Here is a 72,089-nt window from a genome sequence, read left to right as displayed (position 1 = left end):
AACACACATTATTACACAACTCCGTTTTCAGTTTTCAAAGCTGCCAAGAAAGACCTTATGAAAGAGTGAGTGCTGTAGATACAGTAGTAATGTGAAGATAGATTTTGTAATGGAACAACCCAGTTAACAACAGTGTTCCCAGTTTTCTGTAGGTTAGGAGGATTTTCTATCAAATTCGAACCAAACATACACAGAACATGGTTGCCATGTCTGCAGAACATAATGTATTAATGTTCTGCACATGTTTCATGGGAACATTGCAGGAACATTCATGCGTCCAGTTTTCTGAGGGCTAGGAGAATATTCCATCAACGTCCCACCAAACTTACCCAGAACATGGTTGCTCTGATTTGTGAACCATTGATCCATTCCTAGCTCTTCTTCTGTTGACAAGGTTAGGGATACTCAGACACACTTTTAATATAAACTGTTTTCAATTAAAATATTTGACATAGATGATTACATTGTGCATGCTCATTTATACAGTAAATGTTGGTGGGGTATGTTATTTTGTGCAGCGGATAGCAGCCATCTTACAGGATCCGGATCAATACTGCTATTTTGTGTCTGTTTTTTACGCAAATTTTAACTTGTTTTGTACATAATGTATCCACTATAATTTCCTATGACCCCAAACAGCTTCTGGACATCAGAAAAGCGATCACTAGCCTCGATTTGGACGAAAATGTTTACAAGGCCCTAATCCGCAGGAATCAAAAGACAAAGTGAAAGAGAGGCAGAGGAGGTGCTATCCTTACGAGACTACGCTGGAGAGCAAATAAACTGCCATTGTCCTCTGTACTGTTGGTGAACATGCAGTCACTGGAGAACAAACTTGAAGCGCTTCGTTTGAGACTATCTTTTCAACTGGACCTGAAAATGGTAAAATCCTATGTTACTCAGAGTCGTGGCTGAACAAGGGCATGGATATATATCTCACAGGTGTTTCTATGAATCGTAAAGCCCGGACAGCAGACTCTGGTAAGACGAAGGGAAGAGGGGTGTGTTTCTTTGCTAACAACAGTTGGTGCACAATCTCTAATGTTAAGGAAGTCTCAAGTTTTTGCTCACCTGAGTTAGAATACCTCATGACAAGCTGCAGCCCATATTATTTACCAAGAGAATTTTCATCGATATTTTTCACATATGTCTATTTCCAACCACTAACTGATTCTGACTCTCAACAGCATTTCTCGTGACCGGTGATTTTAATGCAGGGAAACTGAAATCTGTTTTACCTCAATTTGACCAGCATCTCACCTGTGCAACTAGAGGGAACAAAAGGCCCTCCCTCGCGCTCCCTTTGGCAAATCAGATCATAACTCTATCCTCTTGCTTACAAGCAAACACTCAAACAGGAGGTACCGGTGAAGCGCTCAATACTGAAGTAGTCCGATGAGGCAGGTGCTAAACTACAGGACTGTTTAGCTAGCACAGACTGGAATATGTTCCGGGATTCATCCGATAACATTGAGGAGTTTACCACATCAGACTCCAGCTTTGTTAATAAGAGCATTGACGATATCGTGCCAACAGTGACCACACATACATACCCCAACCAGAAGCCATAGATTACAGGCTGAGCTGAAGGCTAGAGCTGCAAGCTGCCCAGTGAGGCGAGTTCACCAGATGAGCTAAATGCCTTCAATGCTCACTTCGAGGCAAGCAACACTGAACCATACATGAGAGCACCAGCTGCTCCGGATGACTGTGTGATTTCGCTCTCCGTAGCCGATGTAAGGCCTTTTAAACAGGTTAACACTCGCAAGGCTGCAGAGTCAGACGGAATACAAGGATGAGTACTCAGAGCATGTGCTGGCCAGCTGGTGTCTTCAATTACATTTTCAACCTATTCCTGACCTGGTCTGTAATAACAACTTGTTTCAAGCAGACCACCATAGTCTATGTGCCAAAGAACACCAAGGTAACCTGCCTCAATGACTATCACCCTATAGCACATCTATAGCCATGAAATGCTTTGATAGGCTGGTCATGGCTCACATCAACACAATCATCCCAGACACCCTGGACCCACTGCAATTCACATACCGCCCAACAGATTCACAGGTGACACAATCTCTATTGTACTCCACACTACCCTGAAAACCTCCCTCTCCAACTGGATCCTGGACTTCCTGATGGCTTGCCCACAGGGGGTGTGGATAGGCAACAACACATCTGCCATGCTGACCATTAACACGGCGGCCCCTCTGGGGTGTGTGCTTAGACGCCTCCTGTACTCCCTGTTCATCCATGACTGCTTGGCTTTGTACGACTCCTACACCATTATCAAGTTTGCTGACAAAACAATGGTGGTAGGACTAACGATGAAGCAGCCTATCGGGAGGAGATCAGAGACCTGGCAGGGTGGTGCCAGGAAAACAACCTCTCCCTTAATGTCAGCAAGAAAAAGGAGCTGATTGTGGACTACAGGAAACGGTGGGGCGAGCACTCACAGTGGGGCTGTAGTGGAGCGGTGTTCCTCTATGTCCACATCATTAAGGAATTAGCATGACTTGGTGCACTTGTACCGCTTGCCGTGCGGTAGCAGAAAGAACAATCCTGGACTTGGGTGTCTGGGCCTTCTTGTGACACCGCCTGGTATAGAGGTCTTGGATGGCAGGGAGCTCGGCCCCAGTGATGTACTGGGCTGTACTCATCACCCTCTGTAGCTCCTTGCGGTCGGATGCCTTGCAGTTTCCGTATCAAGTGGTGTGGATACACACACCCCCACAGTTGTGAGGAGAGCAGCACCTTTTCCCCCTCAAGAGGCTGAAAGGATTCAGCATCGGCCCTCAGATCCTCAAAGTTCTACAGCTGCACCATTGAGAGCATCTTGAGTGACTACATTACCGCTTGATACGGCAACTGCAAGGCATCCGACTGCAAGGCGCTACAGCGGATGGTGAACACTGGGCCGAGCTCCCTGCCATTTAGGACCTTTATACAAGGCAGTGTCAGAGGAAAGCCCAAAACATTGTCAAATACTCCAGCCGCCCAAGCCATGGACTGTTCTCTCTGCTACTAGTGCTAAATAAGACTGCTGAATAGCTAATCAAATGGCTACCCTGACTATCTGCATTGACCCATTTTTTGACAATGCACACACCATGGACACTACCCACACACTCACACATACTAACACTGACACTACAACACACACACACACACACACACACACACACACACACACACACACACACACACACACTACATATGTCCACACACACATAACATGTGCACAAATGCACACTGACACCACTCACGCCACATACGCTTCTGCTACTGTCTATTATCTATCCTGGTGCCTTGTCACTTTACCCCTACCTATATGTATATAGCTAGTACACCTGCACATTGACTCGGTACTGGTACTCCCTTTATATAGCCATGTTATTTTTACTCGTTATTGTTATTCATTATTCACTGTGTATGGAGTCAAGTAAGGGTTCAAAAAATTAAATAAAAGTATTCATTCTTCATATTGCTATTTCTATTTTTTATTAGATTTTTTGTCTTTAACTCTGCATTGTTGGAAAAGGACCCGTAAGTAAGCATTTTACTGTTAGTCTACACCTGTTTACGAAGCACGTGACAAATACATTTTGATTTTATTTGTTTTAATGATAGTCCTGAATCACTATGATCATTAACAAAAATATTTAGCGTACTTTTAACAGAGCTGAGATTTACTTCAAAGTGCATTCACCCTATTGCTTACAGCTATCCAGTTGTCTCATCTACATAAGTGCCTAGGGAGGAGGGGTTAGGGTTTATTCTGGACAGAGCCTAACTATACTGGCCCAATAAGCACATGCTATGGAGATATCCCTTACTGGGACCATAGTTAAGGTGTTTGATTTTGGTGCTGGCGGCCTGGGTTTGAGTCCCACTAGGGCAGGCACACTCTGCTCACATTCTCAGCAATATATGTTAATGTCATTATTTGGAAAAGGTTACAACACTTATCTGATCTTATCTGACAGCATAGTTAATCCCTGTCCAGAATATACCCTAACCCCACCTCCCTAGGCACTTGAGTAGATGTATCAATCAATCAAATGTATTAATAAAACCCTTTTTACATCAGCAGATGTCACAAAGTGATATACAGAAACCCAGCCTAAAACCCTTAACAGTAACCAATGCAGATGTAGAAGCACGGTGGCTAGGAAAAACTCCTTAGAAAGGCTGGAACCTAGGAAGAAACCCAGAAAGGAACCAGGCTCTGGGGGGTGGCCAGTCCTTTTCTGGCCATGCCGGGTGGAGATTCTAAGAGAACATGGCCATTAAGGCCAGATCGTTCTTCAAGATGTTCAAATGTTCATAGATGACCAGCAGGGTCAAATAATAATCACTGTGGTTGTAGAAGGTGCAACAGGTCATCGCCAGGAGTAAATGTCAGTTGGCTTTTCATAGCAAAGCATTCAGAGGTTGAAAGAGAGAGAGGTGATAATTAGAGGGAGCATACTTAAGTTCACACAGGACACCAGATAGGACAGGAGATTTACACCAGGTAGGACAGGAGAATTACACCAGATAGGACAGGACAATTACACCAGATAGGACAGGACAATTACACCAGATAGGACAGGAGAATTACACCAGGTAGGACATACTGTCCCTAGCCCCCCGGCACATAGCTTATTGCAGAATAGATACTGGAGGATGAAACAAGGGGGGTCGGGGGACACTGTGACCCCATCTGACGAAATCCCCGGCCAGGGCCAACCAGGCAGGATATAACCCCACCCACTTTGCCAAAGCACAGCCCCCACACCGCTAGAGGGATATCAACAGACCACCAACTTACTAACATATTGTACGTTTTGCTAATCCATAACATATTGCACACATTTCAATTCGTAACAAACCATAAGAATTGTAATTTGTAACATATCATACGAAATGGATGATGGACAACCACAAATTAATACATACCATGCAAAACTTAACATATATTAAATGGAGTGTCATGGATTTGAGTACAGAATAATACGAAATGCTCTGAGACCAGATTGAGATAGCATGTTCCCTTCACTAACAAAAAACTGGACACTCAAACATTAGGGGAAAATTACAGGTAAAATTACTTTTTTTTCTATCTCTCAATAGAATTGTTAGCTGGGAATAAATCCTTCTTTTCTCCTTCTCCTCCCTCTCTCTTCCAACTCCTCTTACAAAGTCATTTTTCTTTGAACTATGAACTTTTGCAACATTTCAAACCTTAGCAACAGAAAGACTTAATGAAAGTGTGAGTGCTGTAGATAGTAATGTGAAGGTTGATTTTGCAATGGAACAATCAATCCCTCTCTCCCTCCTCTCCTCCCTCTCTCTTCCAACTCCTCTTACCCAGTCATCTTTCTTCGAACTTTGAACTTTTGCAACATTTCAGAGCTCTCCTGGGCAGTTGATAGGGTACAAGCAAAGAAGTTAGGGAGCACCACACCCATAGACCTGGCCTGCCGTGACCTTTGAACTCCTGTAATATGACTTACTACAGCCTAATCAGTAACAAAGAAGCACTGTGAAGTAGGGTTAAAAAGGGGCTGCCACATTTGAAATCACATGCAATAGCAACACTATATCATGATGACTCTCAAGGAAAGGGGAATGTGGTGATTAAACAAATTCCTTACTATCTGAGGTAAGTTTAGGGGTTAGGTTAAGGTTAAAGGTTACATTATGGTTGGATAAATTGGATGTCTTATTAGTCAACACTTGCAACATGGCATGTCTTCCATGTCCCTGTTCAAATACTTTCATAATGCATCATTAAGTAAGCACCAATTAGACATGACTGCACTGGCGAAAGCTATTCACCTGTCTAAGTGCAAAAGGTCTGATAAACACAAAACCCTTGTGTCTGGGTAGAAAGACAGATGGACAGTAACAATAGACTCTATTACCCCCACTCTCTCTCTCTCTCTCTCTCTCTCTCTCTCTCTCTCTCTCTCTCTCTCTCACACACACACACACACACACACGCAAAGACACCCTGTTGTCACACTCCCCCTCCAGAGCCTCACTCTCATCATCATTCCTATACTCATTTACTCCTACCAACCACAGGACTCTGAGGAGCTACAACTGGCTCTGTCAATGAACAGTGACAAGGTGTTGTTCTTTGGGTTTTTCTCCTCCCTCTCTCGCCTTCCGGGAACACTAATTGGCCACATGCAGAGTAATGTGACCAATCGAATCATCCTCGGCAGAGAGCCGGAGCTGCAGATCGGAAGAGCAGAGCATTGGGCTCAGTCCGGCTCCCACGCCGAAGAGTTCCTGGGGTGACACTATCTTTTCCTCCCTTTACCTTGGGAATACCTCGGGATTTACCCCCCATCTTCTCATCCCACGGATTTGGTGGTTTTCCCGCCCCTGGCCTCGCCTCCTGCCCGCCCTCGGATCAGCGCTCGGGTGAAAAGGGCACCATCAGAGGGGTGATCGCTGGCCCTGGTGCTACACTACAGTGAGTAACCTTAAGGATGGACAGGGAGTAAGGCGATCCCAGCCACTGAGAGGGAGAGAGAGGGTGATACGAGACTGTGTGAGAGAGAGAGAGAGAGAGAGAGAGAGAGAGAGAGAGACAGAGAGACAGAGAGTCAGAGAGGAGACACAGAGAGAGAGAGAGAGAGAGAGAGAGAGAGAGAGAGAGAGAGAAGTGAGACTGTGGTGCATCACTACAGAAAGAAACTAAAAAAAAATTACTTTCATCTTTAAATTGTAAGATGGATTTTGTGCAATATTCTTGAAAATTGTGCAAGAACTTGACCTGCGGAATCACCGATTTCAGCTAAACTTAACCAAGACTGTGTCTACTGTCAATAATGTACATGTAAATGAATACATAAACACAGCTTGTACCCTTAGAGACCCTAGACTGAAGAAGTCAAATAACAGGTCAACTTTTTCCAGCTAGAAGTAACAAAATGGGTGTTTCTTTTAATTTTTAACACATGTTAGATATAGGCCTAAGTAGGACAATGGCAGGTCAACTTGCACAACCTGTCCAACTCTGTTTTATAACCACAGAGAAAGCATTTACAGGATTTATCTATAAGATAACTGAGTGTCTATAACTGTTTAGCTCTGGGTGGTTAACAGGTTCTCCCCACTTGTTCTCAATGGATCTTTAAGGGGATGGGGGTAAATCTGGACAATAGAGTGGGGAGTGGAGTTTCCATCCATATGCTATTAAACAACACTCGTCAGATGCGGTAATCAATACCAGTGGAGGCTCGTGGAGGGTGAAATCGGAGAACAAGTAAAACAGCCTCTCCTTACATATACCGATACCCCTTAAACTTTGACACCTAAGACAAACACTCAATAACATGCTAGTAATATGTTATCTACAATTAGCTTATCTGTAGGAAAATGGAAAAACTCTCCTGTAGCCCATTTTGCAGTATCATCGTTGGCTAAACTAAGCTATAGCCTAGGGAGCTGTGTAGCCCAGCTACAATATTTCCAACCAACAGCCCCAAACTATCTCAGCAGCCACTGAGCCCCCTCATCAATCCACACTGAGAGCACACAGACAGTGATGTTTGTTAACATCATCTGATAGCCACCGATATCCCACACACACGCTGAGGAGAAAAGGGCCAGGCCCAAAAGACATGGGGGGATATGGAAGATTTGTAACCTCTGCTTGAGTGTGATTGTGTATCTATGTGATTGTATGTCTATGTGATTGTGTGTCTATGTGATTGTGTGTGTGTGTGTGTGTGTGTGTGTGTGTGTGTATGTGTGTGTGTGTGTGTGTATGTGTGTGTGTGTGTGTGTGTGTGTGTGTGTGTGTGTGTGTGTGTGTGTGTGTGTGTGTGTGTGTGTGTGTGTGTGTGTGTGTGTGTGTGTGTGTGTGTGTGTGTGTGTGTGTGTGTGTGTGTGTGTGTGTGTGCGTGCGTGCGTGCGTGCGTGCGTGCGTGCGTGCGTGCGTGTGTGTGTTTGCCTCCTCTGCATGCCGTATGCACCTCATGTGACGGCCTCTCTGATGGCCTCTCTCAAGCTGGCATCCCGCCACCTCAGGAAAATGAAGCACTTCTCACTGCGCTAACACATAGCCATGCTTACTATTACCCTATAGAATTTCTGTAATAACAGGCCCATGCTTGCCCTAGAGAGAAGAAGTGGTAGCTAGCAGCTAGCCTCTGCAGCCTGACTTGTAGCCTGTGCCAGTGACTAGTTCTGACTGTAAAGAATCTGTCATTGAATTAGCCAACATAAGTGCCTCAATATTCCCCATTATGACACACAATTACAGAGGTTGAAAAGTACACAATTGTTATACTTGACTAAAAGTATAGATACCTTAATAGAAACTTACTCAAGTAAAAGTGAAAGTCATCCAGTAAAATGCTACTTGAGTAAAAGTTTTAAAGTATTTGGTTTTAAATATACTTGAGTATCAAAAGTAAATGTAGTTGCTAAAATATACTTATAATAATAATAAGTGTATCAAAGTAAAAGTAAAAATATAAATCACTTAAAATTCCTTATATTAAGCAAAGCAGACTGCACCATTTTCTTGTTTTTAAAATGTATGGACAGCCAGGGGCACACTCCCACACTCAGACATTATTTACAAAAGATGCATTTGTGTTTAGTGAGTCCGCCAGGCCAGAGGCAGGAGGGATGACCACGTGTTCTCTTGATAAGTGCTTGAATCTGACCATTTTCCTGTCCCGTTAAGCATTCAAAATGTAACAAGTACTTTTGGTTGTCATTGAAAATGTATGAAGTATAAAGTGTAATATTTTCTTCAGGAATGTAGTGAAGTAAAAGTAGTCAAAAATATAAATAGTAAAGTACAGATACCCCCCAAAACTACTTAAGTAGCACTTTAAAGTATTTTTACTTTAGTACTTTACACCACTGCACAATTTTAATGTTGATGAATAAAATCCCTTACTCCAGCGAGGCTCCCACGACATTTAGCAACAATTGAATATTTTGTAACTGTCCTGATGTGTCGTCAAGGCTCAGGGCTAGTTTTTACTACCAAGTGTAATTTATCCCTTACCCAGAAAAACAGAAAAACGATAACACAATTTTACTGTGTGAATTGTACAGATATTGTACAGCTTTCGACATTTACATTATTTAAGTGTTTTGTATCAAAGGAACAGCTTTGTTAGCTGTATATTCCATCTATACTTACAGACAGTGCAGGGTTCACAGTTTACAGGCTAAAGTTACACACAGAACAATCCCTTTAAGTCCCTCTAGTCCATGATGTGAGTTAGATACAGCACTTAAAAAACATTTTGTAAAATATATGTGCAACGTTTTCTCAGCTCGTCTCTTACAGCTAGCTATATATACACAATGCAATCAAGAGACTTCATAAAAAAACACATTTAATCTCATATAAACCTCAAACATCATCATACTCTATTCTTGGTGAACCTTGTTTGAGTTCTGACAGAAACATCACATAGCCATCATATAGTCTACAGTCAGTACATGAGGATGGTGTATGTTATTTATCACAGTGATCATCCATAAAGCATACTAACATGTTGCTGAACAAGACTAGAGAACAGAAGGGAGAGAGAAGTCCCAGTCTGGTACTGTAGTGATTGTTACTGAGTCTGTTCCTCCAAGATTAAACTCACCACATTCCTGCTCTGCATGTCGCTGTGTTCCACTGACAGATACCCCACTGAGTACTTCTCTAATCACCTGCAACAACATTCTAGACGTTTCTGGAAGTTTCTGTCTCTCTCTGTCTGTCCCCTTATGTACATAACTAACTGCATAACAGTGTCAAAGTGGAATGGTAAAGTCAAAGTTGTCCATGTTTATAAAGTTGTTAGAAATGGTCTTCTATGATTCTTGGCATAATTATGCTTGTTTCCAGATACCTTCATCCTGACCTGCCCACTTGCCTGCCCTCGACCCCTCACCTCCCTTTAACCATGACAACCAAAATGACCAACGACCTGGATGGGAACAAGGTCTCCTCCTCCCCTCTCCTGTTGTCAACATCATCCCCATCCTACCTGTCGTGCCAGCGTCTGGTGACCAAGGACGGTCACTGTGCCCTGCGCTCCTCCCCTCCCTCTCCTGGCCTGTGGCCCTCCTGGGCCTCTGCCTCTGCCTGGCTGCTAGCTCTACAGGTAAAATAAATGAGTTGACGCACACCCTAAATAGTTGAAGAGGTGCTGCTGACTAAATGCAAAAGTTACACACAGACACTCTATGCACCTGATTTGCAGACATATATTAAGACTAGTCCTGGATTTAATCTCTAAATTGAGAATATTCAATGAACTTGATTATTAGACCAGGATCAGGCTTTATCTCTGTCTGGGAAACCTGCAATAATTGAATGGGTAAATATACTCTGGCTCGTCCCTGCAGGACCTGTGGGGGGCAGTGGTGTGCCTGCGCTGGCGCTGGGTCCTCTTGGCCTTCTGCACCTCCTTCGTGGCCCACTGGCTGCTGTTCGCCTGCCTGTGGTACCTACTGGCTCACTTCAATGGAGACCTGGCGGTGGAGGACCACGACGCTCCTCCAGAGGGTCACGTAGTGTGTGTCAAACACATCACCAGCTTCACCGCAGCCTTCTCTTTCTCCCTGGAGACCCAGCTGACCATAGGGTATGGCACCATGTTCCCCAGTGGGGACTGTCCCAGCGCTATAGCCCTGCTGGCGGTGCAGATGCTGCTGGGGCTCATGCTGGAAGCCTTCATCACAGGTACTTTCTAATGGAGAGGATCACTTCTCTTTCTCACTTTCTCAGTTTGTTGTTGTACCTTTCAATGCTGAGGGAACAGCTGTTTGGTCTTCATCCTGGTTATTTTACTTTCTTGTTAATATTCGGTCTTTGTTTCACTGGGTCTCTTGAGATAAAAAAAATAATAAAACATACCTAATTCTAAGGAAAATGACTGATATGTAAATCTTCACTCTCTCTCTTAACCATCCCCACCCTTCAGGTGCGTTTGTGGCTAAGATTGCCCGTCCCCAGAAGCGTGCGGGGGCAATCCAGTTCAGCCCCCAGGCGGTGGTAAGTCAGCACCAGGGCCAGCCCTGCCTCATGTTCCGGGCCACCAACCTTCTGCGCCGCCCCCTGGTGGATGTGGAGGTCAGTGCCGTCCTGTACGAAGAGAGAGACAACCAGGTCCTGCACCAGACCAACCTGGACTTCCAGCTGGACCGGCTGGGCCCCCGCCCCTGCCCCTTCTTCATCTTCCCCCTCACCTTCTACCACGTCCTGGACCGCCACAGCCCCCTTTACCCAGCCCTGCGTGAGGGCAGCACCAGCCACTTTGAGCTAGTGGTGTTTCTCTCCGCCTCACAGGAGGGCACGGGCGACGCCTGCCAGAAAAGAACGTCCTATCTGCGCCAGGAGATCCAGTTTGAGCGGCGCTTCGTGCCCGCCATGGGGCTGGACAAGCATGGCAGGTACCAGGTGAGCAGTCAGCACTTTGGCATGGCCCACTGCAAGGAGCCGCTGGACAAGGAGTGTGTGGTGCAGATCAACGGGGACGGGAGTGACAGGATGGAGTAAGGGGGGAAAGGAGGAGGGTGGAAGGGCAAAAGGGGCAGGGGAAGAGGGAGAAAGAAGGGTGGGAGGAGGGGGAGGATGGGGAGGAGGGTAATAGCTGAGAGTAGTAAGGGACAGAGACAACATGGGATGGATGGGTTCCAGGGTTTACAATGTGTGTGTGTGTGCGCGCGTGTGTGTTTGTGTGTGTGTGTGTGTGTGTGTGTGTGTGTGTGTGTGTGTGTGTGTGTGTGTGTGTGTGTGTGTGTGTGTGTGTGTGTGTGTGTGTGTGTGTGTGAGGGAGGGAGGGTAGCAACATAGGGATAAAGATAGGGGCAGAAAGGGAGAGTTAGGGGCATTATGGGAGGGACAGGTTTCTATGGCTCTGCTACCTGGTATCAGCTACCTAGTTTTTATAGTCCCGTACCTCTTCAAACATTCAACCTCCAGCTGCGTACCTCTAGCACCAAGGTCAGCGCACTCTCAAATGTTGTTTTTTTGCCATCATTGTAAGTCTACCACATACGATACATGTATTAAACATAAGAATGAGTGTGTTTTTGTCCCTGCTCGTGGGAAGTCACAAAAAGCTCTTATAGGACCAGGGCACAAATAATAATATAATGTTAATCAATAATTTACTTTTTGCTTACATATAAAACCTTATTTGTTCATAAAAAATGGTGAATAACTCACCACAGGTTAATGAGAAGGGTGTGCTTGAAAGGATGTACATAACTCTGCAATGTTGGGTTGTATTGGAGAGAGTCTCCGTCTTTTCCCGCAGTCTGTGCCTGTATTTAGTTTTCATGCTAGTGAGGACTGAGAATCCAGTCTCACATAGGTACGCGATTTGCCAAGGCAAGAAACTCTGAGCGCAGCCCTATCTAGAAATCTGGCAGTGGCTTCTGATTAAATTACATTTTCACAGAACCGCTTGTTGCAATTTCGATGAGGCTCTCTTTGTTCAGAAAACGGTAAGTGGACAGGAGGCAGGGCATGAAAGGGATAATGAATCCAGTTGCTTGTGTCGTCCGTTTCGGGAAAGTACCTGCGTAATTGCACATCCAGCTCATTCAGGTGCTTTGCTATATCACTTTTGACATTGTCCGTAAACTTGAGTTAATTTGCACACAAAAAATCATGCAACAAAAGACCTGTGTGTTGTCCTTGTTAATGCAGACAGAAAACTTCTTAATTTTGTCCCGCACATTGAATATAGTTGTGGAGAGTCCCTGTAATCCTAGATTCCGATCATTCAGGTGAGAAACAACATCACCCAGATAGGCCAGTCGTGTGAGAAACTCATGATCATACAAGCGGTCAGACAAGTGAAAATTATGGTCAGCAAAGAAAACTTTAAGCTTGTCACTCAATTGAAAAAAAACTTGTCAATACTTTGCCCCTTGATGACCAGCGCACTTCTGTATGTTGTAAAAGCGTCAGATGGTCGCTAACCATATCATTGCATAATGCATAAAATACATGAGAGTTCAGAGGCCTTGCTTTAACAACGTTTTCACTGTAGTGTCTAAAACGTCTTTCAAGCTGTCAGGCATTCACTTGGCAGCAAAAGCCTCTCGGTGGATACTGCAGTGTACCCAAAAGCCTCTCGGTGGATACTGCAGTGAACCCAAAAGCCTCTCGGTGGATACTGCAGTGTACCCAAAAGCCTCTCGGTGGATGCTGCAGTGAACCCAAAAGCCTCTCGGTGGATGCTGCAGTGTACCCAAAAGCCTCTCGGTGGATGCTGCAGTGTACCCAAAAGCCTCTCGGTGGATGCTGCAGTGTACCCAAAAGCCTCTCGGTGGATGCTGCAGTGTACCCAAAAGCCTCTCGGTGGATGCTGCAGTGAACCCAAAAGCCTCTCGGTGGATGCTGCAGTGAACCCAAAAGCCTCTCGGTGGATGCTGCAGTGAACCCAAAAGCCTCTCGGTGGATGCTGCAGTGTACCCAAAAGCCTCTCGGTGGATGCTGCAGTGTACCCAAAAGCCTCTCGGTGGATGCTGCAGTGTACCCAAAAGCCTCTCGGTGGATGCTGCAGTGTACCCAAAAGCCTCTCGGTGGATGCTGCAGTGTACCCAAAAGCCTCTCGGTGGATGCTGCAGTGTACCCAAAAGCCTCTCGGTGGATGCTGCAGTGTACCCAAAAGCCTCTCGGTGGATGCTGCAGTGAACCCAAAAGCCTCTCGGTGGATGCTGCAGTGAACCCAAAAGCCTCTCGGCGGATGCTGCAGTGTACCCAAAAGCCTCTCGGTGGATGCTGCAGTGTACCCAAAAGCCTCTCGGTGGATGCTGCAGTGTACCCAAAAGCCTCTCGGTGGATGCTGCAGTGAACCCAAAAGCCTCTCGGTGGATGCTGCAGTGTACCCAAAAGCCTCTCGGTGGATGCTGCAGTGAACCCAAAAGCCTCTCGGTGGATGCTGCAGTGAACCCAAAAGCCTCTCGGTGGATGCTGCAGTGAACCCAAAAGCCTGCTGCAGTGAACCCAAAGCCTCTCGGTGGATGCTGCAGTGTACCCAAAAGCCTCTCGGTGGATGCTGCAGTGAACCCAAAAGCCTCTCGGTGGATGCTGCAGTGAACCCAAAAGCCTCTCGGTGGATGCTGCAGTGAACCCAAAAGCCTCTCGGTGGATGCTGCAGTGAACCCAAAAGCCTCTCGGTGGATGCTGCAGTGTACCCAAAAGCCTCTCGGTGGATGCTGCAGTGAACCCAAAAGCCTCTCGGTGGATGCTGCAGTGAACCCAAAAGCCTCTCGGTGGATGCTGCAGTGAACCCAAAAGCCTCTCGGTGGATGCTGCAGTGAACCCAAAAGCCTCTCGGTGGATGCTGCAGTGTACCCAAAAGCCTCTCGGTGGATGCTGCAGTGAACCCAAGTGGCGTCGGGAGTAACTACTTGCACACGCTTTACCACTCCACTATGTCTCCCTGTCATGGCTTTTGCGCCATCAGTACAGATACCAACACATCTTGACCATCAAAGTCCATTTGATGTCACAAATCTGTCCAGTACTTTAAAAATATCCTCTCATGTTGTCCTGGTTTCCAGTGGTTTACAGAAGAGGATGTCTTCCTTAATTGACCCCCCATAAACGTAACGGAGATATACCAGGAGCTGTGCCAGGCCCGCCACGTCTGTTGACTCATCCAGCTGTAACGCATAGAATTCACTGGCTTGTATGCGAAGCAGTAATTGTTTCAAAACATCTCCTGCCATGTCATCGATGCGTCGTGAAACAGTGTTGTTTGATGGAGGCATTGTCTGTATAGTTTTTGTTGGCCTTTTCCTCAGCATTGTCCCAGCCATAACCGCGGCAGCAGGAAGAATGAATTCCTCCACAATAGTATGGGGCTTGCCTGTCCTAGCCACTCGGTAGCTCACCATACAAGAGGCTTCGAGCCCCTTCTTATTAATGGTATCCAATGCTTTTATTTTATTACTACACGAAAGTCGTCTTTATTCTTGCTCAAAAAACTCCTGTGGCTTGTTTTTCAAATGATCATGTTTCGTTTCTAAATGCCTGCCCAAGAGTGAACGTTTCTCTCGAGAGAGTAACGGTTAACGTGATTGGATGTTAATTATTTGACTAGGCTACCTGTACTTGACATTGTGTTGTTATTTCGCTGAACACTAGATGATTTAATTCGATTTTTGGCAGTGAAACGAGGCTACTCAGGAGAGAAAAAAACTCACCCAAATGTATAGCCCCGTTGGAAAATATAAATGTACTGGGAATCACATTTTTATTTGGCGTACACCCGACGGCATTGCAAGTACCACAGTTTGGGCATATCTGGTCTAGTGGAATAAAGAACACTAGATTGTAGAACATGTTCTAGCTACCTGAGAACTCTAGAACCAACAGTTACATTCACTGCCATGAAGGATGATATTCCACAATCAATAACACTACGCTGCTATGGAATACACTCTGGCTGCATATACACAGGCAGCCCAAATCAGATATTCTGTCCAATTATTGGCAAAAGAGATTTTCGTGGTAATATTTTACAAATAATTATCAGAATTGGGCTGTCTGTGTAAACGCAGCCTCTGTAATGTAGATGATCCCCCTTTGAAAGGTGACAACTCAATGTCTTCAATAATTTTAAGCTGAGGTATCACGCGTTAGAAGATATCAGTTGATTTAACTGCAACATTGATTAGATTACTGCCTTAAATGTTTATGAGAAATCTTCACTGAAATCAGTGTGTGTCTATTTACGCCAAATATTAGTCAAAGATGAAATGTAATACTATGTTATACATTGATTACACATGTTCAATATGTAAAATGCTATGGCTTTAGATTGAGCACTTTAGGGATAGGCTAAACATTTGGAGAGAGATGTAAGTAGATCATCTTTATATTTTCCCTTTGAATTTATGTAAAGACAAAAATCACTATTACATCATGCATTTGAGTCAACAGCAATAAACAAAGATTAAAGAGTAAATGGAAATAATGTTATGGAAAGAAAGAGAGTTGAAATCTTATTGTATCATAATACATGTTCCAATGGCTTGTACAGTGTACATTACATGTAATAAAATACTATTTTCTGAACAATTCAAATGGAGAAACGATACTTGTTCATACTTTCTCTATACTTCATTTCACAGAATCTCTCACAATACCCAATGTTTTACTAAATAACATAATATTCTATACATGTTGAATGTGGATGACAATTGGCTACAAAATGTAATCTTGTATGGCGATGAGGGTATTACAGCTGGGTGTGTATATTACTATATCAAGTCAGCCTCGCTACCATGCTGCCCCCTGTCTTTCCTCACCGGTACTGTGCAACAGCTGTTGGAAATTTATCAGAGCAGCAAACTATATGACATCACTACAATACACACATTATTGAGAAAGCAGACAGAATGTGATTACCATTGTTTTATTTATGGAAAAATACAATACATCCATTTCCTTTTCATCCATCCATTTCAGAACACATAAGACAACATATTGCTACAGTGTTACATGATGGTATGTTTCTATAAATTAAACAAACATGGATTACAGGTCAATATTCAATATAATAATACAATCTGCCAAAAGTAAAAACGTAGATTCACAGAGTGATTTTGAAAATGTTTCAACAGAAAAAAATGGCGAGAAACTGTTTTTGACACAGGTATTGTAACATTCCTTTTCCTTCTACACATAAATTGGTCAATACATTGCTCCATAAAACCTTTTCAGTATGGAACATCAAACAATTAAATGATTGATGGCAAATAGAACAATATATTTCCTTAAAATAGGCATGACCTCACTGTTTGAAAACATGTGAGAATATTGTGTATAATAGCTATACAATCATATTAATTAGAACAATAATAACAACAATCTATCATAATAGCCATATCATAACAATAAACGTATTAGCAATCTCTTGCATTATTCAATAAAATACTCTTATTTGTGTATTCAGGGAGGCTGTGGAACTACTTTAAAACCTCCCTTTCAGTGCATGTAAGTCTGCGTGTGATCATGGACGTTTTAGTGTGTTTTAGTGTGTCTACTGTGTTAAGAGCAGAAGGCAGACTGCAGCTCTTTGAAAGCAGCCTGTCTCCGTTTCCTATCTAGCTCCTGTCTCTTCCGTTCCTCCTGCTCCTCTCGGATCTCAGCCTCAAACTTACTGCCCACCTTCAGAGCCTGCACCTGCACCATACAACACAATTAGATCTACAGTACAGCAAGGATTATATAACACCACTCTAAATCTGTACCTGAAGCATCAGATGATGTAACAGACTCAAAAACAGCACAGAACACACACACTGTCACTGTATTTCTCTTTCTACCACTAGAGGTTGGATGTGGCATAAGAAATGCTGATGTAGAATCCTGTTATGATGGGAAAGATGAGGAATAAATCAGGCCAGCTAATGTACGTCAGTTCTTAAAATAGCTGAGTGCTATACATCTGGGACACATGTCACACACCCTTCCCTTGTCCAATCAACCTGGTTCGTCATGGGCATTGATTCTATAACATTGACACATAACCAACCTTTTCTCACACATACATACACTACCGTTTAAAAGTTTGGGATCACTTACATGTCCTTGTTTTCCATGAAAACATACATGAAATGAGTTGCAAAAATGAATAGGAAATATAGTCAAGACGTTGACAAGGATATAAATAATGAATTTTAATTTAAATAATAATTGTGTCCTTCAAACTTTGCTTTCCTCAAAGAATCCTCCATTTGCAGCAATTACAGCCTTGCAGACCTTTGGTATTCTAGTTGTCAATTTGTTGAGGTAATCTGAAGAGTTTTCACCTCATGCTTCCTGAAGCACCTCCCACAAGTTGGATTGGCTTGATGGGCACTTCTTACGTACCATACGGTCAAGCTGCTCCCACAACAGCTCAACAGGGTTGAGATCTGGTGACTGTGCTGGCCACTCCATTATAGACAGAATACCAGCTGACTGCTTCTTCCCTAAATAGTTATTGCATAGTTTGGAGCTGTGCTTTGGGTCATTGTCCTGTTGTAGGAGGATATTGGCTCCAATTAAGCGCCGTCCACAGGGTATGGCATGGCGTGGCAAAATGGAGTGATAGCCTTCCCTCTTCAATATCCCTTTTACCCTGTACAAATCTCCCATTTTACCACCACCTAAGCCCCCCCAGACCATCACATTGCGTCCACCATACTTGACAGATGGCATCAAGCACTCCTCCAGCATCTTTTCATCACACAAATGTTCTTCTTTGTGATCCGAATACCTTAAACTTAGATTAGTCTGTCCATAACACTTTTTTACAATCTTCCTCTGTCCAGTGTTTGTGTTCTTTTGCTTAATCTTTTATTTTTATTGGCCAGTCTGAGATATGGCTTTTCTTTGCAACTCTGCCTAGAAGGCCAGCATTCCGGAGTCACCTCTTCACTGTTGATGTTGAGACTGGAGTTTTGCGGGTACTATTTAATGAAGCTGCCAGTTGAGGACTTGTGATGTGTCTGTTTCTCAAACTTGACACTCTAATGTACTTGCTCAGTTGTGCACCGGGGCCTCCCACTTCTCTTTCTATTCTGGCTAGAGCCAGTTTGCGCTGTTCTGTGAAGGGAGCAGTACACAGCATTGTACCAGATCTTCAGTTTCTTGGCAAATTCTCACATTGAATAGCCTTCATTTCTCAGAACAAGAATAGACTGACTAGTTTCAGAAGAAAGGTCTTTGTTTCTGGCCATTTTGAGCCTGTAATCAAACCCACAAATGCTGACGCTCCAGATACTCAACTAGTCTAAAGAAGGCCAGTTTTATTGCTTCTTTAAGCAGGACAACAGTTTTCAGCTGTGCTAACATAATTGAAAAAGGGTTTTCTAATGATCAATTATCCTTTTAAAATGATCAACTTGGATTAGCTAACACAACGTGCCATTGGAACACAGGAGTGGTAGTTACTGATAATTGGTCTCTGTACACCTATGTAGTAGATATCCCATTAAAAATCAGGCGTATCCAACTTCAAAAGTCATTTACAATATTAACAGTGTCTCACTGTATTTCTGATCAATTTTATGTTATGTTAATGGACAAAAAAATAGATTATTTCAAAAACAAGGACATTTCTAGGTGACCCCAAACTTTTGTACCAGTCAAAAGGTTGGACACACATACTCATTTAATGGTTTTCTTTATTGTTACTATTTTCTACATTGTAGAATAATAGTGAAGACATCAAAACTATGAAATAACACATATGGTATCATGTAGTAACCAAAAACGTTTTAAACAAAATATATTTTATATTTGAGATTCTTCAAAGTAGCCACCTTGCCTTGATGAAACTGGCTCTCATGAGGACCGCCACAGGAAAGGAAGACCCAGAGTTACCTCTGGTGTGGTATGATGAAACTGGCTCTCATGAGAACCTCCACAGGAAAGGAAGACCCAGAGTTACCTCTGCTGTGGTATGATGAAACTGGCTCTCATGAGGACCACCACAGGAAAGGAAGACCAAGAGTTACCTCGGCTATAGAGGAAAGGTTCATTAGAGTTACCAGCCTCACAAATTGCAGCCCAAATGAAATGCTTCACGGAGTTCAAGTAACAGACAGATCTCAACGTCAACTGTTCAGCGGAGAATCAGGCCTTCATGGTCAAATTGCTGCAAAGAAACCACTACTAAAGGACACCAATAAGAAGAAGAGACTTGCTTGGAAATCTGTCCTTTGGTCTGATGATTACAAATTTGAGATTTCTGGTTCCATCCACCTTGTCTTTGTGAGATGCAGAGTAGGTGAACAGATGATCTCTACATGTGTGATTCCCACCATGAAGCATGGTGTGATGGTGCTTTGCAGGTGCTTTGCGGGTGATACAGTCTGTGATGTATTTAGAATTCAAGGCTCACTTAACCAGCATGGCTACCACAGCATTCTGCAGCGATACGCCATCCCATCTCATTTGTTTTACAACATGACAATGACCCAACACACCTCCAGGCTGTGTAAGGGCTATTTGACCAAGGTGAGTGATGGACTGCAGCATCAGATGACCTGGCCTCCACAATCACCTGACCTCAACCCAATTAAGATTGTTTGGGATGAGTTGGACCGCAGAGTGAAGGAAAAGCAGCCAACAAATCCTCTGCATATGTGGGAACTCCATCATATGCTGGAAAAGAATGTTGAAAAAGCATTCTTCATGAAGCTGGTTGAGAGAATGCCAAGACTGTGCAAAACTGTGATCAAGGCAAAGCATGGCTACTTTGAAGAATCTAAAATCTAAAATCTATTTTTATTTGTTTAACACATTTTTGGTTACTAAATTATTCCATATGTGTTTTTTCATAGTGTTGAAGTCTTCACTATTATTATACAATGTAGAAAATAGTAAAAAAATAAAGAAAAACCCTTAAATGAGTAGGTGTCCAAACTTTTGACTGGTAACTGTACACACACACACACACACACACACACACTAGAGGTCGCCCGATGAATCAGAATGGCCGATTAATTAGAGCCGATTTCAAGTGTTGATAATAATCGTAAATCGGTATTTTTGGGCGCCGATTTTGCCAAATCTTTTTTTTATATACCTTTATTTAACTAGGCAAGTCAGTTAATAACACATTCTTATTTTCAATGATGGCCTAGGAACGGTGGGTTAACTGCCTTGTTCAGGGGCAGAACGAAATATTTTCACCTTGTCAGCTCGGGGGATCCAATCTTGCAACCCTACAGTTACTAATGCAATGCTCTAACCACCTGCCTCTCATTGCACTCCACGAGGAGCCTGCCTGTTACGTGAATGCAGTAAAAGCCAAGGTAAGTTGCTAGCTAGCATTAAACTTATCTTATAAAAACAATCAATCAATCATAATCACTAGTTATAACTACACATGGTTGATGATATTACTCGTTTATCTAGCATGTCCTGCGTTGAATATATTCAATGCAACGCTGGGGGATGATTTAACAAAAGCGCATTTGCGAAAAAATCACAATTGTTGGACGACTGTACCTAACCATAAACACCAATGCCTTTCTTAAAATCAATACACAGAAGTATATATTTTAAACCTGCATATTTAGCTTCAAGAAATCCAGGTTAGCAGGCAATATTAACCAGGTGAAATTGTGTCATTTCTCTTGCGTTCCTTGCACGCAGAGTCAAGGTATATGCAACAGTTTGGACAGCCTGGCTCATTGCGAACTAATTTGCCAGAATTTTACGTAATTATGACATAACATTGAAGGTTGTGCAATGTAACAAGAATATTTAAACTTGGGGATGCCACCCATTAGATAAAATACAGAACGGTTCCGTATTTCACTGAAATAATAAACGTTTTGTTTTCGAAATGATAGTTTCCGGATTCTACCATATTAATGACCAAAGGCTCGTATTTCTGTGTGTTATTATGTTCTAATTAAGTCTTCAATTTGATGGAGCAGTCTGACTGAGCGATGGTAGGCAGCAGCAGGCTCGTAAGCATTCATTCAAACAGCACTTTTGTGCGTTTTGCCAGCAGCTCTTCGCAAGCACAGCACTGTTTATGACTTCAAGCCTATCAGCCTAATGGCTGGTGTAACCGATGTGAAATGGCTAGCTAGTTAGCTGGGTGTGCGCTAATAGCGTTTCAAACGTCACTCGCTCTGAGACTTGGAGTAGTTATTCCCCTTGCTCTGCAAGGGCTGCGGCTTTTGTGGAGAGATGGGTAAACGCTGCTTCGAGTGTGGCTGTTGTCGATGTGTTCCTGGTTCGAGCCCAGGTAGGGGCGAGGAAAGGGACGGAAGCTATACTGTTACACTGGCAATGCTATAGTGCCTATAAGAACATCCAATAGTCAAATACTATATTAACAACAACCTAAAACCTCTTACCTTGGAATATTGAAGTCTCATGTTAAAATTAAAAGGAACCACCAATTTCCATATGTTCTCATGTTCTGAGCAAGGAACTCAAACTTCTTTACATGGCAAATATTGCACTTTTACTTCTCCAACACTTTGTTTTTGCATTATTTAAACCAAATTGAACATGTTTCATTAGTTATTTGAGGCTGAATAGATTTTTATTGATGTATTGTATTAAGTTAAAATAAGTGTTCATTCAGTATTGTTGTAATTGCATTATTACAAATACATTTTAAAAACTCGTCCGATTAATCGGCATCGGCTTTTCTGTTCCTCTAATAATCGGTATCGGTATCGGCGTTGAAAAATCGACCTCTAACACACACTACACACACACACACACAGTCTCTCTGTCTCTCCTCTTCCTCCATCCCAGTCCTACCTTAGCCTCGAAAAAGGCCCGTGCCCCCATGACTCCCTCTGTGGAGACGTCTATCTCAGACAGTCTGGCCAGAGCCATCAGACCACTCTCCTCCAGCAGCTCGCCTGCAGCTGCTCGCCTGAAGATCAGCAGGAACTGGAGGAGAAAGGAAGACAGGCTCAGGCAGAACTATACATATCTATACTTTTTAGGTCAGTAGATTGTAGAATATATACATAGATACAGAGTTTTATTACAGTGCACTGCACACTGTGAAATAAACTGAATATGTTATTGTAGGTCATTTTTTGCTCTAAAATGGCTATGAAATGACTTTTTTTGTCAAATATAGGGTCCTACATTTAATGTACTGCCACATAAATTGTGTTTCATAGCTTGCAATCCCTACAAAGCTTCACTTAAGTGATCATGCCCAAGAAGCCCGTGTTTGGAGGATATATTGGCACGGGTGTTCGTCCGGTAAACTGTGCCAAAATATCCTTCAATCACTGGCTATTGGGCATTATCACTTTTGTGCAACGGGTTACCAACATATTCAAATAATGATGGACATATTTTCATTAAAAAGTTATTTTTATGAATTGATTCATACTATTTCATCCTTCCACAAGATATAGTCCCGACACAAATCTAGGGTTGCTACCCAAGCTGGGTGGTCGTTCGTTCTATTGGTCCGGTTGTTAGAGACGCGGCCCAGACGTTCAGTCTTTTTTCTTTGTATCCATGGACGCGAGCGACCCAGTCGTTTGTTCTAAATGTAGCTTTGCAATACTGGCTGGCAATGTTCTTATCCCTTACTTGCTAGCTAGCCAACTACGGCTAACTTACAGTCACTTCAAAAAGTGCAGCCAGAATAACAGCAAAGTAGCTGCATTTGCATTTGTTTAAGCTGCTTTCTAAAGACATTTATTTGGAAACATCTGTAACAATGAGATAATGAGGCACGATTTCGCCTGGCTAGAAAATGTGCTCTCTCGTCAGTACACTGTTGTTCAGAGGAGCTAGCCAACAACCGAGCTAACACAGTCACTTCAAACTGAAGCTGGAAAGACTGCGAACTAGCTGCACTTAATTTAATTTTACCTTTTATTATTATTTATTTTCTCCCCAATTTCGATCTTGTCTCAATTTCTACAAATCCCCAATGGGCTTGGGATGCGAAGGTCGAGTCATGCGTCCTCCAAAACATGACACACCTGACTGCACTTCTTAACATCCGCCCGCTTAATCCCGAAGCCAGCCGCACCAATGTGTCAGAGGAAACACCATACAACTGACGACGAAGTCAGCCCGCAGGCGCCTGGCTCGCCACAAGGAGTCGCTAGAGCGCGATGATCCAAGTAAATAATTGTGATAACTGTTCCTTCTAATATCATAACATAATTTGGAAGTGATAACTGTTCCTTATAATATCATAACATCATGTAGAAGTGATAACTGTTCCTTCTAATACCTGTGTCATAAAATCATATGGACATTATAACAACTGTTCATGTCTGTGGGTTTAGTGTCGGAACTGTCCTCCTAAGAAAAGTACTTTTCGTGTGTGAACTTGGTGTAGCAACCTGATATCAATCAATCAAATGTATTTTAGAAAGTTGTTTTTACATCAGCAGTTGTCACAGAGTGCCATACTGATACCCAGCCTAAAACCACAAAGAGCAAGCAATGCAGATGTAGAAGCAGAGTGGCTAGGAAAACCATCTAGCTGGCCCCATCTAGCCTGACCACCAGTGGTCCTAGGGGAACTGTGCTGTGTAATGAGATATGTCTGTGTGGAACTCCAATCAAGAGAATGAGAGGCAGAGAGAAGCAAGGATTGGTCGAGTCAGCGCCCCAGAGCTGAAACACAACAGAGTCTTTGTATATCTCTGTTCAGCTGCCCCTATCACCTGTTTAACCCTGTGAGTGAACACTAACTGTAAGTTGCTCTGGATAAGAGTGTCTGCAAAATGACGGAGACAGAGGGACTGGGTGTGGGTGGGAGAAGGGAGAGGGAGAGGGTAGGAAAGAGAAGGAGGGAGAGGGAGGGAGAGGGAGAAGGGAGAGGGAGGGGGTAGGAAAGAGAAGGAGGGAGTGGGAGGGCGAAGGGAGAGGGGGGGTAGGAAAGAGAAGGAGGGAGAGGGAGAAGGGAGAGGGAGGGGGTAGGAAATAGAAGGAGGGAGACAGGGAGAGTGGGAGGAAGAAGATAGAGGGAGGGGGTAGGAAAGAGAAGGAGGGAGACGGAGGGAGTGGGAGGGAGAGGGAGAAGGGAGAGGGAGGGGGTAGGAAAGAGAAGAAGGGAGACGGAGGGAGTGGGAGGGAGAGGGAGAAGGGAGAGGGAGGGGGTAGGAAAGAGAAGGAGGGAGACAGGGAGAGTGAGAGGAAGAAGAGAGAGGGAGGGGGTAGGAAAGAGAAGGAGGGAGACGGAGGGAGTGGGAGGGAGAGGGAGAAGGGAGAGGGAGGGGGTAGGAAAGAGAAGAAGGGAGACAGGGAGAGTGAGAGGAAGAAGAGAGAGGGAGGGGGTAGGAAAGAGAAGGAGAGCCCTAGGACAGCAGCAGCAACACAATTAGACCCAACCAAATCATGAGAAAACAAAAAGATAATTACTTGAAACATTGGAAGGAATTTACCAAACAACAGAGCAAACTAGAATGCTATTTGGTCCTAAACAGAGGGTACACAGTGGCAGAATACTGACCCACAATTAAGGAAAGTTTTGACTGTGTACAGACTCAGTGAGCACAGCCTTGCTATTAAGAGACCCCCCCATACACACAGAGTGATATTGAGACACAGCCTTTTACAGACAGTCTTGAGAGCAGTGCAGTGTCTTCAGAAAGTATTCATACCTCTTGACTTATTATACATTTTGTTGTTACAGCCTGCATTCAAAATTGCGAGAAAACTCCCAATAATAATGTCACCCACCTACCCACAATACCCCATAATGATAAAGTTTAATGTTTGCACATTTATTAAAAATGAAATTCAGAAATTTACATATGTATTCACACCCCTGTCTTGCCATAGATTTAAGTAAAAACTATAACTTGGCCACTCAGGAACATTCATGGTCTTCTTGGTAAGCAACTCCAGTGTAGATTCGGCATTGTGTTTTAGGTTATTGTCCTGCTGAAAGGAGAATTCCTCTCCCAGTGTCTGGTGGAAAACAGACTGAACCAGGTTTCCTCCAGGATTTTGCCTCTGCTTAGCTCCATTCCGTAAATTATCCTAAGTTATCCTGATAAACTCCCCTGTCCTTAAAGATTACAAGCATACCCATAACATGACCCAGCTACCACTATGCTTGAAAATATGGAGAGTGGTACTCAGTAATGTATTGTTTTGGATTTGCCACAAACATAACACTTCATGTTCAGGACAAAAAGTGAATTGCTTTGCCACATGTTTTGCAGTATTAATTTAGTGCCTTGTTTCAGAGGATGCATGTATTGGAATATTTGTATTCTGTACAGGCTTCCTTCTTTTCACTCTGTCAATTAGGTTAGTATTGTGTAGTAACTACAATGTTGTTGATCCATCCTCAGTTTTCTCCTTTCTCCTATCAACTCTGTAACTGTTTTAAAGTCCCCATTGGCATCATGGTGAAATCTCTGAGAGGTTTCCTTCCTCTCCGGCTACTGAGATTGGAAGGACACCTGTATTTTTGTAGTGACTGGGTGTATTGATACACCATCCAAAGTGCAATAAAAATGTTACATGTTCAAAGGGATATTCAATGTCTGTTGTTTTATTTTTAATCATCTGCCAATAGGGGCACTTCTTTGCGAGGCATTAGAAAACCTCCCTGGTCTTTGTGTTCGAATCTGTGTTTGAAATTCACTGTTCGACTGAGGGACCTTACAGATAATGTTTGGGGTACATTAATGTCATTTAAAAAAATCATGTTTAACATTAGTATTGCACACAGAGTGAGTCCATGCAACTTATTATGTGACTTGTTAAGCACATTTACACTCCTGAACGTATTTAGGCTAGCCATAACAAAGGGGTTGAAAACTTATTAACTCAAGACATTTCAGCTTTCCCTTTTAAATTAATTAGCAAAAATTCTAAACATAAAAATAACATGTTTCTACATTGACATTATGGGGTATTGTGTGTAAGCCAATGACACCAATCTATTTTAAATTCAGATTTAACACAGCAAAATGTTGGAAAGTCAAGTGTGAACACTTTCTGAAGGCACTATATGTTTTACTGCAGTTAACAAATACACACTGTAATTAACAGGCCTCTATGAGGCACACACACACACACACACACACACACACACACACACACACACACACACACACACACACACACACACAGGGAAATTGACATGGAAGTAGACAATACAGTACACACACCTCTCTGTAGCTCAGCTTGCCATCGATGTCCTCATCCACCTCTTTGATCATGTTCTTGAGGCCCAGGTGGGTCTGAGGAGCTCCCAGCTTCTCCATCATCAGCTTCAGCTCCATCAGGTCTATGAAGCCGTCCTTACCACTGTCAAACCTACAGAGAGAAGAGGGTTGATCCATGAACTTACATTATAACAGCACAACTCTATGAAGCCTTCCTTACCACTGTCAAACCTACAGAGAGAAGAGGGTTGATCCATGAACTTACATTATAACAGCACAACTCTATGAAGCCTTCCTTACCACTGTCAAACCTACAGAGAGAAGAGGGTTGATCCATGAACTTACATTATAACAGCACAACTCTATGAAGCCGTCCTTATCACTGTCAAACCTACAGAGAGAAGAGGGTTGATCCATGAACTTACATTATAACAGCACAACTCTATGAAGCCTTCCTTACCCCTGTCAAACCTACATACACAATACTGTATATACACAATTATGTGGACACCCCTTCAAATTAGTGGCTATTTAAGCCACACCCGTTACTGACCTGTGTATAAAATAGAGCACACAGCCATACAATCTCCATAGGAAAAATTGGCAGTAGAATGGCCTTACTGAAGAGCACAGTGAATTTCAACGTGGCACCGTCATAGGATGCCACCTTTCCAACAAGTCGTCAGATCGTCAAATTTCTGTCCTGCTAGAGCTGCCCTGGTCAACCGTAGGTGCTGTTATTGTGAAGTGGAAACATCTAGGCCACTTAAGCTCACAGAATGGGACCGCAGAGTGTTGAAGTGTGTAGTGCATATAAATCATCTGTCCTCAGTTGCAACACTCAATTTCGAGTTCTAAACTGGCTCTGGAAGCAACGTCAGCACAAGAACTGTTCGTCGGGAGGTTCATTAAATGGGTTTTCAAGGCTGAGCATCCGCATACAATCCTAAGATCACCATGCACAATGCCAAGTGTTGGCTGGAGTAATATGAAGCTCGCCTTCATTGGACTCTGGAACAGTGGAAACACATTTTCTGGAGTAATGAATCAGCTTCACCATCTGGCAGTCCGACGCACAAATCTGGGTTTGGCGGCTGCCAGGAGAACGCTACCTGCCCAAATGCATAGTGCCAACTGTAAAGTTTGGTGGAGGAGGAATTATGGTCTGGGGCTGTTTTTTATGGTTCGGGTTAGGCCCCTTAGTTCCAGTGAAGGGAAATCTTAACGCTAAAGCAGTTATTGACATTCCAGACACAAGCATTTCGCTACACCTGCAATAACATCTGCTAGACACGTGTATGTGACCAATACAATTTGATTTGATTTAGAAAATTCTGTGCTTCCAACTTTGTGGCAACAGTTTGGGGGAGGCCCTTTCCTGTTTCAGCTTGACAAGGCCCCGTGCACAAGGCGAGGTTCATACAGAAATGGTTTGTAGAGATCGGTATGGAAAAACTTGTCTGGCATGCACAGAGCACTGACCTTAACCCCATTGAATACATTTGGGATGAATTGGAACGCATACTGCGAGCCAGGCGTAATCGCCCAACATCAGTGCCCGACCTCACTAATACTCTTGTGGCTGAATGGAAGCAAGTCCCCGCAGCAATGTTCCAACATCTACTTGAAAGCCATCCCAGAAGAGTGCCCATGATTCTAGTATGAGATGTTCGATGAGCAGGTGTCCACATACTTGGTCATGTAGTGTACAGATGTGTCTACATACAGCCAGGGAGAGAGGAAGGTACACAGACATTACACTACCTCACATTAAATTACCAGGAGAGGAAACATGTCTGTTTGTCAAAAAGGACAACTATGGGTAATAGATAGTTATATAGTCAACAACTAGCGGTGTTTCTCATGGTCAGCTCAAATTCTCAGCAAAACCTCATGGCTCTAGTAAGATATGTGCCAAGTTCAGCCGAGACTGGCTGACCGGCACAATGTGGTAAAAGGAATCTATACCCTGAGTCTGAACAGACAGCCACATCTAGACATAGAGATACAGGCCCTAAGCCTACCAATGACATTAAACACACACACACACACACACACACACACACACACACAAACACACACACACACACACACACACACACACACACACACACACACACACACACACACACTGGAGATACAGATATATTGTGATAAAGGTCTGATGTCGGGAATAGCGATCCGGGTGGTCGAACCTAACCAGACAGTCCCCTGATAGCTGCATGCACTTGACTGACACACACAAACACCAACTTTCCCTGATCAATCACAGTTAAACTCGCCACACTCACAACACACTCATTTGTCATCAGACACAAAGCGGATTAATTAAGGGCTTTGGGGGTCCTAGATAAACATATCAGGTGAATCATTGAAAAACAGAGAGAGACATGACTGAGTGAGATGCAGATAGAGCAGCAGCGTGTGTGTGTGTGTGTGTGTGTGTGTGTGTGTGTGTGTGTGTGTGTGTGTGTGTGTGTGTGTGTGTGTGTGTGTGTGTGTGTGTGTGTGTGTGTGTGTGTGTGTGTGTGTGTGTGTGTGTGTGTGCGTGTGTGTGTGTTTGTGAGGGGTCCTGCAAGGAGTCTGTCTGTCTATCTGACACAGCAAGTGTTTACAGATCCGTTCACACAGCTGTTCGAGGCACTGGATCTGGGTGTGAGTGAGGAAACACACACTCTCTCTCACACAGACACACACACACGTGTGCTCCTATCTTGCCGACGCCTGAATGGTAGGAGTGTAATCTGGTCAGACCAGAAACCAAAGAGAGCGAGGTCATTGTTTCAGTCCAACTCTTCAAAGGCCATAGGAACTAAACCCCCTCCCTTCAAAACAACCTGATTTAGGACTATTAACTTCCTAACAATCAGCCTAAAGATATCATCAGCTCAGTAGCACAAAGGACCATTGATTTGAACCCCACCCCATCACTTTAAAGGCAAACCTTGCATTACTAATGCTAAACTCCCATCCCAGAATAAATCATTGTTACTAATACATCAACCCAATACTATAACTCACCCAATACTGTTACCCACCCAATACTATAACCCACCCAATACTATAACCCACCCAATACTATAACCCACCCAATACTGTTACCCACCCAATACTATAACCCACCCAATACTATAACCCACCCAATACTATAACCCACACAATACTGTTACCCACCCAATACTATAACTCACCCAATACTATAACTCACCCAATACTATTACCCACCCAATACTGTAACCCACCCAATACTGTAACCCACCCAATACTATAACCCACCCAATACTATAACTCACCCAATACTATAACCCACCCAATACTATAACTCACCCAATACTGTAACCCACCCAATACTGTTACCCACCCAATACTATAACTCACCCAATACTATAACCCACCCAATACTATAACTCACCCAATACTGTAACCCACCCAATACTGTTACCCACCCAATACTATAACTCACCCAATACTATAACCCACCCAATACTGTAACCCACCCAATACTGTTACCCACCCAATACTATAACTCACCCAATACTATAACCCACCCAATACTGTAACCCACCCAATACTATAACTCACCCAATACTGTAACCCACCCAATACTGTTTCCCCACCCAATACTATAACTCACCCAATACTATAACCCACCCAATACTATAACCCGCCCAATACTATAACCCACCCAATACTATAAGTCACCCAATACTATAACCCACCCAATACTAAAACTCACCCAATACTGTAACCTACCCAATACTGTAACCCACCCAATACTATAACTCACCCAATACTGTAACCCACCCAATACTGTTTCCCCACCCAATACTATAACTCACCCAATACTATAACCCACCCAATACTATAACCCGCCCAATACTATAACCCACCCAATACTATAAGTCACCCAATACTATAACCCACCCAATACTAAAACTCACCCAATACTGTAACCCACCCAATACTGTTACCCACCCAATACTATAACTCACCCAATACTATAACCCACCCAATACTGTAACTCACCCAATACTGTAACTCACCCAATACTGTAACCCACCCAATACTGTAACCCACCCAATACTATAACTCACCCAATACTGTAACCCACCCAATACTGTTACCCACTCAATACTATAACTCACCCAATACTATAACCCACCCAATACTATAACCCGCCCAATACTATAACCCACCCAATACTATAAGTCACCCAATACTATAACCCACCCAATACTATAACTCACCCAATACTGTAACCCACCCAATACTGTTACCCACCCAATACTATAACCCACCCAATACTATAACCTGCCCAAAACTGTTACCCACCCAATACTATAACCCACCCAATACTGTTACCCACCCAATACTATAACCCACACAATACTGTTACCCACCCAATACTGTAACCCACCCAATACTATAACTCACCCAATACTGTAACCCACCCAATACTGTTTCCCCACCCAATACTATAACTCACCCAATACTATAACCCACCCAATACTATAACCCGCCCAATACTATAACCCACCCAATACTATAAGTCACCCAATACTATAACCCACCCAATACTAAAACTCACCCAATACTGTAACCCACCCAATACTGTTACCCACCCAATACTATAACTCACCCAATACTATAACCCACCCAATACTGTAACTCACCCAATACTGTAACTCACCCAATACTGTAACCCACCCAATACTGTAACCCACCCAATACTATAACTCACCCAATACTGTAACCCACCCAATACTGTTACCCACTCAATACTATAACTCACCCAATACTATAACCCACCCAATACTATAACCCGCCCAATACTATAACCCACCCAATACTATAAGTCACCCAATACTATAACCCACCCAATACTATAACTCACCCAATACTGTAACCCACCCAATACTGTTACCCACCCAATACTATAACCCACCCAATACTATAACCTGCCCAAAACTGTTACCCACCCAATACTATAACCCACCCAATACTGTTACCCACCCAATACTATAACCCACACAATACTGTTACCCACCCAATACTGTAACCCACCCAATACTATAAGTCACCCAATACTATAACCCACCCAATACTGTTACCCACCCAATACTATGACCCACCCAATACTGTTACCCACCCAATACTATGACCCACCCAATACTGTTACCCACCCAATACTGTAACCCACACAATACTGTTACCCACCCAATACTGTTACCCACCCAATACTATGACCCACCCAATACTGTTACCCACCCAATACTATAACCCACCCAATACTATAACTCACCCAATACTGTAACCCCCCAATACTGTAACCCCCCCAATACTATAACTCACCCAATACTATAACTCACCCAATTTTTTTATATTTTATTTTACCTTTATTTAACTAGGCAAGTCAGTTAAGAACAAATTCTTATTTTCAATGACGGCCTAGGAACAGTGGGTTAACTGCCTGTTCAGGGGCAGAACGACAGATTTGTAAATCACCACACTCACAATACTGTAACCCACCCAATACTGTAACACTACTCATTCCCCTCACACACACACACACACACACACACACACACACACACACACACACACACACACACACACACACACACACACACACACACACACACACACACACACACATTTCCTGCAACCTGTGTTCTAAAACTGCTGGTTCCTTTTGGTCTTCCACAGCTGACCAGCATGACAACTGTTCACAGCAATGGATGACCCCAGAGCAGCTTAGCAACTGTCAGGACTCACTCCACAGCTTAGTGACAGGTCCTAGTCCAGCTCCTCAGCTGGATCAGCCAGTATCTCACAATAACAACATGTTATGCTGAAAGAATAGAAAAGCTGTCTCGTCAGAAGCAGTACTATGATCATTAAAATACTACTCTAGGCTACTATTTCAGCCCCAGCTTTCTACCACAATCTACTGACTGAAAGTCTGCCGAAAGCTTTGACGTAAGAAAAATAAGAAAGGCTGTTTGGCTATCAAAACCTCAAAAGTGAAACGTTGCAAGAAAACATTGTTGTGGAATGTCTTCCATTGTGAGGGAGTGGTGACACAGCCACAGCCACAGATACTATCCATGGTCAGGCCTTATTGTCCCACAGCTAACTTCCTGCAGTATGGTAATTATAGATACCAAGGCTTTCGGCATGGACACTGTATTTTGGGGTTCTCTCTCTCCATTTCCCTCTCACTCCCTCTCCCTCGCTTTCCCTCTCCCTCTCCTCCCCTCCTTCTCTCTTCCTCTCTATCCATCACCTCTGTCTGTCTGTCTGTCTGTCTCTCTGTCTCTCTCTCTCTCTCTCTCTCTCTCTCTCTCTCTCTCTCTCTCTCTCTCTCTCTCTCTCTCTCTCTCTCTCTCTCTCTCTCTCTCTCTCTCTCTCTCTCTCTCTCTCTCTCTCTCTCTCTCTCTCTCTCTCTCTCTCTCTCTCTCTCTCTCTCTCTCTCTCTCTCTCTCTCTCTCTCTCTCTCTCTCTCTCAGCAGGAGTGTATTCAGGTCACTCCTGCTGCTATAAGGCGTCTAGTGTCAGAGTGAAGATGGAGCAGGTAAGGGCCGACTGATAGCGTCACATCCTCATCTCTAATGCAGCCTGTTTTAGACTAGCGTCAGGCTAGGCACGTGTCTGTGCATTTTCACCCTGGAGACAGGAATATTTGTGGACTCTGGGGGAGAAAACAGAGAAATGAGTGAAAAAGCCATCCCTCAGAAATCACAGTGACTAACACTTTACCATCATAGGCTGATTTTAGAGCAGTGACTACACTGTGACTACACTCTTAGAAAAAAGGGTTCCAAAAGGATTATTCTGTTGTCCCCATAGGATAACTGTTTTTGGTTTCAAGTAGAACTATTTTGGGTTCCATGTAGAACCCTCTGTGTAAAGGGTTCAACATGGAACTCAAAAGGGTTCTACCTGGAACCAAAAGGGTTCTATTTGGAACCAAAAATGGTTCTTCAAAGGATTATCCTATGGGGACAGTCGAAGAACCCTTTTGAATGTGAATGTGGCAAGGGCAGCATCGGGAATGAGAAAGAGGGTGAGAAGGGGTGAGAATTAAGGTGGTGAAGAGGAGTAGACCAATTTATGATGGGATGAGGCAGAGTGTGACAGAAGGGGCAGAATTTAGGATGGAATGGCCCGGGCCTGCCCTCAATCTAGTCTACTCCCGCTTGGAACATTCCAAAGTGCCTCCTCCCTGGCCCTCACCCAAGCTAGGCTCTATCACCATGACCGGAGGTTTTACAGCAGTGGAGGTTTTACAGCACTGGAGGTTTTACAGCACTGGAGGTTTTACAGCACTGGAGGTTTTACAGCACTGGAGGTTTTACAGCACTGGAGGTTTTACAGCACTTCAACTCACTGTGATCTAAATAATCATCAAGGTGTGAGCTTTGCACTGAAACCAAACTCTAAAGCTTTGACTGTCTATACTCTGTCTATACACTTACGAGATGGGTGGGTAATGCAGCTACATGTGTCTATCACGGGTGGGTAGTTTTGCAACACGTGTCTTATCACAGTTGGGTAATGCTGCAACACGTGTCTTATCACAGGTGGGTAATGCTGCAACACATGTTTTATCACGGGTGGGTAATGCTGCAACACATGTTTTATCACGGGTGGGTAATGCTGCAACACATGTTTTATCACGGTTGGGTAATGCTGCAACACGTGTCTATCACAGGTGGGTAATGCTGCAACACATGTTTTATCACGGGTGGGTAATGCTGCAACACGTGTCTATCACGGGTGGGTAATGCTGCAACACATGTTTTATCACGGGTGGGTAATGCTGCAACACATGTTTTATCACGGGTGGGTAATGCTGCAACACATGTTTTATCACGGTTGGGTAATGCTGCAGCACGTGTCTATCACAGGTGGGTAATGCTGCAACACATGTTTTATCACGGGTGGGTAATGCTGGAACACATGTTTTATCACAGGTGGGTAATACTGCAACACATGTTTTATCATGGGTGGGTAATGCTGCAACACATGTTTTATCACGGGTGGGTAATGCTGAAACACGTGTCTATCACAGGTGGGTAATGCTGCAACACATGTTTTATCACAGGTGGGTAATGCTGCAACACGTGTTTTATCACAGGTGGGTAATACTGCAACACATGTTTTATCACGGGTGGGTAATGCTGCAACACATGTTTTATCACGGGTGGGTAATGCTGAAACACGTGTCTATCACAGGGTGGACCTACAGTGCATTCGAAAAGTTTTCAGACCCTTTGACTTTTTCCACATTTTCTTACATTACAGCCTTATTCTTAAATGGATTAAATACATATTTATTTTTATCAATGTACACACAATACTGCATAATTATAATGCTAAAACAGGTTTTCTGACATTTTTGCAAATGTATAAAAAACCTGAAATACCTTATTTACATAAGTACTCAGACCCTTCGCAAGAGCTTCCTGGTGTATCCTGTTTCCATTGATCATCCTTGATATGTTTCTGCAACTTGATTGGACTCCACATGTGGTAAATTCAATTGATTGGACATGATTTGGATCGTGTCCAAGACACAGGATCGTGTCGAGACACAGATCTGGGGAAGGTTACCAAAAAATGTCTGCAGAATTGAAGGTCCCCAAGAACACAGTGGCCTCCATCATTCTTAAATGGAAGAAGTTTGGAAACACCAAGACTCTTCCTAGAGCTGGCCACCCGGCCAAACTGAACAATTGGGGAGGTGACCAAGAACCTGATGGTCACTCTGACAGAGCTCCAGAGTTCCTCTGTGTAGATGGGAGAACCTTCCAGATGGACAATCATCTCTACAGCACTCCACCAATCAGGCCTTTATAGTAGAGTGTCCAGACGGAAGCCACTCCTTAGTAAAAGGCACATGACAGCGCGCTTGGAGTTTGCCAACAAAGCACCGAAAGGACTCTCAGATCATGAGAAACAAGATTCTCTGGTCTGATGAAACAAAGATTGAACTCTTTGGCCTGAATGCCAAGCGTCACGTCGAGAGAACACCTGGCACCATCCCTACGTTGAAGCATGGTGGTGGCAGCATCATGCTGTGGGGATGTCTTTCAGCGGCAGGGACTGGGAGACTAGTCTGGATCGAGGCAAAGAAGAACAGAGCAAAGTACAGAGAGAACCTTGATGAAAACCTGATCTAGAGTGCTCAGGACGTCAGACTTGGGCGAAGGTTCACCTTCCAACAGGACAACAACCCTAAGCACACAGCCAAGACAATGCAGGAGTGGTTTCAGGACAATCCACCGAATGTCCTTGATTGGCCCAGCCAGATCGCTGATCTGAACCCAATTGAACATCTCTGGAGAGACCTGAAAATAGCTGTACAGCAACGGTCCCCATCCAACATGACAGAACTTGAGAGGATCTGCAGAGAAGAATGAGAGAGACTCCCCATATACAGGTGTGCCAAGCTTGTAGCGTCATACCCAAGAAGACTCTTGTGTAAATGTGATATTTAAGTTTTTTATTTTAAATAAATCAGCAAAAATGTCTAAAAACTGTTTTGCTTTGTCATTATGGGGTATTGTGTGTAGATTGATGAGGGGGAAAAAACAATTTAATCAATTTTAGAATAAGGCTGTAACGTAACAAAATGTGGAAAAGGTCAAGGGGTCTGAATACTTTCTGAATGCATTGTATGTCTAGGAAGTGCTCCGGTGATGGCTATAGGGGAGATGGATAAAACCCACCCCAGGCAGAACAGCTTGGAAGGCATAGAGGGAGAAGAGGGGGCTATGGAGATAGAGGACACATTCAACCAACACCAAAACAGAATAGAGAATCTGGGGCAGTGTGTGGGTGAGAGAGAGAGAGAGAGAGAGAGAGAGAGAGAGAGAGAGAGAGGGCCTTGTTAACTAAATCTTACTGAATGAGTGCATCTAAGTGCAGTTTTGCCAGTGAGAGGTGTGTTCAAGTAAATCCTCAGGAAAGAGGGTGATACCAAGCCCCCCATTCTCCCTCTCTCTGTGACCCATTTGCTCCTCTACATACTGGCTCTTCCTTTCCAACTGTGCTGAGAGCGAAACTAGGCCAAACTCAAATGTAAAACTCAAGTTTAAATACACAGTCCTGGAAAAACTGCAGTGTCAATGCATCTACACACAAATGAATATCCTTCTCTACGCTGCGTTCACATGCACTTGTAGCTACAAAGCTTTAGATGAACAGATGAAATGGGACAACAGTATTACATGTTGTCAACAGAAATGCAAGTAGTCTCCACCTCAGCTCTGAGCAAATACAGGGACACAACTAGTCTCACACACAGAGGTTGTCCAGTCTCTGTATACAGTAGGGTCTCCTCTCGTCATTGGTCCCTCCTCTCACACACACTCACACACACACACACCTACACGCACACCAGGTTAGTACACTACGTAGTCTATGAGAGGATTAACTGAGAGGTAGAGAAAGAAATAGAAAGCTATTTAGGGAGATGTATTATGTATTATTAATATATATTGATGGCAGAAAATGGAGAGTGTTGTAGGCTCGATGAAGACCATTCAGTCTGTGATGTTCCACAACAATTTAACTCCACCAACAGGAGACAGAGGTCCGTCAGCAATATCAGTTCACCTTATTACAGTTTTTTTCAACTGCTTACACAAGTTTTCAAAACTGTCTCCTTTTTTTCAAAACTCTACACACCAAAAACTGCACATACAAAATGCAAAATGCCTCATATCTCCTTCCAAATGTAACACTTGCATTCAAAATGCCATAAACACATGTCAGAATGAAGCATTTACATCAAATGGCAAACACTGCTTTCATAATAGTACATTGTTTGATATACCATGTAAACACTGTTCTAAATCTAAAGCTCTTTGGTCTTTCATAGGCTTATATCTACATTTCAATACAATGTTCTACAGTGAAAGTAATCTGCTGAGAGGGGTAACAAGTACACTGTAAACACCAATGCAATGTAGAAACATAAAATATTTATTAGGCCAAACATTACTGTTGTATACAGTAGCATACAACAAAACCATAAACATATGTAAACCAAAAGTATATTCTTTAGATATGTATATTCTTTAGAATTTGTAGGGGGGGGGGGTACGCTTCATCTCTTCTCCGGCCTGGGTCTGGCCACAATACTTTGTCCACATCACAAGATACGTTTTCTCTTGCCAAACATCGAGGGAAGTATCTCCTAGCATGGCGTATCCAACCTTGGACAGAGGCAACCTCTATGTCCTCACATGGAGGGAAGTATCTCCTAGCATGGCGTATCCAACCTTGGACAGAGGCAACCTCTATGTCCCCACATGGAGGAAAGTATCTCCTAGCATGGCGTATCCAACCTTGGACAGAGGCAACCTCTATGTCCCCACATGGAGGGAAGTATCTCCTAGCATGGCATATCCAACCTTGGACAGAGGCAACCTCTATGTCCCCACATGGAGGGAAGTATCTCCTAGCATGGCGTATCCAACCTTGGACAGAGGCAACCTCTATGTCCCCACATGGAGAGAAGTATCTCCTAGCATGGCATATCCAACCTTGGACAGAGGCAACCTCTATGTCCCCACATGGAGGGAAGTATCTCCTAGCATGGCGTATCCAACCTTGGACAGAGGCAACCTCTATGTCCCCACATGCGTCCTCCGTTGCCTGGAGAAGCGGCATGCGGGCATAGGGTTGGCGATCATACACTTTCCAGCGCCAGGCTGAGAAGAATTCCTCTATGGGATTTACAAAAGGTGAATATGGAGGTAGGTACAAAACTACAAATTGTGGATGGGTGGCAAACTGTGGATGGGAAGCAAACCAGAACAGCCCGGTGAAAACTAACATTGTCCCATAAAAGCACAAATCGAGCAGGCTCCTGATCTGGATCAGGGACAAGCATTGTGTAAATTGCATCCAGAAAAGTGAGCATATGGCCGGTGTTGCACAGACCCAGTGTGGCATTGTGATGGAGGACCACCTGGTGAATAAGTATAGCATTTTGATTGGTTGTGTTTGGAAAAGGAAAGCAAGTCACTTCCTGTTAGATTTTTGTGTTTTAGGTAGAGAATTGTGTTTTGAAAAAAGTGTTTCATGCAATTGACAACTGAGTCAAAGGCTGAGAAATAGCTTATGGGTTTGGATATTTGGTGTGCAGTTTAGCACTTTGAGTGAGAGGTTTCAGAAATCGTGTGACATGAAAAGATTTTGTGTGTAAGCAGTTGAAAAAAACTGTAATTGTGTGGTCAGGTAGTTGTCTCCCTCATAATATATAGGCTTCATCTCTTTATCACAGTGATCTGAATCAGTCCCTCATACCCACCTTACCTGGTTGTGACTAAACTATACTATGCATAGTGGAGTCCAGGCTGCCAAATAACACTTTTAGGCTTTTGCTTATTAAGAAAAGGCCATCTAAGTTATATTAATAATGTGTTTATACAAACAACATACATCAACTACCATTATTTACACACTGTAACTACATTTCTAGGATATACTGAAAGTGGCAGGAGTAAAATGTAAATAAATAAATATAATAATATAATCATAAATATATGATTTGAAACTGATATTTGGATGAAAATACACTAAATTGAGACCAAATATTTCCATTTGATCTTTTAGGCATATCATATTGACCAAAAATGGAGTAGCCAAAATGTATATATTTTATACAAGATATTTTTAGAATTTAAGTGTAAATTTGACTTTTTTTGTAATTCTTCTAAAGTAATTATCTTAGTTGTACTGCTAAACTTGATGTAAAGAAGTTACATTTTATATAATTATGTGAATGTGTCTAAATATTATATACGATTTTAGGTACTGCATTACAACGAAACCCCCACAAAATACAGCAACAATTATTGCCATCAACTACACCAATCAAAAGACCCTATCTTACTGATAGAAAGTATATATGTTTAGATACATGGAGAATGGTTCCACAAGTCTATTATCAAACTAATAGTATATTTACCCATTTTTGTCAATAAAACGAAAAATAATTGATGGATTTAAACTAAACCTATTCGCTATGTAGACACTAAGCAAGTATTAGGCCATGTTATAACATGTTTCTAATTTGAGTCACTAAACTGTTACTACTGACCAGGTGTTACTTTGTTCCCCGGTCTCCCCTACAGACATAACTAAGGGACATTCCCTCTTTATCAAGACAAGTCACAACATATAACCATAGCCACATTACTTAGATTTGAATGATATTCAAATAAAAATAAAGTCTTAGCCTACCGTTTGAAAATTTTCTCCATGTCTTTGATCTGTTTGCGGGAGAACTCTTTGAATTCCGTGTAGGGATTGAACACCTTGGCCTGCTTGGGCGCCGCGTTTCCATTGTTGATGCACAGTCTCCGGGTGAGTTTCGCTGTGAGTTCCGATGTGTTATCATTGACAATGACCACCACCGCTTTTTTCTGCGGACCAGGGACAGGGTCGCTCGCTTCCACCGGGATCTCCTCTGGTGTAGACGGGTTGAATAGGGGAGCCGGCTCCGCGGCCAGCCTGGGCTGCAGTTCCCTCGCCAATTCGTCCGATGCCATGGTGCGTAGGATACTTTTTGACTTGATGCAATGTAAGCGTGTGCCTGGTACTCAGGATGGAAGTCAGCTGTGTCTGTCAGCGCTTGGCTCAGAGAGTTCCTTTCATCACCCAGGACAGTTTCGATGGGGCGGAGCACAACGGAGCATCAGCATCAAAACATCAATTGAGCTATATTACGACATCTGAAACCAACCACAGGCGAGCCCAAACAAATGGGAGCATACAATGATCATAAAACGAGGCAAATAAAGGTGCAACACGAGGAGTCAAGCTGTTGTTCAATTAATTGCTTGATTGAGAATTTTTCTAATTTTAGCTTAGTATTTGAGAGACATTCTTTGTATGTTTACTTGGTAATCATTCTTGTCGACACTATGTATTATAGCTGTGACGCAGGTGCCACAATGCAGCCTCAATCAAAATGGAACTACAGAGGCTAAAAGAATTGCGTTGGCCGGGAATCGAACCCGGGTCAACTGCTTGGAAGGCAGCTATGCTCACCACTATACCACCAACGCTCGCTGGTCATATAATGAACCTATGCCAACTTTACAATCGCACTTCGGTCATCTGATCTGATTTTGTAGATGAATGTTTATGTGTTATATTAATCAAATAGCACGAGTCCCGTTCCTGACAGTGCGTGACAGGAACTAGGCGCCCGTGCCTCCCGCCTATGTACTACAGTCATAATTAACAAACGGGGCTTCCTGCAGAAGCAGCAATGCCCACATTACGGGCATAGAACGCGTGTTGCTGCAACGTTGTTACAAAATTGATAAATTAATCAAATTCAAATTTTATTTGTCACATACACATGGTTAGCAGATGTTAATGCGAGTGTAGCGAATTAATGTGTGAGAAAGTGTGCGGATTTTGCGGACTGGCTGGCCTGGACTGGATTAGTGAGCGAGACTAACCGATGCCGCAATAAGCCCTCACGACATTGGTCAATGCATTATTCATTTCGTTTATTTATTGTAGAAAGTTGAAATTACGATTTGATGTATAAAGCTTATTGTTTCTTCATGAAATTGTGGCTCGTTGGTCTAGGGGTATGATTCTCGCTTAGGGTGCGAGAGGTCCCGGGTTCAAATCCCGGACGAGCCCAACTTTTGTAGTAGTTTAGTAGTAGTTTATTTTTTATTTTTTTATTTCACCTTTATTTAACCAGGTAGGCTAGTTGAGAACAAGTTCTCATTTGCAACTGCGACCTGGCCAAGATAAAGCGTAGCAATTCGACACATACAACAACACAGAGTTTACACATGGAATAAACAAAACATATAGTCAATAATACAGTAGAACAAAAGAAAACAAAAAGTCTATATACAGTGAGTGCAAATTAGGTAAATTGAGGAAATAAATAGGCCATGGTGGCGAAGTAATTATAATATAGCAATTAAACACTGGAATGGTAGATTGGCAGAAGATGAATGTGCAGGTAGAGATACTGGGGTGCAAAGGAGCAAAATAAATAAATACCTTTTTTTTTTTTTTTTTTTTTTTTTTTTTTTACATAGGTGGGCTGTAGTAGTAGTTTAAAGTAGTAGTTTAAAGGCAGGCATATCTACAACTACAATTTTAACCAATAGGAAAGACCAATACGATAAAACACAGTCTACCAGTGTTGTGTGTTTTTGTTTTTAATTTTACAAAATGCATGGACGCTAGCGTATTCTTATATTTTAGTTAACCATCAACCCAGTGATAACAGCAGTTTAGAGAGTCCAGCCGCAAAAACAACACATTAATATATACCAACAAAAAATTTGACCCCGACGTGATTTGAACACGCAACCTTCTGATCTGGAGTCAGACGCGCTACCGTTGCGCCACGAGGTCTATCTACACTTTAGCGCAACATCTCTACTTAACTATATACAGTCATGCAACTGATCGTAACAGTGAAAATTTAGTAAATTGATATGACATGACAAGACCTAAATAGTTCTGACCAATACATAGGAATAGTACTTATAGGCACTATTTTCTCGCAGTTAATGGTAACAACGGCGCGGGCAGGTGTTCAGCAGGCGGGAGCGAAGGACACTGTGCGCTTAGCCAGCAAGCACACGGTGTGGCACCCGCCGGCTGTGTACCAGAGACCGTTTAGAAACTCTTGTGTGGTTACATTGAATATCATGGATCTTGAGTTTGCGGCCAGCTTGCAACGTGCCACCAGGCGTTACTTACATTGCTGTTGTTTCTATCAAGCAGCGATACAATGCCGAGCTACGTTTTGTATTGTACTGCCATTTTCTTCTTTTAGAGCGTTTTGTAAAATATTAAACAGTACTAGTCAAAACTTGGATAGTTTTTATAAAATTGAGATGGCTCGTTGGTCTAGGGGTATGATTCTCGCTTTGGGTGCGAGAGGTCCCGGGTTCAAATCCCGGACGAGCCCTGTGTTTTGGTCAGATCGTTTGATACATATTTTGCATCTCGGCAAAGATTACAGCAGTAGATAGCAGTACACACTCACTGAATGATGTATTGATATGACAGATCGTGAAATCATATTATGATTTGTTTAAGACAGACGCGGTTAGCCTATCCCTGTTTTCATTGTCTTCAAAAGGCATATATGGGTAATTCAATAAATGACCTCTGGCAATGGTCGAAATATTATATGTTGTAAAATGTTTGGCCAGTACGGGTATCGAACCCGCGACCTTCGCGTTATTAGCACGACGCTCTAACCAACTGAGCTAACCGGCCGTGTAGTTGGATTGCGTTGCAGAGTATATAGCCATAATCCAAATAGATAAGGAATGAAAACTGGGTTTTCATCCAATTGGCAATAGATTTTCATGTGAATATTCTAGAATCAGCATAAAAACAATATGCGCATTTTACCCACCAGATATGTTTCCATCCATTTGGCTTGTTGCAGATACAAGGCTATGTGATGATGTGGTGCACATAAAAATGTCAGATTTTGCGGTTGAATTCCCATGTACCGAATGGAAAATACAAGTAAAATAGGTTTCCATCGCATTTTCAAATCTACTGATGTTTTTATTATGATATGTAAAAAAAATGTGTTGTATTTATGTTTTTTTTATATAGCCAGTGTGCTTACCATAGTATCCGCACGTGTGCTGTACCGCTGTTGGCTAGATGAATGTATATTATAAACTGGGTGGTTCGAACACTGAATTCTGATTGGATATGACAAAACATGTATTTTTACTGCTCTAATTACGTTGGTAACCAGTTGATAATAGAAATATGGCACCTCGGGGGTTTGTGATATATGGCCAACGGCTAAGGGCTGTATCCAGGCACTCTGCGTTGTGTCATGTTAAGAACAGCCCTTAGCGGTGGTATATTGGCCATATACCATACCCCCTCTTGTCTTATTGTTTAAGTATAGCCTGCCTTAGATGAGATTATGGACAAAATTGCAAGATCATTTTTATTTGTCTACGGTAGCAAAGCATCGATGATCATGTCACCAGAATAAGAGGCACCAACATTTTTCACATACTTAATTTTACCAACACAAAAAGATCCCACCTTTGTCTAGCTTATTTTGTTTTGTTGAAATTTGGAAAATTGACCAAAAAATGTCTGTTTCCATTAGGCTTCTAATTAAAAAATGTATCCGACATAAATAAGTTGAATGGAAACTTTGTTACTGATACTGAACAAAATTTTGACTGCATATTACTTTTCACTGAAAAATTATAAATATCTTGATCTTTATTATCCTACGGTTCTGACTTGGTTTACAGGGAGAATACTGTAAGATAGTGGTCTGTCGTAGTCTTCATAGTGTGTTGTTCGATGGCTATCTCACCTTTCCTCTATTAGAGAGGTCCAGACCTGCTTTTGTTGTTTTTGTTTGGCCAGAGCGTGACTGTGGCGCTTCAGCCTCCCTGTCAGGGCCCTCTCTGCTTCATCCAGCTCCCCAAAACGACCAATGATTGCGTCCAGCCGACTCCCCAACCTGGAAACAAACAGCCTCAGATCCCAGATCCCAGATCCCAGTATGTTTAATACGATAAAGAAATGACAAGCTTTTGGACTGTAAAGTGGCAATTATATATATATTTTTTAATTATTCGGGATTCATTAAAACAGGCACCACTAGGCACGTTGTGGTACGTAGGGAGGTACCAGGTAGTATTATATATACCTCATAACTTCCCAGACTCCAAGAAGCCTTTTAGAGAGGTCCCCTCTGAAAACATCCTGTAGCTCTCTGTTAAAACACTCACTCCCAAACATGCACTCTATACACTCTCCTATGCTTCCACAGACACAAATACACACAGGAAATGCAGTTAGCTGTTGCGAGATGAGTGAGTGAGCGAGGTGTTATTTTAAAAAGTGGCTAAAATAGAAAGCAAATGGCTACTCTGGTCTCAGTGCAGGTCCATGGGTAATACTAGAGGACTCGTCCGCATTGTAATTCTTTTATCTACTTTCTCAGTACAGCGTACAGTGCATGATTATGGACTTGATAAAAATACACTCTGGTTGATTTTATTCACATAGTACATCAGCCAGCCAACCACTGTCTATGGTTCTGGTGAGCAGTGGAGTAAAATTGTTCTTAGTTTGGTTTTTACCACCGCTGTGGTTGCAGCACACACCATGGGGGGGGAGACGGTTGGCCTCAATTTGGTCAAAACTAGAACCTCTAACTGTAGACTTTGTGTGTCATGGTGTCTAATTTAAACACCTGTTCATTATAATATGCGGGGAAGGCCTACTATATGCAGTAGTAGAGCCTATGGATGGTAATCTACTAATCAGATGCATTTATGTTCACCTTCCAACAGGACAACAACCCTATGCACACAGCCAAGACAATGCAGAAGTGGCTTCGGGACAAGTCTCTGAACGTCGTTGAGTGGCCCAGCCAGAGCCATGACTTGAACCCGATCTAACATCTCTGGAGAGACCTGAAAATAGCTGTGCAGCAACGCTCCCCATCCAATTTGACAGAGCTTGAGACGATCTGCAGAGAATAATGGGAGAAAATCCCCAAATACAGGTGTGTGAATGCATTCAGTTGTACAACTGACTAGGTATCCCCCTTTCCCTTTCAACAAAGTACTGAGTAAAGGGTCTGAAGGCTTATGTAAATGTCATATTACAGTTTTTTTATGTATACATTTGCAAAAATTTCTAAAAAACTGTTATTGCTTTGTCATTATGGGTGTTGTGTTTAGATTGATGAGGGGGTAAACTATTTAATCAATTTTAGAATGAGGCAGTAAGGTAACAACATTTGGAAAAGGTGAAAGGGTCTGAATACTTTCTGAATGCACAATAAAGTATTGTAATGAAACAGGCAGGGAGCAGGCCTCGAACCGTTGACCTTCTATAGCCCGAAATCTAGCGCGCTGTCGACTGTGCCGTAAAAGCATGCTCCAGCGACAGTCTTTATCCGTGTTTATAAACCCAGGGTCGTTACACTATGTAGGGAATATATACAAGAAGGGGCATTTGACATGTCAGTCGTATCATCTAATTAGATTGCAACACGTTTTCATGCACGGACTCTTGTCTAAAACCTGTGATTCAGTATCATCTGCCATATCCTGGATTATACACGTGACAGTGTCATTGTAAAGTGGGATTTCACTGACCTTTGCAGCAGCAGTTGGGCCTTAAACTTTTCGATAAGCATCCATGACTGACGGCATGACTAGTTTATCAACTATGGTGAAAGGAGCCTGGCACATGGAAATGTTATGAGTACGAAGCCTTCAGTAAAGTATCGTTTTCTGTGAAATTATTGTGCAGCATTTTTTTTAGTTTGACATCTCATCTCTTTTTGGTAAAACAAAATCGTTTATTTATACTGGATGCTTTGTTTCTAAATGTCTGCGTATTTTCAAATGGCTTCATAGCATCGTTTCTGAGGCAAGTCTGACAGAACGGCTTTGGTGTGCAGCTGTCATTTTAAACAAATCCAGGGAGAGAGAGTGAGCGTGCAGGCTGCGCGGCAGGGCTATACTCGTATGTGTGTATGCTTAGTGTAGCTATACTTCATGGCAACACAATTTGTTTACTGCAGCCTCGGTTCAAAATATATCCCATCTTTATCCTAGACTGCAGCATGCATAGTTCAGCGCATTGCGCAAGTAGGCCTACGTCAAATTGGCCTATTTATTTTAGTCAAATATGCCGCGGACAACCAAAAACCCAATGATATTCAAGACAAATATTCCTCCACGGACCGGGTTGTGTCTGTCTGCACGAGGCTACCTGCCACCATATGTTAATAAAGCATAGTAATGCTCAATAGTTCAGGTAGTATTGTAATGACCTGCCTAGATCATAAATGAACAATTGTCCAGACAGAGGCTTGAGTTTGCGAATTGACGGTTTATTAAACCAACTTTACACAGGCTACTGTTTGGGCCGTAGCACACGCCAAAAAGATGACAGATAACCCACAAGCCAATCGTGACATTCTCTTGGGAAGCCCAGACGTAAGAGAGAGAGAACAAAAGCTGAACCTGGTCTTAACTTCCAATGCTCCATCCCCCTGCCCAACCCCCCTCCACGCCACTCCGCCAACCACCAGGATGCCCGGCATCAGAACATTCCAGGCATTCCCGTGATTGGCAGATAGCAGGTTGATTGACATGTCGGACCCCGCGAACACCGGGTACTGGTCAGTACAACACAACCACCTCCTAGCCTAACACATAACACACAGCTGTCTGTGCGGGTCGCTACAGTATGTTACACATTAATAGTGTCAGGAAGACAAAGTTCTGATTCACCACCTGATAACCTTTATTCAGGTTAAAACATTTCTCCACATTACCAGGAAGTCATTCAGAGATAAACCTAAATCAGTGCTCAACAAGTGGGCTAAAGACCAGTCGAAACAGTTAAAACACAAATAATGTCCATTTGAATTTCACATTTAGTTTTTATTAACAATAAATTACTTCTCATATAATGAAATGACACAATTGAGTAATTATTTCATCACATATTGAACATTCAAGACAATAGACACACGTACACATACTGTACTCATACACACACGCGTTTTGTCACTCGCATGCCAGTTCTGTCAGTGTGCCGGCACATTCTGTGCAGATGCTTCAGGACCACGTGTCTGTGGAGGATTTTTGGTGTTGGACAGGTTGTGCTGGATTTCCCCCAAGTGTTTTTGTGTGCGCGTGATGTGTAAGTGGCATATCAGTATTGGCGAGGGAACTGACCCCCAGAACACGTCCACTGTAAGCAAGGCCTGTGATTCTGTAGTGCTAGTCTTCGCCTCCAGTCCAATACTGAGCACCCAGTCATGTGATTGTTCTATTTACTATACAGAATCATTCATGGATAATTTACATTCAATGCGGCTCACCTATTTTTAAAACTTGCTTCTTGAATGGTTTCAATAGAGGAGTTGCTCTTTACAAAAGGGTGGATCGCCAAGCCATTGTTCTGGGGGATTTAACTCTCAGGCAAAGGTGCTTAAAAAAAATGAAATAACAAAAATCACACCCATGCAGCTGAGGCAAGGTTACGATACATTCACATCCCCTTGAGAAATGTTTCTGTGGTTATCTTCTCCCATCACATGCATAGCTCCTGTTCCACCGGAGCCTTGTTTCAGTTAGACTGTTAGTGCTGAATCATTCCACTGAAAGTAGTGGAAGACAGTGTTTGAGTTATGGAAGAAGTGCTCTGATCTTAGGACCCATCAGGGGAGCCTGGGACCCTAAAACCTGCAGCCTGGGACCCTAAACCCTGGCACAGTAAAACCACCAGAGAAGGGGAAACAGTTAACAGGAAATAATGTCATTACATCACTTTCCTCCAATGCAATCCCATGCTGAAATCACATGATCTCTGTCATTTGATCCATGTGGTCCAGTAAAGATTACTGCCAGTAACTTTCAGAGTGGAATATTATGTGCTTCCCTGCTCCTCCTCTGACTGGTCAGTCCAGGTACCGAAGAAGTTGGAGACTTTGGGTGTTTTGGGGGTGCGTCTGGCCCCCCTGGAGCCCAGTCTGGCCCCTGAGGAAGCACCCCCTCCATGGGCCAGGTGGATCCTCTGGCACTCCCTGAGGTTCTGGGCCCGCACTTCCTGGTTCTGGATCTCCTCTACCACCCGACAGGGGAACCAGCCCCTCTCTCCATCATGGAGCCTCTCACCCATCATCCAGCCTGAGGGGTTGATAGAGGAAAAAGAGAGAGGAGAGGGAGAGATTAAATAACAGGCAGCCTGGTGAATCTACAGTAGAGGTCCTAGTAATAACATCTCCCAGGAGATATGTTGTCTGGTCTCACCATCGTCTGTCCTCTCCAGGATGTTCAGCAAGTCAGCCATCTCAATGGACAGCTCATCTGGCTCTTGAGACAAGTACGACTGAATACACTGGACCTGGGGAGAAGCTGACCGCACACACACAATGGCACATTAATAGCATACACCATATATACACAAAAGTATGTGGACACCGCTTCAAATTAGTGGATTTGGCTTTTTCAACCACATCCGTTGCTGACAGGTTTAAAAAAATAGAGCACACATCCATGCAATCTCCATAGACAAACATTGGCAGTAGAATGGTCTTACTGAAGAGCTCCGTGCTTTCAACGTGGCACCGTCATAGGATGCCATCTTTCCAACAAGTCGTCAGATCGTCAAATTTCTTCCCTGCTACGGCTTCCCCGGTCAACTACGCTGTTATTGTGAAGTGGAAACGTTTAGGAGCAACAACGGCTCAGCCGCGAAGTGGTAGGCCACACAAGCCCACAGAACGGGACTGCCGAGTGCATAGTCGTCTGTCCTCAGTTGCAACACTCACTATCGGGTTCCAAACTGCCTCTGGAAGCAACATCAGCACAAGAACTGTTCGTCGGGAGGAAATAGGTTTCCATGGCCGAGCAGCCACACACAAGCCTAAGATCACCATGCGCAATGCCAAGCATCAGCTGGAGTGGTGTAAAGCTCACCTCCATTAGAATCTGGAGCAGTGGAAACACATTCTCTGGAGTGATGAATCACGCTTCACCATCTGGCAGTCCGACGGACAAATCTGGGTTTGGCAGATGCTACGACAATGCTACCTGCCCCAATGCAGTGCCAACTGTAAAGTTTGATGGATGAGGAATAATGGTCTGGGGCTGTTTCACGGTTCGGGCCCCTTAGTTCCACTGAAGAGAAATCTAAACTCAACAGCATACAATGACATTCTAGAGGATTCTGTGCTTCCAACTTTGTGGCAACAGTTTGGAGAAGGCCCTTTCCTGTTGCAGCATGACAACGTCCATGTGCACAAAGCGAGGTCCATACAGAAATGGTTTGTTGAGATTGGTGTTGAAGAACTTGACTGGCCTGCACAGAGCCCTTACCTCAACCCCATCAAACACCTTTGAGATGAATTGGAACGCTGACTGCAAGCCCGGCCTAATCATCCAATATCACTAATGATATTGTGGCTGAATGGAAGCAAGTCCCCGCAGCAATGTTCCAACATCTAGTGGAAATCCTTCCCAGAAGAGTGGAGGCTGTTATAGCAGCAGAGGGGGGACCAACTCAATATTAATGATCATGATTTTGGAATGAGATGTTCGACGAGCAGGTGTCCACATACTTTTGGTCATGTAGTGCATGTACCACCTGGTATTTGGTACTTAAGAGTTCAGCTGTGAGTAGTGGATGTCATCTTTGTGTGCATCTCACCTGGTTGGTGGGCACTGGTGGACATGAATCGCGTGCGGCGATTTGGCGTGAGAGCACATATCCACCGCAGCTTATCACTCCTGGCAGAAGCACACAGGAACACATGGGAGATTGATCCGTTATAAACAATGACATACAGAGAAATACTGTGCAGAGTATACTAGGTACCGAGGGGTCTTGAGACACACACACACACACATATATATATATATAATACTGTTAGTTGTAGTCACTCACATGCTGGAGGTCTTGAGCATGTAGTTGACAGGCCTCTCCTCCTGGTTCTCCAGGAGTTTCAGGTTGAACACATTGGCCAGCATCTGACCCTGGTCTTCCAGGTCTTCAGTTCTCAGCATGGCCCGTGTGCTCGAGTCCAGCACCTGGTACTTCTCACCACTGACACAGACATATATATATAAATAAACAAACAAAGCCTGCTGAGAGCACAGGGCAGTTTGGCAGGTAGTATACTTCGAAACTGCCTGTATACAAAATAATGTGCCGTGGGGAGGATCAATAGAAAGTTCCAGACTGAAAGTGGGTGTGCTGTGACCCCCAATGACCACTAGCCGTCTGTGTGATGATGTCATGTGCTGACCTGGAGCTGCGCTTGGTGATGAGCAGCAGGTTGTTGAAGAGGAACAGGTAGACAGGGTGGTGGAGCTTCTTGCTCCGCATGGTCCTAGTGCTCTTGGGCCCAGCCATCTGCTGCACCTCACCCTTCTTTAGCAGCCAGCGGGAGTGAGAGATCACCGGCACCGACTGGAGGGAAAGGGTCACAGTTCACAAGGTCAGAGTTCAACTCAGGGTTATTATAAATCATGGAGAACTCTTTTTTTTACAATATAGTTTCTATATTCGAAATGCAAAACATTTTCGGTCCATCAACCTCCTTAAAGGATTCAAACAGACAATGAACCTAACTGCGATAGTCAAAGGTTATCTAAGTCTGTTTGTGCCAGTCTGGCAGTGTAACTGTTTTACTATATAGAATATAGTTATGTTGTCACATGACTGGCAGCTGCAGGTACCTTAGACTTGAACTCCAGTGTTTTCTCAATGCTGATGAGTTCCTCTGTACGACTCATCTTCCTCACACCCTCGTTGCACTCCTTCACAATCTGACATGCACACAAACAAACCATTATATGGAACACATCCCAAGGCTCCCTTAAAATTGAATATTGTCAGTTAAAGACATGCTCCAGAACTTTGGCGACTAAGCATTTTTTAAACCTGTCAATGTGTAGTTTATGTAAGGGATAATCAATGAGTGGCTATGCATTCTATGGAAAATAATGAATGACATGGAAGGTTTCCCAAGACGCGCTAACGGAGTGGAACCCCGAGTTGATTATCCCTTTAATACCATGGCTATAATTGAACACTTTTGCCACTAGAAATATGTTCATTTGCCAGTATAAATCTGTTCAACACCCACTGTAGTATCTAGCAAGTTTACTAGATAGCTACAGTACTTGCCGTGTTAACCAAATAGACTTGCTAGTTTCGCTAACCAAATCATCAGTCCTAGCTTGCTATTATGAAAATCGAATTCAACAGCAGCTCAAACAAACATGTAAAAATGAAATATAGCCATTGAATTCTGACGTGAAAATATACCATGCGTTATCGGGACATAATGGGTACTCTAGAATGTCCCTCAAGCCAATCAGAAAGGAGTATTCAACAATGCCATTGTACAAACATGCATAATCTATAAACAGAATTACTGTCTTACCTCAATTAGCCACAACTTCCCTAGTTTGAAAGCGACTGTTTCCCGGAAGCTAAGCGGCGCCATGTCTGCACATTCGTGACGTAGTACTACATTTTCGGGCAGCACTTCTGGCTCGTGGGCGCTACTTTCAGAACTACTGGCAAAAAGGTCTACAAAAGTACCGGAGAATCTTTTTACCAGAACATTACTGGGAAGCAAATAATGTATGCAAAACATGTGTCCAAAGGAATGGGTGCTGAACCTGTTTCAGAGCCCAAACCCTATGTAGAGGCTATGCTCCAATTAAAACCACATTCCTTTGTTTGTGACGACAATTAACCTCATGACAGTCATCATTCCATAGAAAGCATAGAGAGGCGTGACAAGACTAAGTCTTCTCAAAATGATGAACGGCGATGATTGTTTTCTGATGTGACACTCAACACCATGACATGCGCTGAGCCTATAATCACCACCAGCACTACTTCCTCCAACACGCCCCAGGCCAGTACTGAATCCAATCCAGCACGCTTTCATCTCTCCCAGACTGGTTTGGTACTGTAAGGGTCTGGTACTGTTACTGTACCAGCGTCAGTACTGGACCCAAGCAAAGTCAGCACTCCTCCCTACTGTACCTGCGTCAGTACTGGACCCAAGCAAAGTCAGCACTCCTCCCTACTGTACCTGCGTCAGTACTGGACCCAAGCAAAGTCAGCACTCCTCCCTACTGTACCTGCGTCAGTACTGGACCCAAGCAAAGTCAGCACTCCTCCCTACTGTACCTGCTCCAGCTGCTGGTGAGCCTTGATGGCATTAGCCTCAATCTCTGAATTCTCCTCTGCCTTCTTCAGAATGTTCTGCAAGCAAACACAGCATCAGAAGTTCAAAGCAATACCTACATCCTGAATACTGCAATATGTTAGCACACTGTAAAGCATTATCACAACTATTATTAACTTTTAAGAACCACCATGTTTACCTGGACCAGCATTTTGAGTCGTGTGATCCTCTGGAAGGGGAGGATGAGGAAGGATGTGAAGGACAGGCCTCGGACACACGGATGGTTCTCCAGCTGAGCCATGGCCTCGCGGAATAACTGATTTCCCTGTCTGGACAAAACACAGGCATGTTCAAACCACCACAAAGACAGCCAACACAAAACACAGGCAGAAGAATCTCATATGTTTTGATTTGTTTAACACTTTTTTTTGGTTACTACATGATCCCATATGGTGTTATTTCATAGTTTTGATGTCTTCACTATTGTTCTACAATGTAGAAAATAGTCAAAATAAAGAAAAGCCCTTGAATGAGTAGGTGTCTCCAAACTTTTGACAGGTGAACAAAATGTTATTCAATGTGGAGGTGTTCTGTTGTTATCATAGCCACAGCTCAAGGTTCTTTCTTAAGGATTTGTTCTGTTCAGTCACTACGATGGACAGCCACTTACCCCTGTGCTGAAAGTCATGTGTTATTCTGTCGGGTATGCTGTCATACAACTCACAGGCCTTCATTTTATTCAGTCAGTACACAGGTCTACTGCGCATAAATCATAGAGTTGACAGTTGAGTAAGACTAAATTGAAAATAATGATCTGTGATGGTCAACAGTTTGGCACAGCTGCCATACCAACCACAACTCCATCTATTGTACCACTGCACAGAGAGGTTAACCCACATATCATGCTACTGTAAACATTAGTTGGAGGGGTACCCACAGAATGCGCCGGTAGTTCTTCTCCTGATACACCTGGTTGATGACGTAGGTGATAAAGACGTGGAAGTGCTTGACGGCGTGGTGGTGGACGATGTCACACACCTCTGAGATCTGGAGGGACTGTTCGATGCGGTTCTCCAGGTCCATCAGGAACCTAAGGAAGGATGTATAGTATGACATCATCAGCAGGGGACAGTTTAATAAATGTCACTACAGTATGATATGGAATGAAAGATGATTAAGGACTTGTTTGCTTTTTACTTTCAGAAAGCTTAATGGGGTCAGTAATCAAATATTGCAGAGGATGGGGGGGGGGGGGGGTTGATTAGTCACACACACACAAACGCTTCTCTTACCTCTCGCTGGCCTTCATCACCTCCTCAATGTTGGAGAACAGGAAGTGCATGTCTGATTGGCTGAGTGTGTTGACCAGCACAGGGTTCTTCAGGAAGTGGGTCTCCAGCACCTCCAGACTCTTGTAGTAGGATGCCTCTGAGGTTACCAGCTCAAACATGGCCTAGAGAAGAGAGAGAGGACACAGGTCAAGAAGGCATTCACTTACCGTTCAGGTAAGACCTCTGAACTTTTACCCTACAGTATAACCTTTCACCTCTCTCTGCTGTACAGCCCTTCCCTTTACTGTATGACCTCACACCTCTTGTATGATGATCTCTCTCTGCAGTAGCTGGGTGAGCAGGCCGCTCTGCTGCACAACCTCCAGGTTCTGCCACAGACTCAGAGAGCGGGAGTTGTTCCTCAACTGCAGCTGCAGGGCTGGTGGGGACGTCACCCCTAACCCCGCGCTGACCCCATAGGTCAACCCTTCCTGCTGCCGTCGCTGCTCGATCTCCTGCTGCTTGGATGTGTCCCGGTACTCCTGGTACAGGAAGGCTGGAGGGGAAAAAAGGGACAAGAAAAAGAAAAAAGACAGAAGGAAGACAACATGAGTCTGAGCACATGGTCATGTTTGTTTGATAACAATATCATATTATTAGGGTTATTTAGCAGACACTAGTCTGAAGCCACATCACAGCATGTGGCCCATGGGGGAAAATCGAACTTATAACTCACAACTACACTTGTGTCTTTACATTGACACCCGTGACCTAGAACTAAAATCTTCCCTTTATATTTATGTGAAATCGTGGAGTTGTGTAACTACATGAGTTATTATGTATAGTCAATTTGGAAGGAATGGATCTCAACTCCTTTGCATATTGGCAGGCCACCAGTGGCTGACTTCACATTTCTCTATCAGTCCTCTCTACCTTTCCCTCAGCCAGTTTCAGGTGAAAGAGGGCTGGATATTTGCACATTGATAAGCGGGGTGGTTAGTTGCGGAGGAGAACATTGGCACTGTGTGTGTGCATGCATGAGTGTGTTCTGTCCTCTCACCCTACAGAGGTTAAGGTGATGTTGAAAAGCAGGAAACAGTTGCATACACCCCCTTAGTCAGATTCAAATGCTAACCTATTTTAGGTGGGTGTCTGGTATTGACACTTATATAAGAGAGGGAGAGAGAAAAGAGAGCTATAAAGACAGTCAGAGTGAGAGATTGAGAGAGAGAGGGTAAGATTGAGAAGGAGAAAGAGAGACGCTTAAACCAACATGTTGACAATAAGCCAATAAGCACTTTTGCCCGAGTTCTTCTATTAATGCATCCTTTCAAAGGACATCCTTTTATTTACACATACAGAACAGGTGTGCAGCACATGATTTTTCACCCTGCAAGTGTGCAGCACCTGACCTTTAACCTTGCTCTAAACTCATCTATACCCATTACTCTAAGTACAGAGAACAGAGCCCCACCACACACTAAACTTAATCTTCAACCTTGACGGATGCACATTGAAGTTAAGTGATAGATGGATGCAACTTCAGGGAAATCTTGTTCTTTTTAAAGGCAATGTCATAGGATAGATATGTTGTTGTTAACAGCAGTATGTGTGTGTTCAATACCTGCATTCATGTGTGTACCTGAATGTATTACCATCTGCACGTGTGTGTGGTGGAACAGAGAATATCATTATGTCAGTGCAGCAGCAGCTCTGTAGGTTGAAGTGCTGTGGGTTGAATACATATGTTACCTCCAACTTGCATGGAATTGACAGTTCCACTGGCTACATTTTTCTCACCAATGTTCTTGACAATGTTGAGACTGTAGCAGATGGATTCTATTTTCAATGGTGTTGAGCCCTTTCTTTCCCCATTGCTCACCAACCTGAGTAGAGAAAGAGAGAAAAATAAAGATGAGATGAGCAAGGAGATGCTTTGACGTCAAACGGCAAAGCACTGTTCATCCTATAATTTACAACAATTCGAGGACAATCATTGGAGCATCTGGAGGTCTATGAGAGTCAGATTGAGAGCACTTCATTTCACATTGTCCAAATACCATCTGTTCATTATGCATGGTCTCCCGACACTGCATGAGAAATGTTCGATATTCATCTCAACAGGCTCCCAATAGATCCTTGTTCCCACAGACATTCCTTCTATGTGAGATTCCATCCTCAAAATCAATAATATGCATTTTAAAAAGATTCACATCAAATGAGGAATATATATTCATGCCCCAAGATTTAAACCAGAGCCCAGGGACTTCTTTTTGCTACCAATATGAATTTGATAGAAGGTACAGAAATGCTGCAACTCCCACTTCCTCTCATTCTAAAGGCACAAAAAAAAAAATCAGGACTACAAGTTTCTCCACACTGCCTAGCTCACTGCATACTGTTTTAGTACTTCACTGAGCACCTATTCATATTATTATTATTATTATTATTATTACACAGAAATAAATCACCTGCAACATACTGCACTTTCACTAATCAATTACCAATTAGCACATAAGTACCACTTGCAGAACCCAACAGTTCTTCTCCCCATCTTTTTACCTGAGTTTGACTCCCTCTACGTCGACCCCCTCTTCCGCTGGTTGCGGTGACTGCGTGTCCCCTCCGGGCCCCCGTACAGAGCAGGCGGCGGTGCGTTCTGAGAGGCTCTCCATGTCTTCAGTGTGTGCGTGCATGCCATGTGTCCGATACAACAGAGCGCTAGAAACAGAGGAGGAAGTGGAGCCCCCTCCACACTGACCGCTAGCTGGAGAAGCATCTGCGCTCTTCCTCCCTCCTTCTCCTCCTCCGCTCCTCATCCAAAGAGGGGAAGAAACCTCGCTAGAAAGTATGTGTGGGCTCCTGGGCTCCCCGTTGCTTGGCAACACAGTTCCAGAATGGAGTGGACGTGGAGATGTTGGCATACTACATACAACAGGCACACAGTAAGAAGCAGCTGCAATAACAATAAGTAAATCCTTGAAGATGAGGCAAATATAACTAACTGTATTACAGCAACAAAAAAGTATGAAAATGCATGCACTCACTACTTTAAGTCGCTCTAAATAAGAGCATCTGCTAAATGACTCAAATGTGAATTTAACTGTAAGACTCAGAAAACAGATTTTCCTTGACACAATATATGGGATAAAGAGCAGTGCAGCTTGCTCTAGGCTCATATCTCACTCAATGGAAAGGCAGCTCATAAAATACAATAAATTGGTTGCTTCTCAGTTTGAGTGTGTGTCTGCGTGTGAGTGTCTGGGTTTGAATCAGTCTGGCCTGGCTTATGGCGAGGCTCACCGTCGTGCCCGGGGAGATAGGGGAGGTTTCTGGAGATCAGGGACACTGAGGGTACTGCTGCCTGACCTGCTGGCTGGGCTGGGCTCTGGGCCAGGCCTCAGAGAGACTGCATGGCCTGAAAGAGGAAGAGAGACGATAATTAAGGGAAAGGGGTGTGAGCAAAAAGGAAACAGTGAGTGGAAGACAAGGAAAATAGAGGAGCTCTACCTCTATTTTCTATATTAGAAACACAGTGAGTACAGGGCTGATTGGCAGGTGGTCATGACTTTGAAACCTCCTTTAGATGGAATAACGTGTTGCTAGGAGAGCCTCCTGAGTTGGATTGAGAGAGTGTTTTCAGCAGATTACTGTACACTGGGACACGTGAATAACTGGGTTTTCCTCTCAGTGCTGAACTAGTCTACTTAGTGATTGTTTTTCAATGGCACTGTTTGCCTAGCAGCTCCATTCTGGTTCTATAAAAGCTGCTGCACCACTGACTAACACTGTTCAGACCTGATTTTCCTCTGGCAAACTGACACCAAGTGGGTGTGTTAAGTGAGTGATTATCTCACGAGAACACTCATACAGTGAAATTTGATTTAGTCAGCTATAAGCTCTTGATAAACAGCTGCGTAAATCCAATTTAACAAAATAGACATTGAGATGTCAACTATTGTCTATACAACTAAAACAAAGGACAATATATTTTGAATGTGGTACATGGAGGTCACAAACACATTGGACTTTGGGGGTGGCAGCATTTTTGGTCAGAAAACTCATCCTTAGCTAGCTGAATCCTCTACTTCCTGGTTGCTGACTCAGACAGACCATACTAATAACCAAGAACTCCTCAGAAGAGTATATGCTTGGCAGACTATCAATGTCAACACTTAAAGGATTAAGGTATTCAGGTAAATCGAGTAGGGAGATGGGATAGCGTTGTAAAATTCTGGCCAATGGGCATACAGTTTGAACTTTCTCAACACTCCACAGTGGCCAAGGTACCTCTTGTTCTTTGATCCATCTAACCTTAACTGACATGAAAGAGCTTGATAGGTCAGTGTTATCCGGGATCCTTGGGATGTCCCTACCCTAAACCTTAACCCTTCCTTTAACCATTTTAATGAGGTAGGGACTATCCAAGGACCTCAGATTGCATGGACCAATCTGGATAGCTAGTCTTCAAATTCCCCTTTTCTGAGATTACCTCCTGCTTATTTAGGGTCAATTGCTTCCATATGTTCCAGGTTATTGTTGTAACAGAAGTTCTATGCACCCACCGATTAAGTCATGAATGATATGCATCAGTTAAGTGCCACCTTTTTCTGCTGATCTAAGACCACAGAGGGCAAAGGCACATGTTGTTCTAGTTAAGTGAATATGCCCGAGAAGCCGGTGTTTGGAGGATGTATTGGCACAGGTTCGTCTTGGACCGGTAACCAAACCAATATATCACTTTTATACAACGGGTTACCAACATGTTCAAATAATGGACATATTTTCATTTAAATCTGTATGAACTTATTCATACTCTTTAATAGTTACATGAGATATAGTCCAGACACAAATCAATGATTGGTACACAAGCCAGCTTGTCATTCGTTCTATGGGTTGCCAGAGGCAACTCAGTCATTACGTTTTTTTGTTCTAAATCTATGGACGCGACCCACTCGTTCATTCTAAAATGTTCCGTTGCCATGATGGTTGGTAACATTATCCCTTGCTTGCTAGCCAGCCAACTTTGGCTAACACAGTCTCGCCTAACAGTGTAGCAAGAATAACAGAATAATAAACACAAATAGATGTGTTTGGGTTTGTTTAATCTATTGTCTAGTGATTTTGGGGGGATATATCCTTAAATGAGTTAATGAGCAGCTGGAGATCGAATTTCAATATTGAAACAAAGTTGCAAATATCAGAGAGACAGCCAGCAAGGTAATTACAAATCTCCAATGTTGAAAACTAAATGCTTGTCTAAAAAAAAAAAAAAAAAGAGGGGGTAATGTCTTATTACAGTGTAGATCTAGTATATAAATTGCCTGGCTGAGTTGATGAGACAGTGGATTGTGCAGTCAGATGGAACAGAGTAAATAGGCATTTCAACATCATAGATTTACCTGGCGGTAACTTCACCTCGGTGGCTATGACACAGCCAGTCCAGTCACACACACACACCTCAGTAGCTATGAAACAGCCAGTCCAGTCACACACACACACACACACACACACCTCAGTAGCTATGAAACAGCCAGTCCAGTCACACACACACACACACACCTCAGTAGCTATGAAACAGCCAGTCCAGTCACACACACACACACACACCTCAGTAGCTATGAAACAGCCAGTCCAGTCACACACACACACACACACCTCAGTAGCTATGAAACAGCCAGTCCAGTCACACACACACACACCTCAGTAGCTATGAAACAGCCAGTCCAGTCACACACACACACACATCACACACACACCTCAGTAGCTATGAAACAGCCAGTCCAGTCCACACACACACACACACACCTCAGTAGCTATGAAACAGCCAGTCCAGTCACACACACACACACCTCAGTAGCTATGAAACAGCCAGTCCAGTCACACACACACACCTCAGTAGCTATGAAACAGCCAGTCCAGTCACACACACACACACACCTCAGTAGCTATGAAACAGCCAGTCCAGTCACACACACACACACACACACACCTCAGTAGCTATGACACAGCCAGTCCAGTCACACACACACACACACCTCTCAGTAGATATGAAACAGCCAGTCCAGTCACACACACACACACACACACACACCTCAGTAGCTATGAAACAGCCAGTCCAGTCACACACACACACCTCAGTAGCTATGAAACAGCCAGTCCAGTCACACACACCTCAGTAGCTATGAAACAGCCAGTCCAGACACACACACACACACACACCTCAGTAGCTATGAAACAGCCAGTCCAGACACACACACACACACACACCTCAGTAGCTATGAAACAGCCAGTCCAGACACACACACACACACACACCTCAGTAGCTATGAAACAGCCAGTCCAGCTATGAAACAGCCACACACACACACACACACACCTCAGTAGCTATGAAACAGCCAGTCCAGTCACACACACACACACACCTCAGTAGCTATGAAACAGCCAGTCCAGTCACACACACAGCTATGAAACAGCCAGTCCACACACACACACCTCAGTAGCTATGAAACAGCCAGTCCAGTCACACACACACACACACACACCTCAGTAGCTATGAAACAGCCAGTCCAGTCACACACACACACACCTCAGTAGCTATGAAACAGCCAGTCCAGTCACACACACACACACCTCAGTAGCTATGAAACAGCCAGTCCAGTCACACACACACACACCTCAGTAGCTATGAAACAGCCAGTCCAGTCACACACACACACACACACACCTCAGTAGCTATGAAACAGCCAGTCCAGACACACACACACCTCAGTAGCTATGAAACAGCCAGTCCAGTAGCTATGAAACACACACACACACACACACACCTCAGTAGCTATGAAACAGCCAGTCCAGTCACACACACACACACACCTCAGTAGCTATGAAACAGCCAGTCCAGTCACACACACACACACACACCTCAGTAGCTATGAAACAGCCAGTCCAGTCACACACACACACACACACACACACACACACACACCTCAGTAGCTATGAAACAGCCAGTCCTGTCCCACACACACACACACACCTCAGTAGCTATGAAACAGCCAGTCCTGTCCCACACACACACACACACCTCAGTAGCTATGAAACAGCCAGTCCAGTCACACACACACACACACCTCAGTAGCTATGAAACAGCCAGTCCTGTCCCACACACCTCAGTAGCTATGAAACAGCCAGTCCTGTCCCACACACACACACACACCTCAGTAGCTATGAAACAGCCAGTCCAGTCACACACACACACACACACACACACACACACACACCTCAGTAGCTATGAAACAGCCAGTCCTGTCACACACACACACCTCAGTAGCTATGAAACAGCCAGTCCTGTCACACACACACACACACACACACCTCAGTAGCTATGAAACAGCCAGTCCTGTCACACACACACACACACCTCAGTAGCTATGAAACAGCCAGTCCTGTCACACACACCTCAGTAGCTATGAAACAGCCAGTCCAGTCACACACACACACAGCTCAGTAGCTATGAAACAGCCAGTCCAGTCACACACACAGCTCAGTAGCTATGAAACAGCCAGTCCAGTCACACACACAGCTCAGTAGCTATGAAACAGCCAGTCCAGTCACACACACAGCTCAGTAGCTATGAAACAGCCAGTCCAGTCACACACACACACCTCAGTAGCTATGAAACAGCCAGTCCAGTCACACACACACACACCTCAGTAGCTATGAAACAGCCAGTCCAGTCACACACACACACACACCTCAGTAGCTATGAAACAGCCAGTCCAGTCACACACACACACACCTCAGTAGCTATGAAACAGCCAGTCCAGTCACACACACACACACACACACCTCAGTAGCTATGAAACAGCCAGTCCTGTCCCACACACACACACACACACCTCAGTAGCTATGAAACAGCCAGTCCTGTCACACACACACACACCTCAGTAGCTATGAAACAGCCAGTCCTGTCCCACACACACACACCTCAGTAGCTATGAAACAGCCAGTCCTGTCACACACACACACACCTCAGTAGCTATGAAACAGCCAGTCCTGTCCACACACACACCTCAGTAGCTATGAAACAGCCAGTCCTGTCCCACACACACACACACCTCAGTAGCTATGAAACAGCCAGTCCTGTCCCACACACACACACACCTCAGTAGCTATGAAACAGCCAGTCCTGTCCCACACACACAGTACACACACAGCCAGTAGCTATGAAACAGCCAGTCCTGTCCCCCACACACACACACACACACCTCAGTAGCTATGAAACAGCCAGTCCTGTCACACACACACACACCTCAGTAGCTATGAAACAGCCAGTCCTGTCCCACACACACACACACCTCAGTAGCTATGAAACAGCCAGTCCTGTCCCACACACACACACACACACACCTCAGTAGCTATGAAACAGCCAGTCCTGTCCCACACACACACACCTCAGTAGATATGAAACAGCCAGTCCTGTCCCACACACCACACCTCACACACACACACACCTCAGTAGCTATGAAACAGCCAGTCCTGTCCCACACACCTCAGTAGATATGAAACAGCCAGTCCTGTCCCACACACCTCAGTAGATATGAAACAGCCAGTCCTGTCCCACACACACCTCATTAGCTATGAAACAGCCAGTCCTGTCCCACACACACCTCCGTAGCTAGGAAACAGCCAGTCCAGTCACACACACACACACCTCATTAGCTATGAAACAGCCAGTCCAGTCTCACACACACACACACACACACACACACCTCAGTAGCTATGAAACAGCCAGTCCTGTCCCACACCTCAGTAGCTAGGAAACAGCCAGTCCTGTCCCACACCTCAGTAGCTAGGAAACAGCCAGTCCAGTCACACACACAGTAATGGTTTTGACTTGAGGTTATTATTTATAGGGGTGCCAGGTAGGTTGTGCCTACCAGAGAAAACATTGGTTTCTCCTTTTGGTTTGGGGGATAATGAGTCCCATCTGGTCCGTCAAGTCTACACCAATACAAAGGACTTACGTAAAAGTCAGAATGGAAATAAGGGTTTATGAAAAGTTTAAAACATTGGAAAGAACTTCAAAAAACAACTATTATTTTGCGTGGGTTGTATTAGCAACATCAATGATTACACACACACATAATAATATCACAATGAGTTCTGGTTCCTCCAGAAATGTTATGTACCTCGGGCCTAAAAAGAGTCCAGCCCGGTAAAAGAGTTCGGGGAACGCAAGTGACCTTTGTCACGCAATGTTTGTCCGTTCATTCAAGTGTAGCGTAAACCCAGTATGAATCATACAATTATTTTACCACAGAACTTTAAAGCGTATCAACTCTTACTAAGTCCTCAACTACAACTAACTACACAAATCATCACAGTATACATCACATCAAAACAAATGAAATACCGAATACAAAAAGGTTGTAGTCGGTGTCAGACAAGCCAATCCGCCTGCAGATCTCCAGCGGAGAAAGGTCACGAAAAAGTGTAGTCCACGGAAAGAGTGGATCCGATCCTGGGTAAACTATATTGGGCTACAAAACACACGTATAACTGCAACAAAACAAACGAATTAGAGACTTTCGGAACTGAGCGCTGAACACATCCTCATTCCCGTCTCCATCATAACCCCCGTTTTGTGCAGCTGATGCTGGCTATTTAATTGGGAATTAAAGGGAAAGCGCCCTATTGGAAGGAGAAGCACTATTTAATTGGGAATTGAAGGGGAAGCGCCCTATTGGAAGGAGAAGCACTAAGACTGTTCAGAAAAATTCAGGGCCGTCACAACACACACACACACACACACCTCAGAAGCTAGGAAACGGCCAGTCCAGTCCGTCCGTCCCCCACCCCACCTACCTTAGTAGCTAGGAAACAGCCATTCCAGTCCCACACAACTTAGTTCCACACACACACCTCAGTAACTGGGCAACAGCCAGTCCTGTCCCACACACGCGCATTAGTAGCTAGGAATCAGCCAGTCCAGTCCCACACACACACACACACACACACACACCTCAGTAGCTAGGAAACAGCCAGTCCAGTCCCCCACACACCTCAGTAGCTAGGAAACAGCCAGTCCAGTCCCCCACACACCTCAGTAGCCCCAGTCCCCCCCCCCTCCCTCCTCCCTCCCCCCACACACACACACACACACACACACACACACACACACACCTCAGTAGCTAGGAAACAGCCAGTCCAGTCCCCCACACACCTCAGTAGCTAGGAAACAGCCAGTCCAGTCCCCCACACACCTCAGTAGCTAGGAAACAGCCAGTCCAGTCCAGACCTCAGTAGCTCGGAAACAGCCAGTCCAGTCCCACACACACAGACTTCAGTAGCTACTGTTGGGTTCTGAGAATATGAAATATACTTATTCATGTCACTGAGGGAGAGGGGGTAATGTGTAACATTTACATTATGTCAGGATATGTTGTTATTAGCCATCAGGGATCCTACCAGTCACCATGAAAGCCATGAGTTGGGGAGGAGTGAGCACTTTGGGGCAGAGGTCAGGTCAGATGAAGTGAGGAGGAACAGATATCACTAAGGTTCTGTCTAGCAACAGATATGCATTGGCTTTTCAGATGTGTAGGAGGAGACTCGCATAGGAGAAACGGTTAAATATCAGTGCTTGTGTGAATATGTCGTTTTCTGTCCAGCTGTTCGATCCTTTGGGAAGGATAAACTTGGTATGAGCGTTCATCGTGTCCATTGAGTTCTTACTCTGATAATTAGAACCTAACACCACAAAACAGCCAGTCCAGTCCCACACACATCTCAGTAGCTACGAAACAGCCAGTCAAGTCCCACACACCTCAGTGGCTAGAAAACACAGCCAGTCCAGTCCCACACACACCTCAGTAGCCATGGAACAGCTAGTCCAGTCCCATACAAGGGCACCCACAGCACTTGTTCATAGCAACATACAGAAGAAAAAAAAAACATCCACAATCCGGCACTAAAAGTGCAGCTGTCCCAGTACTGTAAGATCATCCACAACAAACTCCTTACTAACCAACATGTAGGTCGCTTACACAAACATCAACCTAGCTTTCTAATCTCATCCAGCCATTACTGTACATCATTCCTGTAGATTCAAGATTGTTTTGAGAGCGTATGGGGAATGAAAAAGTTCAACAACAATTGTTATACAACTCCCACAATAAGAGCACTTGGACAGAGATAAGATTATCCCCAAAGTGAAAATCGTAACCAGCTTTGACTAGAGGTTGAATAATGGTTTGACTTCATCTCAAAGGACTCAAATCCTTCAAGAATTAAATATCAACGGTTACAGTTTTTGATGCTTACGTCATCTAAGAGTAGCACATCTTCTCATCATATTTTAGAATGGTCCCATATGTTTAATGAAAGGTTTTATAACGTACTCTTGTTTAACTAGGGCACCTGACTCTCCTGACCTAACTGGTCATAAATAAAGCAATTTCCCTCACCCTAAAAGCCTATCCCACAGGCTGGGCAAAGTCTACCAGGGACCAGGAAAGAGTCCTACAGAAATTAGCTGTCTGTGTCTATTCCTGGAAACCTGCACCATGTACAGGTGTCACCTTTATTTGGGGTAATAAAGAAAAATAGGGGGATGGTTGAAATAAAAACAGCATACAATACTGCCATAGAATGCCCTAGTGTAGTCACACAGTTCATACAATACTGCCATAGAATGCCCTAGTGTAGTCACACAGTTCATTGTCCATTGGCCTACACATCATGTATCTGAATACTTTGTTGTCAATAACTAAATATTATGGTATGTACTAAATGTTAACAACCCACTGGGCACAGATGTCTAGTTTTGATTTTAACTTGGTTGAGTTGTCAACTAATGTGAATTTAACTTGAATTCAACGTGAAATCAACAAAAAAAGGTCACCCTGTTATTGAATTTAAGTTAATAGAAATGGAAATTCCCTTGTATTTGCAAAAATTCATCAACAATCAGTTTTCCAAGTTGATTCAATGTCATCACATTGTAATCACGTGAAAACAACGTTGATTCAACCATTTTTTGCCCAGTGGGAAAGGTATAATTCAGTGGTGGTAGCTCTCCTCTTCAGCCTCAGGCTATATGAAGCTTGAAGCCTGGAGGTTAAAGGTGGGTGGCTAGAAGAACAGGCATCACACATATTTTAAAACATTGGAACCGGTTCCTCTGGTTTCATTAGCTCTCAGGACCGGCCTACCAACAGGCCTGTGTTCTCTGTAGAACAATACAACCGCTCCTGTTCTGTGGTCTATGGAACACCAAAGAATAACAACTATTTCTATTTTTGACAACTTTAACTTCGCCACATTCCTAAATAAAATAAGATACTTTTTACTCCATACATTTTCCCTGACACGCAAAAGTACTCCTTACATTTCGATTGCTTAGCAGGATAGGAATATTTTCCAATTCACACAGTTATCAAGAGAACACCTCTGGTCATCCTTACTGCCTCTGATCTGGCAGACTCATTAAACACAAATGCTTAGTTTGTAAATGATGTCTGTGTGTTTGCGCCCCTGGTTATCTGTAAATTAAAAAAAAAATCATGCCATCTGGTTTGCTTAAAGTGATACTTCAGGATTTTGGAAATGAAGCCCTTTATCTACTTCCCCAGAGTCAGATGAATTCGTGGAAACAATTTTTGTATCTGTGTGCAGTTTGAGGGAAGTTGCTAACAAACATCCCTTTTTCAGGACCCTGTCTTTCAAAGATAATTTATAAAAATCTAAATAACTTCACAGATCTTCATTGTAAAGGGTTTAAACATGGTTTCCCATGCTTGTCCAATGAACCATGAACAATTAATGAACATGCACCTGTGGAACAGTCATTAAGACACTAACAGCTTACAGACGGTAGGCAATTAAGGTCACAGCTATGAAAACTTAGGACACTAAAGAGGCCTTTGTACAGACTCTGAAAAACACCAAAATAAATATGCCCAGGGTCCCTGCTCATCTGCGTGTACGTGCCTTAGGCAAGCTGCAAGGAGGCATGAGGACAGCAGATGTAGCCAGGGCAATACATTGCAATTGCAACATCTAAGACAGCGCTAGATGGATACAGGACAGACAGCTTATTGTCCTCGCAGTGGCAGACCACATGTAACATCTCCTGCACAGGATTGGTACATCCGAACATCACACCTGCGGGACAGGTAAAGGTTGGCAACAACAACTGCCCTAGTTACACCAGGAACGCACAATCCCTCCATCAGTGCTCAGACTGTCCGCAATAGGCTGAGAGAGGCTGGACTGAGGGCTTGTTGGCCTGTTGTAAGGCAGGTGTGACACCAGACATCACCGGCAACAATGTCGCCTATGGGCACAAACCCATCGTCGCTGGACCAGACAGGACTGGCAAAAAGTGCTCTTCACTGACGAGTCACGGTTTTGTCTCACCATGGGTGATGGTTGGATTCGCGTTTACACCGAGACCTGTACTCTGGAGTGGGATCGATTTGGAGGTGGAGGGTCCGTCATGGTCTAGGGGCGGTGTGTCACAGCATCATCAGACTGCCTGCAATGACAACAAGCTCAATCTCAACGCTGTGCATTACAGGAAAGACATCCTCCTCCCTCATGTAGTACCCTTCCCGCAGGCTCATCCTGACATGACCCTCCAGCATAACAATGTCACCAGCCATACTGCTTGTTCTGTGTGTGATTTCCTGCAGAATAGGATTGCCAGTGTTCTGCCATTGCCAGCGAAGAGCCCGGATCTCAATCCCATTGACCTGTTGGATCAGAGGGTGATGACTTGCAAATGTCCGGGAACTTGCAGGTGCCTTGGTGGAAGAGTGGCGTAACATCTGACAGCAAGAACTGGCAAATCTGGTGCAGTCCATGAGAAGGAGATTCCCTGCAGTACTTAATGCAGCTGGTGGCCACACCAGATACTGACTGTTACCTTTGATTTTGACCAACCCCTTTGTTCAGGGACACATTATTCAATTTCTGTTAGTCACATGTCTGTGGAACTTGTTCACTATTATGTTTCAGTTGTTGAATCTTGTTAGGTTCTTACAAATATTTACACATGTTAAGTTTGCTGAAAATAAACACAGTTGACAGTGAGAGAACGTTCCTTTTTTTGCTGAGTTTAGCATTAGCACATTGACTGGAAGTCCATGGTATCTATATATCGCAATGACTGGAAGTGTATGGTAACTGCTAGCATGCTACTGTAGAAAATATCATAGACTTCCAGTCATTGCTCTAACACCCGTTTGCATTGGCTCGCGAATACCACTAACTTCCTTCATACTGGATGAAGAGACATAAAAATGGTATCCAGGAGTTCATTTGACTCTGGGGAAGTAGAAACCGGGTTTCATTGCCAGAATCTCTAAGTATTCCTTTAATATAAGGAATTTGAAATTATTGAACCTATTACTGTTGATGTAGTGTATACTGAAACATATACACAAAAGTATGTGGATACCCCTTCAAATTAGTGTATTCGGCTATTTAAGCCACACCTGGTGTATAAAATCGAGCAAACAAACATGCAATCTCCATAGACAAACATGTGCAGTTGAATGGCCTTACTGAAGAGCTCAGTGACTTTCAACGTGGCACCGTCATATGATGTCACCTTTCCAACAAGTCAGTTCATCAAATTTATGCCCTGCTAGAGCTGCCCCAGTCCTGTTATTGTGAAGTGGAAACGTGTAGTAGCAACAACGGCTCTCCCGCAAAGTGGTAGGCCACACAAGCTCACAGAATGGTACTGCCGAGTGCTGAACCGCATAAAAATCATCTGTCCCCGGTTGCAACACTCACTACTGTTCCAAACTGACTCTGGAAGCAACGTAAGCACAAGAACTGTTCGTCGGGAGCTTCATGAAGTGGGTTTCCATAGCCGAGCAGCTGCACCCAAGCCTAAGATCACCATGCGCAATGCCAATTGGTGTTGAGGAACTTGACTGGCCTGCACAGAGCCCTGACCTCAACCCCATCAAACACCTTTGTGATGAATTGGAATGCAGACTAAGAGTCAGGCCCAATCGCTCAACATCAGTTGTGGCTGAATGGAGGCAAGTCCCCACAGAAATGTTTCAACATCTAGGGGAAAGCCTTCACAGGTGAGTGGAGGCTGTTATAGCAGCAAAGGAGGGACCAACTCCATATTAATGCCCATGATTTTGGAATGAGATGTTCCATGAGCAGGTGTCCACATATTTTTGGTCATGTAGTGTATTTTAACAATTAATTTCATTTTTGATACTTAAGTATATTTAAAACCAAACACTTTCAGACTTTCACTCAAGTAGTATTTTACTGGGTGACTTTCACTTTATTTGAGTCATTTTCCATTAAGGCATCTTTCCTCAATGTATGAAAATTGGATAATTTTTCCTCCACCGCTAAAGAGATCCAGTTAACCAACCAGCTCAGCTTTAAACTCTAGAATTAGGGCCTTCCATGAAATTAGATGGAGACAAACTTCAGAACTTTCCTAAAACTGCTGTAGACAAAGATTATCAGCATTCCATGCTACCTAAATCCCAGGTATTTTCAAACTGAATTAGTTATTGTATTCTCAAACTTAATGACTCTCCACTGTAGCATACAAAAGATACAGACACTTGGTGAAATTCTGAGCGGAAGGGAAGAGGGTGTATTCTATTCTTACTTTCATGTTGTTCTGACGCGGCCAGCCTCTTCTTCCTCATGGAACGGTAGAAACGGGAGTTCCTGCGGATGGGGGCGATGACCCTGTCATCCTCCTCATCCTCCTCGTGATTTCTGGAGTACACCGGCATGGCGGGCCGCTTCTCAGGGGGCTCCTGTGACTTTTGACCCCACTTGCCCCTGAACAGGGCAGTCATCGCCATGACAACGGGCTCCAAGCTCTGTTTGGGGTGTGTGTCCCACTCCTGTTCTCAGATCTGGGCCTGTGGGGTTGTTCCTGTAGGGTTTGGCTTCAGGGCAGAGGAGAGCATAGAATCCTTCAACGTTAGCCTGAATCAAGGAGCAAATCCATCCCTGTCAATCTCAAGTCCCGGTGAGGCAACACAACAACACAGCACACACTTCAGGGCTCATTCTCACATAGGTTAGCGACTGCATGGCACACTGAGGCCCGTAGCTCTCTCTTTCTCTCTCCCCTTCCTTTGTGGCAGGAGTGTTAGTTACCCATGGAGCCAATCAGAGTCAGCCCCCTCTCTCCTTAAGCTGAAATGATTCTGTGTATAACCCGCCCTCTCTTTTTCTTTCTCCCACTATCTACTATTCTCGCCCAGAGGTATTCAGTGTTTTGCAACGGGGACCCCATTTCTTCCGCCAGAATTTCTGGGGACTCCATTTTATTTTCTCGCAATAATTTCTTATAACCCCACCCCAAATACAATGACACAACTTTAAAATCAGTATATTTCGATTTTTAAATCAACAAATAACTTTCAATTCATTACATTTCCATCTCTTATCAAAATGAAAAGAAACCAATACATACATTTATCTAAATCTCTTTCTCAAAAACGTTTTTATATTGTCCCATACAATGACCTGTACTCTTAATTTGTATTTATTTTGGCAACACCACTGCAGACCCCGACTTTGAATACCACTGCTGTGCTGTCTTTATTTGGCCTGCTGAAAGACCTTCCAGAGCCTAGCCTGCATGTCTGACTGTCTGCCTGGCCTCACCTGCATGTCTGACTGTCTCTGCTCTGCTCTTCTGTGCTCTGGAGAACCAGAAAAGCCACTTACCTGTGCCAGGGAACACTGATCCCTCCTTTAGGACTTTTCTTTATATCCCTCCTCTCAAGATCTTCAATGTTTTCCCAAGTGGTGTATACCATGTATTCTCCTGTATAGGGGTTATTGTCGCACATCAGAGAATACACTAAAAGGCAGTACACCTGCCAGTTCTCCTGTCGGTCTTCCAGTGCGGTACAGAACTGTGTCTCCAGCTGACGTGTCGCGTGTTGTCCTGCTTGTCGTGTGGCGGCCTCTCTAAATCCGCTCCCCACTACATTCCTTATCTCCAGGCAGCTGACCAATAGAGTTCAAAGTTCGCTCTGTATTTCTCCACGCAGCAGCAGAAGATACTATTCCAGGGCTCCATTATGATATAATGCAGAGAAAGAGACTCAGCGAGGCCTCGTATGAGCAGAGTGCTCGCCTCGAACCATCAAACTCCCTCCCTCTAATCAGACCAGTCGGAAAGGGGCTGGGGGTCAAACACATTTACACAACATCCAAAAGATAGGGGAAGGAAGGCTGCCAGAGTAACAACACAAGCTCTCTGAAGCTGCATGTCTTATACAGAACGCCACAGGAATTATTATCGGTTTCTGTCTTGATCCTCCAACCACAATAGTTATTGTGTCACTGAGAAAGATTCTAATTTCTAATAATAGATTAGAGGCACAATAAGGCACAGAGATCTTCTTGACGTCTCAATAATAACAGAAACAATCTCACGTCACATCAACAAAACAACAATAGGGATGGATTTAAGAAGGCACAGTCACCACACCTTTCCAGACTCACCCTACTGACTCCTCTCCTCAGACGGGCATGGGGTGTGTTTGTGTGAATCACACAGCTTTGTTGACTGGATCTACCCAACCAATCATATTGAGCTGTTCTGTGAGGTCAAAGGTTATTGTTGGGTTGGACAGGGTTCGTGGTGTTTGGAAGGGATTTGGGGTTGAGGGAGGATCTACTTGAAGGCTCTTTTTTATTTTCCCAGAAGTACTGAGTTATGTAGTAGGATTTAGAAATGTGGAGCTAATGTTGTAAACCATGATTGACCACACACTTCTGAACAGTAGGTGGCGACATGCACCTTTAACATTGGTTTGCACACCGCCATTACATCAAACAAGAAGAAGACTAAGACGAAGAAGAAGATTATAGTTGTCATGAGACCAACACACTCTCCTGGGGAAAACGTTCCCTGTAGATACATACAGTATCTACATGAGTAATATTTGAATAGAGAGAAAGTGTGTAGGTACAGTAGAAAGAAGGAAAAGAGAGAGAAGCAAAGTGTAAAGGATGTTTACTTATAGTGACTATCAGTACTCTCATCCTCCTTTTGTCAACAGTATATCGAAAAGGTTGGTTTCTGAACTGACAGACAGTGAGAGGGAGAGCAAGATAGAGAGAGAGAGATGTGTAACCACATGGCTACAAACCACACGGCTAACAACATTGGACACTCTATGGAACACAAAGCCTTCACTATTTCATCCTAGAATATCCAAGGCCTGGGGTCATCTGCCTTTGGCCAAAAGAGCAGGAATCTGGACTTCACCAAAGAAATCAGAAATACAGACATTGTCATCCTACAAAAAACATGGTATAGAGAAGATGGATCCACTGGTTGCCCTCTAAGTTACAGAGAGCTGGTAGTCCCATCCACCAAACTACCAGGTGTAAAACAGGGAAGGGACTCAAGAGGTATGCTAATTTGG

The 72,089-nt window shown here is 43.7% G+C and overlaps 3 protein-coding genes and 5 non-coding genes across 10 annotated transcripts; 3 read left to right on the top strand and 5 right to left on the bottom strand.

Annotated features, from left to right (window-relative positions):
* Positions 1-9,807: 9,807 nt before the first annotated feature.
* Positions 9,808-11,521, top strand: LOC135551551 (inward rectifier potassium channel 13-like). Its single transcript, XM_064982759.1, has 3 exons — positions 9,808-10,124; positions 10,369-10,705; positions 10,947-11,521. The coding sequence occupies exons 1-3, from the start codon at positions 9,834-9,836 to the stop codon at positions 11,519-11,521; spliced, it is 1,203 nt and encodes a 400-aa protein (XP_064838831.1). The 5' UTR covers positions 9,808-9,833.
* Positions 11,522-16,387: 4,866 nt separating this feature from the next.
* Positions 16,388-40,380, bottom strand: LOC135553117 (EF-hand domain-containing protein D1-like). Its single transcript, XM_064985236.1, has 4 exons — positions 39,883-40,380; positions 26,626-26,773; positions 22,271-22,405; positions 16,388-17,173 (listed from the first exon to the last, which is right to left on the bottom strand). Exons 1-4 carry the CDS (start codon positions 40,188-40,190, stop codon positions 17,039-17,041), a joined length of 726 nt encoding a protein of 241 aa, XP_064841308.1. The 5' UTR covers positions 40,191-40,380; the 3' UTR covers positions 16,388-17,038.
* Positions 40,381-40,637: 257 nt separating this feature from the next.
* On the bottom strand, positions 40,638-40,709 carry trnag-ucc (transfer RNA glycine (anticodon UCC)). The gene has a single exon. It is a non-coding gene; the product is annotated as a tRNA-Gly (tRNA).
* Positions 40,710-41,229: 520 nt separating this feature from the next.
* On the top strand, positions 41,230-41,301 carry trnap-agg (transfer RNA proline (anticodon AGG)). The gene has a single exon. It is a non-coding gene; the product is annotated as a tRNA-Pro (tRNA).
* A 663-nt stretch (positions 41,302-41,964) lies between these two features.
* trnaw-cca (transfer RNA tryptophan (anticodon CCA)) lies at positions 41,965-42,036 on the bottom strand. Its single transcript has one exon. It is a non-coding gene; the product is annotated as a tRNA-Trp (tRNA).
* Positions 42,037-42,526: 490 nt separating this feature from the next.
* On the top strand, positions 42,527-42,598 carry trnap-ugg (transfer RNA proline (anticodon UGG)). Its single transcript has one exon. It is a non-coding gene; the product is annotated as a tRNA-Pro (tRNA).
* Positions 42,599-42,838: 240 nt separating this feature from the next.
* Positions 42,839-42,912, bottom strand: trnai-aau (transfer RNA isoleucine (anticodon AAU)). The gene has a single exon. It is a non-coding gene; the product is annotated as a tRNA-Ile (tRNA).
* A 3,607-nt stretch (positions 42,913-46,519) lies between these two features.
* On the bottom strand, positions 46,520-71,175 carry LOC135553116 (ephexin-1-like). 3 transcript variants are annotated; one of them, XM_064985234.1, is made up of 16 exons: positions 70,375-71,175; positions 69,296-69,624; positions 56,944-57,058; positions 56,203-56,565; positions 55,441-55,526; positions 53,961-54,196; positions 53,662-53,822; positions 53,307-53,459; positions 52,569-52,698; positions 52,372-52,446; positions 50,901-50,990; positions 50,468-50,631; positions 50,107-50,265; positions 49,870-49,949; positions 48,471-48,575; positions 46,520-48,347 (listed from the first exon to the last, which is right to left on the bottom strand). In XM_064985234.1, exons 2-16 carry the CDS (start codon positions 69,495-69,497, stop codon positions 48,088-48,090), a joined length of 2,379 nt encoding a protein of 792 aa, XP_064841306.1. In that variant the 5' UTR covers positions 69,498-69,624; positions 70,375-71,175; the 3' UTR covers positions 46,520-48,087. The 3 variants fall into 3 exon arrangements, with proteins under 3 accessions (XP_064841306.1, XP_064841304.1, XP_064841307.1); XM_064985232.1 differs by having other exon boundaries at positions 69,296-69,584; XM_064985235.1 differs by lacking the exons at positions 69,296-69,624; positions 70,375-71,175 and adding an exon at positions 67,060-67,164.
* Positions 71,176-72,089: the final 914 nt, after the last annotated feature.

This window comes from Oncorhynchus masou, chromosome 13 (assembly GCF_036934945.1).
Source record: "Oncorhynchus masou masou isolate Uvic2021 chromosome 13, UVic_Omas_1.1, whole genome shotgun sequence".
Taxonomy (NCBI): domain Eukaryota; kingdom Metazoa; phylum Chordata; class Actinopteri; order Salmoniformes; family Salmonidae; genus Oncorhynchus; species Oncorhynchus masou.
This window is presented reverse-complemented; position numbering and strand designations above follow the sequence as displayed.

What these genes read in the sequence shown, in the direction of transcription:
- LOC135553116 (XM_064985234.1), bottom strand. Translation starts at nt 69,497, where the DNA reads ATGGCGATGACTGCCCTGTTCAGGGGCAAGTGGGGTCAAAAGTCACAG. An exon ending in CTATCTCCCCGGGCACGACG is followed by an intron (nt 56,566 to 56,943) that starts GTGAGCCTCGCC and finishes TGTTGTATGTAG; the next exon opens with TATGCCAACATCTCCACGTC. An exon ending in ATCACCAAGCGCAGCTCCAG is followed by an intron (nt 50,266 to 50,467) that starts GTCAGCACATGA and finishes TGTCTGTGTCAG; the next exon opens with TGGTGAGAAGTACCAGGTGC.
- LOC135553117 (XM_064985236.1), bottom strand. Translation starts at nt 40,190, where the DNA reads ATGGCATCGGACGAATTGGCGAGGGAACTGCAGCCCAGGCTGGCCGCG. An exon ending in ATGGAGAAAATTTTCAAACG is followed by an intron (nt 26,774 to 39,882) that starts GTAGGCTAAGAC and finishes TTCTCTCTGTAG; the next exon opens with GTTTGACAGTGGTAAGGACG. An exon ending in GGGCCTTTTTCGAGGCTAAG is followed by an intron (nt 17,174 to 22,270) that starts GTAGGACTGGGA and finishes TGTATGGTGCAG; the next exon opens with GTGCAGGCTCTGAAGGTGGG.
- LOC135551551 (XM_064982759.1), top strand. Translation starts at nt 9,834, where the DNA reads ATGATTCTTGGCATAATTATGCTTGTTTCCAGATACCTTCATCCTGAC. An exon ending in CCTGGCTGCTAGCTCTACAG is followed by an intron (nt 10,125 to 10,368) that starts GTAAAATAAATG and finishes TCGTCCCTGCAG; the next exon opens with GACCTGTGGGGGGCAGTGGT. An exon ending in GCTGGAAGCCTTCATCACAG is followed by an intron (nt 10,706 to 10,946) that starts GTACTTTCTAAT and finishes CCCACCCTTCAG; the next exon opens with GTGCGTTTGTGGCTAAGATT.